Source organism: Triturus cristatus, chromosome 8 (assembly GCF_964204655.1).
Source record: "Triturus cristatus chromosome 8, aTriCri1.1, whole genome shotgun sequence".
Taxonomy (NCBI): Eukaryota; Metazoa; Chordata; class Amphibia; order Caudata; family Salamandridae; genus Triturus; species Triturus cristatus.
Genome location: NC_140591.1, coordinates 1,677,709,900 through 1,677,781,988, shown reverse-complemented (window position 1 = coordinate 1,677,781,988; position 72,089 = coordinate 1,677,709,900). Strand labels below are relative to the sequence as shown.

The 72,089-nt window shown below is 46.9% G+C and overlaps 1 protein-coding gene across 1 annotated transcript; it reads left to right on the top strand.

Moving 5' to 3' along the window:
• The first annotated feature begins 13,837 nt into the window (after nucleotides 1-13,837).
• On the top strand, nucleotides 13,838-32,124 carry LOC146808576 (pepsin A-like). The gene is made up of 9 exons (XM_085623600.1): nucleotides 13,838-13,987; nucleotides 17,851-18,007; nucleotides 20,257-20,374; nucleotides 25,460-25,578; nucleotides 25,684-25,880; nucleotides 27,492-27,608; nucleotides 29,240-29,384; nucleotides 29,677-29,775; nucleotides 31,893-32,124. Exons 1-9 carry the CDS (start codon nucleotides 13,935-13,937, stop codon nucleotides 32,016-32,018), a joined length of 1,131 nt encoding a protein of 376 aa, XP_085479726.1. The 5' UTR covers nucleotides 13,838-13,934; the 3' UTR covers nucleotides 32,019-32,124.
• The last annotated feature ends 39,965 nt before the right edge of the window (nucleotides 32,125-72,089 follow it).

Below are 72,089 nucleotides of genomic sequence, written 5' to 3'. Positions count from 1 at the left end.
TCCCATAAGGCTCGAGCGGTGGCCATATTGGGATGGGGTCTTGCTTATAATTAGAGCACTGTCCTAAACGGTATGCTCACTATTCTGCTGATGTAGAGAGGTTGCGGAGGGCTCTCCGCGTGCTGCGCTGTGCCGGGTGAGATTCCAGCAGCGGTTCGAGTGAGAACAAAACTGCAGATATCACGACTTAGCTTGCCAGTCTATAGTTGAGCATGCCGCATTCCTAGTATGGGGGCTGGACGGGCCTCGTCTGGTAGCTGCGCAGTAGCGCTTTAATTTCTGCAGTTATAGACCACCAGAAGTGTGTTAATTTTTGGAACAGTGATTCTTGTCATGTTGTCATGTTGTCAAGTGCAGCAGTGCAGGAAAGACTTCTTTGGTTTTGGTGCAGCAGCGCGTTACTTTGTACAGTGCAAACAGTGAAACCTTTCCTTCTACACGAGGCTGGTCCCACAATATTTTTACATTTGGACCTTTCTAAAGAACTGCTCAGAAAGGGGGTCTATTAGCCCATCAATAGCCATAGGTACTGCTCATATCTATTGCAGACCTTCCACAGAGAATATAGCCCACAGCACAAACAGCACTGTAGTATTGTAGGTATAAGTGCACAGTACATCTGATGGTATTTCAGTACTAGTGGGTGTAGTATACATGATTGTCATCGGTCTAATAATAGCGTGTCCTTCCCTTTTCCAAGTGCACAGAACAGACTTTCAGGCTTAGAAATTACACCTGTTAAAAACAGGTGATTATTTTTCTAACACAATATTTATATGGGATGGGGTTCAGAAGTATTGAGATAATAACAAGTCCTTCTCATTTGTTCTTGCAGGTCTCCCTCCCTGCAGTTCCTTCCCCACACACCCTTTCCCTCACCTGGTCAGTCCAATAGTCCGCACCATTATGGCATTCAGACGTGGTGGTGCCTTATTGTCATCGAGCAAGCTCTGAGGAATTCCACAGTTGCCTTTGATAAACCCTATGGGAGGGGTAGGCCTTGCAATAGTGAACAGCGAATTTAGGAGTGTTTCACTACTAGGGCATGTAAAACTTAAAACTACATGTCCAACCTTTAAGTTGCACAGCACCCTTCTCTATGGGCTACCTAAGGCCTACCTCAGGAGTGACTTATGTGTAATAAAAGGGGAGTTTAAGGCTTGGCAGGGGGGTTTAAATGTCAAGTCCACATAGTAGTTTGAAACTCTATTCAGGATGCAATGGCAGGCTAGGGCATGTTTTAAGGTCCAACTGAGTGGGTGGCACCATAAGTGCTGCAGACCCACTGGTAGCATTTCATTTACCAGCTCTGGGTATATTGTATACCATTCTGCAAGGGATTTACAAGTAAATTAAATATGGCCATTAGTTATAGCCTAATCAAAGCATGTTTAGGGGAGTGAGCACAAGCAATTTAGCACTGGTTGGCAGTTGCAAAGTGCACAGATTCCTAAGGTTTGGGGAAGACCACCCTAAGGCTGAAAGGTCAAACAGTTATTTGCCAGGAGCGCCATGGCGAGGAGATTTCAATTGATTTACTTGGGCCTATGCAGGGTGAGAGCATGCACATCCTTGCATGTTTTTATTGATTGATATTTTTTCAAAGTGTCCAGAAGGCAAATGTTTAGTAGATATTAGTTGTAAGGGTGTTTTGGACGAAGCATCTCAAAGAGAAGGATACCCTAAATCATTGCTTTCTGAAAAGGGTGCATAGCTTTGCTCAAGAGAAGTTAAAGATCTTTCTGAAATACACTTGTAATAGTTGCATTCCCAGTGTGAGCTTTATCACTCTGAAACTAATGGAGTTGTTGAATATTTCAATAAAATGCTGAAAGAGGGCATACAGATTTCATGAGCCAATGACATGCTGTGGAAACAAACACTTAAGAAATGGCTGTTTGCATTTTGGTTGTGTCCCCATGCGTCTATATGCAGTGACCTCCCTTCACATTGCTCGGTCAGCCCACATCCAGGCTCCACACTATTGGACCTTCTGCGCTACTTGACCCGTAACTATATATGTCCCCGTTAGCTTCTGCGCTTCTTGGCTTGGAAACCCTTATTTCCCCTTTAGCTTATGAGGGTCTTGACCTGGACCAACATATGTCCCATTTTGCTTCTGCGGTACGTGAGCTGAAACCCTTTACTTCGCCTTTAGCTTCTGTCCTACTTGAGCTGTACCACGTATGCCCCCTTTAATTTATGTGGTACTTAACCTGGAACCAGTTATGCTCCCTTTTGCTAATGTGTCTTTTACCTGGAACTACTTATTCCCCTTTAGCTTCTGACCTACTTGAGCTGGAACCACTTATGACCCTCATAGCTTCAGTGGTAATTGACACTGAACCATTTGTGTTCCCTTTACCTTCTGCGCTACTTGACTTAGATCCACTTATTTCCTTTTCAGCTTCTGCAGTGCTTGGCCTGGAGCCCCTCTTTCCTCTTTGGCTTCTACGCTACATGTCTTGGAACCACTTATGCCACTCTACAGTACATATGATACCCCTCCATAAGGTAGGAACAGTTCTGTAACTCCTCAGCACCTATATCTAGAAAACCAAGGGGCATATTAGCAAGAGAGTGGCAGAGAGAGGCGTTAGCCTTCTTGGCTTAACGCCTCTCTCCGCCACTTCAAAAACGCGAGGCTGCACCATATTATCAAGCATATGGTGCAGCCTCGCGTTCTCCCTGCGATGGCGCTAAGTTTTACAACTTAGCGCCAACGCAGGCACCCTTGCACCAGAGTGCAAGGGTTTCTGCGAGCAGGGAGGTCTGTTTATATACAGGAAGGTGTCCCTTCATGCACATAAACAAACCTAAAATGCCAGTTTGTAACTTAGGTGTGTGCTGCTTCATGCAGCACACATGTAAGCTACATAATGGCATTTAAAAAAAAGGTTTGTTCATGTACAGGAAGGGACACTTTCCTGTACATAAGCAAACCATGGGATTTTGCTTTTTCCATATGTGCTGTACAAGCCAGCACACATGGAAAAAGCAAAACAGAGGAGAAATAAAGCATTTCTCCTCTTTTCGGCACCTTAAGACCAGGATTTTCCTGGTCTTAAGTTCGGCGCTTCCACCTATTATCGCCACCCTTGATAATGGGTGGCAACATCGAATTCAATGGGTGTTGCGGTGGAACGCCCACCGCTACACCCACTGCACGCCCCTTTCACGCTAAATTTAGTGTGAAAGGGGCACTATTATCAAGGCAGCGTTAAGCCACTCAACGTGGCTATAAGCTAGGTTAAGTGGCTTAACGCTGCCTTGATAATAGGGAGCTGACCCTATCGTCACCACAACGTCACAAAAAGTGACGTTGTGGTGGCGATATGGGCTTGATAATATGCCCCAGGTGTTCCACATTTTAGCGCTGCTAGGTCCTTGTTAATGAAGTGACCATGTGTCAGACATGCTGCCCAGAGTCCACTTCAGACTGGTCACGAGCATGGAGACTCTCGATCTTCAGCAGAGAAGTCATACTGAACCTGTGGCTCATAGAATTGGGTTGGTAATACCAGCATGGTGATGTGTGAGCCCACGTGAGCTGCTGTGGTGGCAGCCACTGAACCATTCCTGAGAAGGCAATGTTTTCCTGTCAAGCCCCTGCTTTGATTGATTGATCTTTGACATTTATAGCACACAGCGCTGCTCAAACTGAGCATCAAGGCACTTAAAACCACTTGTCAGATCAGACAGCAGCAGACAAAAAGGAGTAAACTGCGGAGAAAAATCAGGTTTCAGGTTCTTGGTGAATATATGATAGTCATCAGTGGCACAGAGAATGGAGGGCAATGAATTCAAAAGAGTGGAGCCTAGTATTTTGGCCAAATTGCTGCTTCTACAGACTGTACTGTATGTTGGAGGAAGGATCAGAGGTGCATTGGTCGATCTACGGACTCTAGCAGGAACAAGCGGTTTTGGAGAGTAAGCGCACCCTTTAGGCAGACAGCATGATCAAAGTGAGAAAGAAGTTTGAATTTGATCTGCTTGTGAACTGGCAACCAGTGCAAATCAGAAAGTTAATGAAGATTGAACATCTTCTCAGTGTCATTCAAGAATTCACCAACCCATGCAGCGAAGCCAAAGACATCACCCCACTGCGACAAGTTTGGAACCTATTTCCACCTCAACATCAAAAACCTCTACGACAACTTCATCAACCATCCACCAGGCACCACAGACGGCCCCACCCCCCTGAAACACCGGCCAGCCCACCATCTCCAACTGGACACTGATCACGGTCGAAGACACCGCCTCGACCTTAAAAAGCATCCACGGGGCCCCCACTGACCCCTGCCCCCCTCACATCTACCACAGAGCGTCAGCCGCCATCGCACCCGAACTGCAATTCACCATCAACACCACCTTCAAAAAAGGCATCTTCCCAGATGACCGGAAGCGCGCAGAAGTCAGACCCCTGCTCAAGAAGCCCACAGCTGACCCTAATGACCTCAAGAACTATCGGCCCATCTCGCTCCTCCCCTTCGCAGCTAAAGTTGCAGAGAAAACAGTCAACAGGAAACTGACACGATTCATTGAAGAGAACGCCTTCCTCGACCTGTCCCAATCCAAATTTCGAAGCAACCACAGCACAGAGACCGCCCTACTCGCACCCACAGATGACACCCGCACCCTCCTGGACCAAGGCCACTCCACTGCCCTCATCCTACTTGACCTATCTGCGGCCTTCGACACTGTCTCCCACCGCACTGTAGTCGCCAGACTACACAACGCAGGCATACAAGGAACAGCCCTGGACTGGATCCGATCATTCCTCACCAGAAGAAGTCAAAGGATCAGACTCCCACCCTTCCTCTCCGACCCCACGAAAATCACCTGCGGAGTCCCACAGGGTTCATCACTGAGCCCCACCCTCTTCAACATCTACATGGCCCCCCTCGCAGCCATTGTCCGACAACACTGCCTCAACATCATATCCTACGGGGATGACACGCAGCTCATCCTCTCCCTCACCAAAGACCCCACCACTGCCAAATTCAACTTCCAGAAAAGAATGCAAGACGTCGCAGTCGGGATGGCCAACAGCTGCCTGAAGCTCAACGCTGAGAAGATAGAAGTCCTTGTGCTTGGTACCAACCCTTCTGCATGGGACAGCACCTGGTGGCCGACCGCCCTCGGAAGCACACCTATCCCCTCAGACCACGCCAAGAACCTCAGAATCGTACTCGACTCATCACTCACCATGAACCGACAGGTCAATGCAGACACCTTCAGCTGCTTCAACACCCTGCGCATCCTTGCAAGACCTTCAAGTGGATCCCCCCTGAGTCAAGGAAGACAGTCACCCACACACTCATCACCAGCAGACTGGACTATGGAAACGCACTCTATGCCGGCATCAACAAGTCCCTACTCCACAAACTCTAGACAATACAGAACACCATCGCCAGACTAATCCTCGGCATCCCCCGGCACGAACACATCAGCCAACACCTACGAAGGCTCCACTGGCTCCCCGTGGAGAAAAGAGTCACTTTCAAAATTCTCATTCACGCCTACAAATGCCTACACAACAACGGACACAAATACCTTCACAACAGAATCAACTTCCACGTACCCAGAAGAAACCTCTGATTTTCCAACCTCGCACTGGCTGAAACCCAGCGCATCCACAGAGCCAGAGCAGGCGGAAGATTCTTCTCTCACATTGGCCAGGCATACAAGTGGTTGGAGTCCTTCCTGTCGGGTCGTACTCAGAGGGTCCAGATGGGGGACCGGCTATCAGGGAGTAGGGATGTAACCTGGGGGGTGCCTCAAGGATCTGCAATCTCCCCCCTTCTATTTAATATCTATCTGCAACCCCTGATTGAGGAACTTACGTGTAAGAACTGCGAGGTTTTTAACTACGCAGACGACACGCAGCTACTGGTCCAGCTGGGCGATACTCCGGAGGCCCAGGAGTCAGTCAGAGATCTTTTGAGATTCACGGTCAGCTGGATGACTAACAACTTCCTTAAAGTTAATGCAGATAAAACGGAGGTTTTGGTGGTGACCAACACAGCCAATCCCTGGGATGATCTGTACTGGCCCCCTGAACTTGGCAAAACCCCCAGCCCGGGGTCGGTAGTGAAGAGTCTTGGCTTAAAGATCGATGCAGCTCTCACTATGGCCCCCCAGGTGTCGGCTGTGGTAGGTTCCTGTACTGCCGTGATGCGGCAATTGCGTAAACTTACTGCCATTCTCTCTGCCTCCACGCTGCAGACTATTGTCTCAGCAACGGTCATCTCGAGGCTAGACTATGGTAACGCTCTGTACCTGGGCCTGTCACAGAAGCTGATGAGGAAACTGCAAGTCGTGCAAAACGACGCTGCCAGACTGGTTTTCTCTCTTCCTAGAAGTGCACACGCATCCACCCTCCTTCGTAAACTGCATTGGCTTCCAGTGAAGCTTAGGGTCCATTTTAAAGGCCTCTGCATGGCCCATAAAGCACTCTTTGGCAATGCCCCGGAATATGTTAAACAGCGCCTGAGGAAGTATGTTCCCGCTAGGCCCCTACGTTCTGGGGCTGTCCCAAATCTGGTTCAACCCAGATTTAAATTAAAAACTAAAGGCGGTAGTGCTCTCTCAGTGCTCATTCCTCAACTCTGGAATGACCTTCCCTCTAGCCTGAAGGAGGATTTTAACCTTCTCTCCTTCAGGAAAAAACTGAAGACATTTTTGTTTGGCACAGTAACACCTTCAGGCTAATTGGAGTTGGCATATGGTTGGGGAGGCGGTACGATGTTGGTGGTTGTCTGTTTAGCGCTTAGAGACCAGTGGTGATAAGCGCTCTATAAGAACCATTTAACATAACATAACATAACATAACATTGCAGCCAAGACCTGAAACAAACTAAGGGCAGACATCAGACGCACCCCCTCCCTGAACACCTTCAGGAAGACCCTCAAGACCTGGCTCTTCAGCTAAACAGATCTAAAGACCCTCCCCCCACAACCCCTCCCCCCCAGCGCCTTGAGACCCTCACGGGTGAGTAGCGCGCTATCAATTCCCCGATTGATTGATTGAGGACACACAGAAGAAATCAAGCCAGCGCATTCCGACCATGTTGAAGCTTGATTCTTAGTTTTTTTAGGCAGGCTGATGTAGAGGGCATTGGAGTGATCAAGCCTTGAGGTAATCAAGGCATGCATTACTGTTTTCCGAGTACTCATGGGTACAAAGACGAGTACCTTGCGTATGGTCTTCAGAAGTTTGAAACACATGGATATTTCTACGAGAATTTGAGGTGTGAAAGAGAGGAAACTTTCAAACTTAACTTCTGGACTGAAGTCACATGGATGGGAGGCTGGCCTAGTTCCGAAGGGCACCAGCTGTCAGTCCATCTCTCTTTGTTTTTGCCTACGAGGAGGAGCTCAGTCTTGTTGGAATTTAACTTGAGATGATTGGTATGCATCCATGAGGCCATGGAAATGATCCACTGCCTAAATCTTAATTGGCAGCCGGTATCCTCCTGTGAAAGTGAGATAATCAGCTAAGTATCATCAGCATACGACAGCATATGGAAACCGAAATCTCGGACAAGGGCTGTAAGGGGGGTCCTATATATTAAAGAGTATTGGGCTCAAGGCTGAGCCTTGAGGTACTCCACACTTGAGCTCGGATGGATCCAAAATAAAAGGATGGAGTCTCCCCGACTGGGTCCTGACCGAATGCTTTGAGAGATTGTTTCAAACAATGTACCCAGATACCCCTAGGGGTGACAGTGCTGCAATATTCAAATATTGATTGATTGATTTCAAAGGCCGCCGAAAGATCCAAAAGAATAAGTCCCGCAGTGACACCATCATACAGCAACTCAATAAGGTGTTCCACTGCAGGAAGCAGGATGTTATGTTATGTGAATTTGTAGAGTGCGGTGAATCACCTGTGGTGGTATCCAGACTCTGATGGTCTGTGTACAAGATGGACTCTCTACTATCCATCCTCAGGAACCCAAATTAAGAAGACTCTAAGAGGTCATTAGCCTCCAGGTATTCAAACAACTGTTGGTTTGTATGCAACTGCAGCATCTTCACTTGTGCAGGAAGTTAAGAAATAGGCCCATAGTTAGAGGGACTATTAGGATCCACATTAGATTTTTTACCGTTGGGGTGGCCAGAGCTACTTTCCACTTTGTGGAAACCAACTTGGATTCCATTGAAATGCTCGAGATGTCGCACAACTGAGGACAGATGGCAGAAATACCTACATTAAGTACCGAGGGGTGTCAATGATCCATAGGTGAGCTAGATTTACAGTTAGCAAGTAAGGAATCCGTTTTGGAAAGGATGACTAAAGAAAATTCATGAAGATGGCACTTCATCTTACGATGACTAAGCAAAGACGAAGAATCATTAGTAGAGAAAGGTTTTTGTAGTGTTTAGCTTGTTCGATTTTGTTAGAATATAGCTTTGGTTGATCTCATCTGCTTGTGGTGGATTTTCATCGCAAGTCAATGTTGAATCTTATCCCCCGCCTCATGCGATAGGCACCATTTCCTCTTGAGCTGTCGACTCTTTCTTTGAAGAACGAGCAGATCCAAGTTAAAACAGGGATCTGTTGTGGTCTACAGTAGTCTTTAGTAGTTTTTAAAGGAATGAAGTCATCAAGGGTAGACGTCACTCTTTTGCAGTTGGCAGCATCCACATTACTGTCCTATACTATACTGCATTACTGTATTACTATACCAGGAGTATTAAGGGATAGTGTTTGACTTCCTCAACAAGGATGACGCGTCACATTTCAAACCCCATTCTTAGGGTCTGAAGCTCACCCCTGAAGGCTCATAAACTCCTTGAGATCCCATGCTGTGGGCTTCCTTTGCCTGAAAGCTCCATCTCCTGGTGTCCTTCGAGGCTGCCTGTGAACCCCTCCGCTGTAGTGAGTAGCTTTAAAGTGCCTCATCGCCCTTTGTCACCAATGAAGGACCAAAGTATGCACCCTGTAGCATGTCCTGGACTTCCAGATATCAAGAGAAATTGAGCAACCCTTGACACTTCCTCCTGTCTCTACCAAAATCCCTTGCTTAATCTCAAGCCTGACAAGCAAACGTTAAACATTCCCATCTCAAGCAGAGCTGCCAGCTTTGAAGGTTACATAACCTTTGATCCCTTTGATACTAGGTCAGTACCGAAGGCCGCCCCCATTCTTGGTTATCCTGTGCAAGGTCTAGGCTTGTGCGGACGCTCCATGTGGTCTCCCTTACCATCGGTGTTGGCACATGAAAGGTTTGTGATCTAGTCTTGAGTGGACCAGTGGAGAGTTTAAGCTTTCGGGGTGACAAGAGTGTAATTTTCCTTGTTTTGACAGTCATGCTAGCACACCATCCTGTAGTTCTGGCTGTCAGAATTTAAGCTTGGTGAGCCAAAGGCAATTCCTGTTTTGCCACCTTTATTGAGTAACAATTATCACATGTTACAGCGACCTGTACACACTGCTCTGCCTCTCCCAATATTAATTGGACTCATCCAATATGTTATGTTCTTGGGGGAAGTCTTCGTTCATTGCTTGCAAGGGCACAGTTTTTATACAATGCTGGCATTGACCAACCATCTTCATGCCATGCTCACAGATAAAGCCATGTGTGCATGGCCAGACAGTCTTCAAGCTGAGTTGGCATTTGCAGAGAGTCTTTGTGCCATGCTTGCATGGGCAAATAGCCTTCAAAGAAAACACAAGGAGATGATGGACGGAACACTGAAACTTTTCAGACACTCACCCCCAGTCACAGATCTGGGTTGAATCCATCACCGTTCTTTGACTCACTTCGCCACCCCAGTTTAGACACAGCTATATGTAAATCAGTCTTGACCCTGTGCCGCTTGGGAACAGTACAGCCCGAACTGCCACAGAGATAGTCTTCAAGGCACGTTGGCATGTGCATAGGCTTTGTGCCATGCTTGCATGGGCAGACAGTCTTCAAGCCGAGTTGGCATGTGTAGAGAGTCTTTGTGCCTTGCTTACATGGGCAGACAGTCTTTAAGCCACATTGGCATGTGCAGAGAATCTTTGTTCCATGCTTGCATAGGCAGACAGTCTTTAAGCCACGCTGGGGTGTGCAGAGCGTCTTTGTGCTATGCCTGCATGGGCAGACAGTCTTTAAGCCACGCTGGGGTGTGCAGAGCGTCTCTGTGCCATGTTTGCATGGGCAGACAGTCTTTAAGCCACGCTGGGGTGTGCAGAGAGACTTTGTGCCACGCTTGCATGGGCAGTCAGTCTTCAAGGCACGTTGGCATGTGCTGAGAGTCTTTGTGCCATGTTTGCATGGGCAGACAGTATTCAAGGTGTGCTGACATGTGCAGAGAGTCTTTGTGTCTTGCTTGCATAGGCAGCTAGTCTTCAAGGCACATTAGCATGTGCAGAGAGTCTTTGTGTCATGCTTGCATCGGCAGACAGTCTTCAAGCCGAGTTGGCATGTGCAGAGAGTCTTTGGGCAATGCTTGCATGGGCAGTATTCAAGGCATGTTGGCATGTGCAGAAAGTCTTTGTGCCATGCTTGCATGGGCAGACAGTCTCCAAGCCACGTTGGCATGTGCAGAGAGTCTTTGTGCCATGCTTGCATGGGCAGACAGTCTTTAAGTCACGCTGGGGTGTGCAGAGCGTCTTTGTGCTATGCTTGCATGAGCAGACAGTCTTCAAGGCACGTTGGCATGTGCAGAGAGTCTTTGTGCCATGCTTGTATGGGCAGACAGTCTTCAAGCCAAGTTGGCATGTGCAGAGAGTATTTGTGCCATGCTTGCATGGGCAGCCAGTCTTCAAGGCGCATTGGCACGTGCAGAGTTTCTTTGTGCCATGCTTACATGGGCATAAAGACTTCAAGCCACGTCAGCACATGCAGAAAGTCTTTGTGCCATGCTTGCATGGGCAGAGAGTCTTCAAGGCATGTTGGCACGTGCAGAAAGTCTTTGTGCTATGCTTGCCTGGGCAGCAAGTCTTCAGGGCCCGTTGGCACGTGCAGAGGGTCTTTGTGCCATGCTTGCATGGGCAGACAGTCTTCAAGGCATGTTGGCATGATGTGCAGGGAGTCTTGTGTCATGCTTGCCTGGGCAGACAGTCTCCAAGCCACGTCAGCACATGCAGAGAGTCTTTGTGCCATGCTTGCATGGGCAGACAGTCTTCAAGGCATGTTGGCACGTGCAGAGAGTCTTTGTGCAATGCTTGCATGGGCAGATAGTCTTCAAGGCATGTTGGCGTGTGCAGACAGTCTTTGTGCCATGCTTGCATGGGAGGACAGTCTTTGTGACTTATTTGCATCAGTAGGCAGTGTTCATGCCAAGCTTGCAGGTGCAGACATTCTTTGTGCCATGCTCTTTCTGCAAAGTCTTCATGACATGCTCATGTACGCAGACTTCTAGCCATGAGCTCATGGGTAGACAGTCTTTGTGCCATGTTCGTAGATCAACCTTCATTCCATACTCACTTAGATAGGCAGTGCTCATGCCATTCTCTATGGGCACATAATCTTTATTCAGTGTTGACATGGGCAGAGAGTCTTGATGTTGTGTTCGCATAAGCAGGTGGTGTTCAATCCTTGCTCACTGGTGCATACAGGCTTCATACAATGCTCACACTTGCAAACAGTTGGATGTGCAAGCAGTCTTTACTCAAGGTTCGCTTAGGTAGGCAGTCCTTGTGCCATTCTCGTATGTGCAGGCAGTCCTCATTCCATGCCTACATACGGAGGCACGTGAAGGCACTTTTCATGCCAGGCATGCATGTGCAGACAGTCTTCATGCAATGCTCACATAGGTTGGCACTGCTCATGCCATGTTCTCAAGTGCTGACAGTCTCTGTGCCATGCTGGAATGGGCAGATATCCTTCATGCCAAGTTGCATAGGCAGGCAGTGTTCCTGTCATGCTCACATGGGCAGTCTTTATGCTATGCTTTCATGTCTGAGACTCTCCATGCCTGCATGTTCAAACAAGCTCGCCTAGGTAGGCAGTGTTCATCCCATGCTCGAACATGCAGACAGTTTTCATGCAGTCCACATGTTTATGCCATTCATGAGTAGGCAGGCATTCTTGATACCATTCTTGCCTTGGCAGACACTTATCATGCCAAGCACTGAGACTTTAAGCCATGCTCACATAGGCTGAGAGACTTCATGCCATGCTTGCATGGGCTAAGAGTGACTGGGTGAGTGAGTGCATGGGTAGAAACATTTTGGAATACATGGAGAGAGGGGTGGATGAATGGATTAATGATTGGATGGATGAATAGTTGAGATAATGTTTTTATAGCAAGGCAGTGGATGAGTGCATCTATGGCCACAGTCTTATTAATGGTAGTGTTGCTTCTTGCTCATGGACGCACCTGCTGATTGATCCATCTATGCGCCCAGCTACTGACCTATTCATCCATCTGCATTCAGCCACTCACATATGTGAGAATTTGGGTTGATACATAGTTTCCACTAATGTAAGTGGGCACCTTGTACCAGTCAGACAACCCTTATGGTGATTTGAGAGGTCTCAGACAACCTTAGAAAGCTATCCTAGTGGTAGCTGTGGAGAGCAGCCTCCAGGCTTAGTCCAGAAGGAGTGTAAAGCAGCTTGTTTTACCCGAATGCAATCTTATAGTATTGGTTAAATGAAAAGAGAACCACACAGTAGTTATAAAAAATAGTTATTTATTTTATAACACTATCTAGTACGTTACAGTATCTCCTACATGGAAATAGACACAACGCAGACAACACTGTAGCAAAGAAATTATAGTAAATATCACTAATACACAGTGGGCCCCGGGAGGAGGGTGGACTAAACCATATACAAAGAACGTGGTATAAGAACCACGATTCGAGTCAGGACAATGTTAAGAGGACCTAGAATCACTGGGACCCCAAGGAACCACCCAATATGAGTAGATAGGGACCCCAGGGAGGACGTTCATGCCAGCCTCACATGGGCTGAGAGTCTTTATGCCATGCTCGCATGGGCTGAGAGTGAATGGGTGAGTGAGTGCATGGGTAGAACAATGATGGAATACATGGAGAGAGGGGTGGATGAATCTATTAACATATGGACGGATGAATAGGTGAGTTATGTTTTCTTATGATAAGGCAGTGGATCAGTGGATCTATGGCCACAATCTTAATAATGGCAGTGTTGCTTCTTGCTCATGGATGCATCTGCGGACTGATGTGTCTATGTCCCCAACTACTGACCTATTCATCCATCTGTATTCACCCACTTACATGGCTCCTTCTTCAAAGAGAATAAACCCTTCCAGTGTGGCACTGTCCTGCAGTACCTGAAAACTAAGCACAAGTGTTAACATTACAAAAGCACCTAATGATTCCATATTAATGACTGCAAATGAACACATCCTCCTTGAAACCTCATTGGCTCCTCTTCTGTCACAGAGAGAGCCCTCTAGGGTGAAAACAAGACCCTGGACTTCAACACAAGCTCTGTGGTTTGTGAAACACATGAGTATTCACATGTGAGATAGCCTGACTCTGGCACACATGTGGAGTCTAACCATTGGCCACAAAAGGCTTCTTGGAAGTCGCCTGTGCATCTGACTTGTTGCACCACACAAACTAGGTCAATGTGTCCTTATCTCAAGGTCCTTTCAGTATCCAGAGGGCACGTGCACTGCCACTCTCCTACAGGTATGTACCTTTCCAAGAATCGCAGCACACACTGCATCTAATCTGTACACATGATATGATGTCCACAAAGGCACGTGTGCATTCTTAGACAATATAGAGATCTACTGAGATTAGGAGTCTGAGAATAGCCTCTCTCTCTGGTGTTGGATAAGAGCCCCTGGTTTATCACACACACGCACTCCTTGTCTGCACGTGAAGGTTGTCCAAGGGACGCCTCTCCGGTATATAAGGAGCACCTTCACCTGGGACTCTCACAACTGACTCCAGAGCCTGAGATCTGCCTTGGATACTGTGGACCAAAGAGGAAACCATGAAGTGGCTGCTGCTCCTGGGGCTGGTGGCCCTCTCTGAGTGCCTGGTCAAGTGAGTATTTGCTATGAGTCCCTAAGTGTGCTGTAGGGTCATGAGATGGGAGCTTAGACAAAGCCTAAGTGCCGGGTCAAGCAAGTATTTGCTATGAGTCCCTAAGTGAGCTGTAGGGTCATGAGATGGGAGCTTAGACAAAGCCTAAGTGTCGGGTCAAGTGAGTATTTGCTATGAGTCCCTAAGTGTGCTGTAGGGTCATGGGATGGGAGCTTAGAAAGAGCCTAAGTGCCTGGTCTAGTGGGTATTTGCTATGAATCCCTCAGAGTGCTGTAGGGTCATGAGAAGGGAGATTAGAAAGAGCCTAACTGCCTGGTCAAGTGAGTATTTGCTATGAGTCCCTTTATGTGCTGTAGGGTCATGTGATGGGAGCTTAGATAGAGCCTTGTGGCCCTGTCTACGTGCCTGGCCAAGGAGGTGTCTACTTAGAGCTTAACTACAGGGGCAGAGGCTGGCAAGATTAAGGCAGGGTCTACTGTTCTGAGGGTTTGGTAGTGTATTTCAGTTGTATGCTTAGCTTACAGCAAGCATGCATGTAGCATTTACGTCTAATGAGGGAGTACTACACTGAGATATGTGTGTAAATCAGCTCTTTATGAACTGAGAACAAAGACACACTGCTTTATTCTAAACCATAAAGTCTAGAGGAGTTTCTGGTTTGCATGTTGCAGTTGATAGATCGTTTTGAACTAAAATATAGAGGGTGTAAAATGTGTTCCAAATTATTACTTAATGGTGTTTTACTAAACATTTTACTAAATATTCTACCCTTATTGTATAGAGGTTCCTGAACTACATTTTAGAAATATGGAAAAGATACCGCAATCCCACGACATAGGGGCAGACTTACAAGCCCCTTGCATCACTTTTGTACCACTGTGGCGTCACTTTTTGTGACGCAGCGGTGCTGTAAACAATGTGCCACGGTGCGGCCCATTTACAACGTGATGCATCTAGGGATGCTCGGAGCTGGCACAATAAGTATAGGCCACCCCATGCATTGCTGGAGTTGCGTCGTGCTGGCTACACAACTTCAGCAATGCATGACTTTTGCGCCAACAGATGCATCAGAATTCCTGACGCATCTGTCAATCCATGCGCCATGGTGTGCCATATTGTAAATGCGATACATCCACGGTGGCACAAGGGTTTTGCACGCAGGCGCAGGGAGACTGAGTCATCTCTGCTTTAGAGCACGAGCTGAAATTGGACACATCCTCATCTCAGACCACGCACCGATTCACACATTGTTTGAAACAAACAAAGGGCACAAGTCGGGGGTGCACGCAGGTAGACGGCGTCTACCCACTATTTTTACAGGGTGGATGCCGTCCTCCCTGACAATAAGTCGGGCCCCACAGAAATAAGGTGAACTTGTCCCAGTGTAATTTTCAGACACCGGGACAAGTTCACCAGCGCCTGCACATTGTCTGCGTTCCATTCCCAGCAGCAACGTGCAGGGAGCTTTTCTTCACCTCTACCTGGCCCAAAGTTAAGGGGCCATCAGACCTCCTTGCATTTCAATAACCTGACTGGGGGCAGCCTGGAACCTCACACTTAAATGTAAATGCCACAGAGGGGAATCAAAGGCTCACAGCTTGTTATCTCTTCTCAGGTACCTAAGAGAGGAATGCGTGTGCCTTTGTTACATGCACTGTAAGAATGCCAGGTGTGTCTGTCTGTCCGAGTATTTACACAAATAACAACTTCAATAGCACTTTTTTTATTTCTTTTATAGTGCTACCCAACCCAATGCAGGGTGTCAGAGCTCTTTATGTAACATACACTTTATACATTGACAATAAATCATGTACATTTGTAAATGAATCCTTCTCAGTGGTCAGGGTGTGAAACAAGGTCACTGTATGCAAGAGGATGTTGATGGAAGTCTATGGGATGCGTCGAAAGCTGTGCTGAGAGGTTTCCTTAGCTCAGCTTCCTCTAGGCTGAAAGCTGGTGAGGGCACACCTAGAATCCCCACTAAGGGAAATAGAGAAAATGAATGAAAGGAGGGGTGTGCTTAAACTCAGACGCAGAATACTCCTCTGAGGGAATAAGTGAGAGAATTGGATATGGACAAAGAGGAAAAGCCATGTTCTGCACTAAACAACGATTCTACAAGCTGGGCAACAAAGCTGGATGGATGAGTGCCTGGAGGCGTAAGATAAAGTGAGTGAGTGAAAACGCACTTGGAATACTGGACTTCGTGGGAAGGGTATTCAGGATGATAACTTAGTTGCTAGCGCCTTTAGCAATTTCTGCTTGAACCTTTATCCAAAAGAAGCTGTCCAGTGACAACTGGTCCAGCTGTATTTAAAAGACACAAATGTACATAAGCTTACACCAGGCTGAACTGGGATGCCCCACATTGTTGTAAGGAATCCTTTCTAGCTTTTGTCACCTGAAAACGGGCAAAGCTCTGCATCTAGGAGGGTGTCACCTTATTTCATAAACTTTTCACCCAGGCCCTGATCCTGGCACAACTTCTCACATCTTTTTCTGACTCTGTCCTTGGAACCTCCCATTTGGAAACAGTCCTCTTGGTGCATCTCTACACCGGGGAAAGATTGTTTTTCTGCAGTTCATACCAACCAATCTCACTCCGTAGTCTTCATGGGACAAATGTAATTGGTCTATTGGTGGCTGAGCTGAGGACGGTGCTCCCTGAAATCATCGACCCAATCAATCCGGCTTCATGACAACCCCAATTGTTCCAAACCAGAGTGACACATGCTGTATATATGTCTCAGTTTCATTGAAATGAATGGCTTTGTCAGAGGTTTTCAGTTTTCAGAAAATGTTTGGCACTGAAAAGTGATTTGAAAAATAAGCAGACTGTAAATAAACGACAGATAAGCATTAAAAACATACCACATTTGTGCTATTGTCCTGTGGCTAGGACAGGTTGATTCCCTAAGTGAGGTAGACCCTGAACAACTGCATGAACCAAAGTATTGATCCACATGTTTCAACCACATTTAAACCCCTCCTCAAGGTCAGCACCAGGTCATGTTTGATGACTGTTTCAATTTGTATTTCTTAGTTTGAATATAAATGTATAAGTAAGGGCATATACAAAAGTGTTTCAGTTGTTACAAGTGAGTGAATGAGTGAGTCAGAATTAGATAAATTGTGTTAAACATATAAAAGAAAAAAGTCAACCATCATTTGATATACTACAAGCGGGCAACCATGGCTTAAGCCAATGTGAAAAGCAATGTTGTCCGACACATGGGGAGATAGCACAGTCGAGCCTCCCTGTAGCTAAGGTGCTTGCTACTATTCAGATGATATTGGGGAAAGGGGAATGCATAACTGGATCTGAGTACCTTTTGTACTCAAACATATTTGGAGTGAGGCCTTAAGAATGGAACTGGATTGTACATTGTACATTAGGTTGTGTATCAGGGGTGAAAGGATAGGGCACCGTTAGAATCAGGAGTTTGAGCTCACTGTGGATTAGAAGTAGACAGTTATTGTAAATCTCCATGGTTATCCCTTGGAGAGCGTGAGTCTAGATGCTGAAGCTGACCGAGTTGTCCAGACACATGGGTGTTAAGTGGGTGATGTTGAAAATATATTGAAATTTGAGTTAGTGCAGAGTATGATGCTACTCTTCTAAGGGTGCTGCTCCTAAAGCTATTACATGTTCTTAAGATGAACCTTAGACACAGCGTGCCGTTATTCCTTCTACTAGATACATTTTGTAATTCTATATGACCAGTAGGAAGCTCCTCTCATATGGGGATACTCAGTGGTTCACTATTTCAATTAAAACCAACCTGCAGCCTTCTCATTGTATTTATTTTTGTGTCTTCCTTTTCCTACTGATGAGTTTCTTTCTTTTCCCTCTCATTTAATAGGGTCCCCTTGATAAAAGGGAAATCCCTGAGGGATCGCCTGAGAGAGAAGGGCCTACTGGATGAGTTTCTGAAGACTCACAAAATTAATCCAGGCAGCAAATACTTCCCAGAGTTGGCTGCTCAAGTGGCCAGTGAGCCGATGACCAACTACATGGATGTGAGTGAAACATATCTCCCCCGTGCGCGTTTTCACACTTCCATTGGAACATTCAGCGCTCTACACATTGCATGGTGTGATGTGTCAACAGGCAATGACACAATGGTGGTAGAGAATGGTGAATCTGTAGGCTGTGCTAGAGCAGGATATCAACAATGAGTGTGCAGCCATCCTCTGAGGTCTTCATGCGATAAAGGTTTGTCAGATGTGGTAAATGGATACCTGCCATTGACCAGCAGAAGAGCAGGTCCTGAGTGATTCCGGATGAGGCGCTGACTGCTGGGGTTGAGTTATGTACAAACTGAGCACCAAGGGACAGTGCACGGCAGACAATATGATCCAGTGGCATACCAACAACAGATACTCCAATACCATATACTCACTTGGGCCCATTAAACACACAGAATTGAGTAAGCCGCCGGAGTCAAAGTTTATAATATGATTTCACAATAGCCAAGATTAGTTATTTCAATATTCCTAACTAACCGTTCACTGATCAAAAAGTTCTTTCCTCTGGTAGATTGCCCATTAGTTGAACTAGTTGATGGTGAAAATTAATTTAACTCCTAATTCTTACCTTTAATTCTGAAGTAAATAATCACAAGCTCGGGGAGGTTTAAAATCGTTATCTAAATTTCAAGTGCATGTGAAGCATCTCAAATACACAGTGCACTCACCATCATTCAGTGGAGAGAAAATCAATTAGATCATCAAACAATATACCATGGACTTACTCAATGAGCAATGTCTAAGGAAAGAAGAAGATAGAGAGAAAAGAGCATAACTAAATAATGTGAAATTATAAACATCAAGAATGCTGTGAAGACCAACCCCATGGCCAAGGAGCTGGTAAGGGTCCCCTGGAATAGGTCAGGTGACAAAGGCTTCAGGACAGGAATCAGGACAGGATAGGTGACCTCTTTAGAATATCGACGACTGTGCCGCACCCCTCTCTGACACTCTCTTCCTCCTCGAGATTCTTCTGCGATCTTCTTATCTAACCCAATTAACTTAGGATGGAAGGTTCTTCATTCGATTTTTCATCAGCATCTCATAACATCTCTCCCAGCATCAGCATCTCTCGCTACTCTGACAGCACCCACGCCTCACAGCATCTCTGCATCGACGTCTCTCTAACTAACTAAAAGCTACCTCAGTTATACCTTTTGTCCTTAATGATCCACCCACTAAAGTTTCAATACCGTAAAAATACAAAATCTAATTGGTCAGGCAAGGGGGGAAGATCATCACACCATGCTTACATGTCACTTTATTCAGTTAAACCATTGTTCACAAACCCATCACCCTACTTTTATTCAAAACTTTATTTCCCACCCGCATTCACATTTCATTTGTTAATAGTCCAATATGAAAGTCCACTCTGTTGAACTTTTCACTGTCCGTTCTCGGGATCTTTAACACTCTCGACCTTGGCTTTCAGTCAAAAAGTCATGTCATCGTTCCGGGTTTGCTTTCAGTCGTCATGTGCAGTCCTTCACTCAGCTTACTTCAGTTATACATGAGAGGCCCAAATGCGCACTAATAGTAAAATCAAAAAGACAAATGTTACTTTCACAAAATAAATGGTCTCACTGTATACTACCCATCTCTACTCTCTTCCCCTTTATTCATTAATACTTTCGCCGCATTAGCATTAAAAAAATATAGCTTGTTTTCTTTTCAGTCATGCACGTGAGTCTTCAAGACTCCATTTTAGTGCCTTCTGCTCATGCGAAAGCATTTCCCTCAAAGCAATATTTCGCCATACTGCATATATGCAGTTGACGCATGCGCAGTAAAGATTTCCCCGTTAAAGTGGTTTTAGTCCTTCGTTCGTGTTACTCACGTTAGTAAACACATAAGCAAGCTTCACTAACCCGCGTGTTTGTGTGGTGCGCATTAATTTTACACAAGACAATTTTAGTAACTTGTTAGTAAGTTAAAGGAAAGGATTGCTTCCAAGCAAGTCTCTTTTCTACGAGTCCTTGCTCCATCAAACAGAGCAGTGAGTAGTGTGTGCAATGGTCTGTGACCTCTGGTATGTGTGTATGTGTTGTGCACAGGGATGTTTGTTGAGGCCCTGCTCAAAAACTAGAGCCATGGGCCCAGCATTTCTGGTGTGGTAATAAAGTGACCGAGATTGGAGTCATTTGCACTCTGATATACATTATTTATTTCACAAGAATATAGCTGTTTATGTGACCAACACTGCAAAACATAATTTAAAATCCCCTTCCAATACCCATTAGGTGTCTTATTACGGGACTATCTCCGTTGGGACTCCACCTCAAGACTTCAACGTCATCTTTGACAGCGGCTCTTCGAACCTCTGGGTCCCATCTGTGTATTGCTCCAGCTCGGCCTGCTGTAAGTATCTTCTGAGGTTTCATCCATCCACAGGAGCTTCTTTCCAAGTCTCAGCTTTGCCATGTTTCATGCCTTAGCAGCACCCATTCCACGTCTCTTTGTAATTGCCAGTAGTTCTCGAGATCAATTGGAGTGAGGAAAGTCATGACGTCATGTGCTCAAGCCGTTCACATGTTTTCCAATCCAATCAAATCCCTGCATACTGTTCACTACATGTACTTGTCCTGATCAATGTCCTTGTGGCCTCTGCCTTCACTGATGTGGGGAATGTGAGTCAAGAGGGCAGGGCAGCGACTGCGGAGGAAGGAGGCGGTGTAAGGGGATAGGTGTAAGGACAACAGGGTGCAGGATTGAGTAGACTTTAGAGTAATGAAACCATCTGAAGATGAAGCTATGGAGACAGATGTTTCATTGTTTCTCAGGTCAGTAATTAGGGAGTGATCTCCCTTGACTATTACAGACACAATCCCCAGTCCTGGAATGTTTACCTATAAATAATCCTTATCCGGTGCATTTTTTAAATGAGTTCAACATCAAGAATGTGTTAGGTTAAAACTCTGAAATCCATGGCTGGGAAAGATGTGGCCAGAATAGAGGTGGTCACTCTGCTCTATACAGGCCTTAGCAGCAAACTCTGGGAAATCATGATCCAACCCATAAATCTTGAACACTTGAGTGTTTGTTTGAAAACTCTTGTATCAGCACTCATAGAATGAGGAAAAAACGAGGAGAAATGTTTACTGGGGTGGCGTAGCATTCTGACACATTTCCAGGTTTCTGAATTCTCGTAAATCTGGAAATGCAGCAGATGCTATGGTTGTTGTGTGGGAACACCCACAGCAAAACCCATGGCACGCCCCTTTTGCACGTGTGTAAAGGGACCAAATTTGCAAGTCCGTTTAAATATGGGACATCAGGTTGCCCCGCCGGTGCTTCACAAAAAGTGACGCACCGGCGGCGTAAGGGTCTTGTAAATAAGCCTGATATTTCTATTATTTTTATATTTCTTATTTAAACCCAACGTGACAAATGTGATCATCATACAAGGTTGAGAGAGCTGGCGTTAGTTGCTGATGAAGATAAAGCTGAGAGACACATGTCTCAAGAGTGGGCGGTATATCTCTATTCCTCAAGGGGTGTATGGAAAAGAAGTCTGTCTGCATTCATCAGTAAGACAAGGCAAGAAATATCATCTATGGTAGTAACAAAGGTAACATCAAGACATGTGTCTCAAGTGTCCACTGAGGGCAAGGTCTAGCTTCTAACTTTGTCCACCACCTGGAATAGCACTGAGTGGTCGAAGGATCAACATGTACCTTAGAGGCCTTCCTGTAGTCGACCGTGGGGACAGCCTTCAGCAGAACATCCATGGTATCAGTTAGGTGGACAGTGCTCTCCCTCAAGCAATCAGGGAAGATATTGTTGAAATATCTGTCTGTGATGCTCGGGGAAAATAAGGTACAGTGCTCCATCTGAAGGCCTCACTAACTCTAAGGTGAACAGTTTCTGTGTGGTCGTCCGCAACCACAGGAGGAAATCTTCTAAAGGTCTTTTTCTAGGCATCAAGGAAGCTAAGAATAAAATGTCTGTTTGTAGACTTCAGTGGAGAGAAAGGTGCGCGTTCTTTCAACGCTCTTCAGTAATGTTGGGTGTTCATTGTGACTCACCACTAGATATCTGCCTCCCCTCCAATCCAACATTGCTCTCCCCTCAACCTCTGAAAGGTAGCCTCTTCTTCTATCTCAAAATGATCATTTGTTTTGGATAAAAAGAATGTGAAATTGGTTCTCCCCTTTGCTGTATATTCTATGGCGACTTGGCATCCAGCAAGACAAAAGAAATACATCGATCAAGCTAGCGCCTAAAGAATTAGGGCGAGATTCTGAAGCATTTAGCACCGGGTTAGCATTGCAAAAGTGACACTAACCAGCACAACATGTTTTTTTCCTGATTCACTGTTTAGTGTAAAACTCTTTGCTCTGGAAAGTACCCAAAATTAATGCAAAGCAGCCCGAAGCCTGGCTTTGCATGACTTAACATCATATATGGGTGGAGCATGGGAGTGCTCATGCAACCACTCATGCTTTTTTATGCTAAACCCTACCTACTAACATTAGTAGACATGCTTTGCCACCAACATTAACACAGGTAAACACTGCTTGAACGCAGGCGCTAAAGTAGAAATGTCATTTCTCCTTGCTTTTCCGACTATGCATCTGTGCTGCATGATGCAGCACACATAGAAAGCAGGGGAACGCTTTACACCTGCCGAACCATACAGCCTAATTTACAAAGAATGGGCGTGGGCAGCGCTGCAAGTCTTTTTGCTGCACTGCCTTATGCCAATAAGAAAGGCAGGAATGCCCTGTATTGACAAGATATGGTGCATTCCTGTCCTTTCAGCAGATGCACAGTTTGTAGCCGAGAACCAACGCAGGCAAGGGTGTCTGTGTTGTTGCCATGGTTGGTTTTGTGCAGGAAGGGGTTCTATGTGTGCAGCTGAATGCAGCACACACGGAAAGAGGAAAAAACAAGAAGGAATTCAAATGTTTCTCCTCGTTACACCTGCTCGGGGGAATGATAAGGGTTTGGGCCTGACCCAGGTTTTATGTGATTTGTAAATCTGGGGCAGGGTCATAATCCATGGGTGTAGCGTGGAAACACCCGTGCAATACCTACTGAACGCCTAACTTACACAGAAGAAGGCAACGCAGCATTTTGTGCTGCTTTGCCGTACCACATATCCATGATGCCATGCAAAGCCACCCAGAGCCTCGTAGATATGAAGCCTGAGTGTCCAAAAAAGTGCCGCTCTGGCAGCGCAGGCCTCTTGTAAATGAAGCCCATACTATTTTGTACAATGTTTGAGCTTCTCTAGGCATAGTACTTTTTATGGGAAGGGTAGAGTCAGGCACACACCTCAGCACTATGACACTAAGGTGTGTGCCTGGCGCCCGACAGCTGAAATCAGCGCCGATGCTAGCGAGAGGGGAGAAGAGAGCCACATCTCTCCTGCTCCAGCTCTGTCACGCAACGCAGCACAGCATTTTTGGATGTTACTTTCCCTGATTCTTTTGAGAATCTGGGCCCTGATGTCATTGGCTGCAAGTAATGCATCCCAGGCTAATGTGGGGTACAAAGTCAACTTTATTTGTAGACAGTTAAACAGATTGGGAGCCTCTATCTTCCTATGACCTGACATCGTTTGTCAGTAGTGCTCAATCACCTGGTACCACTGACTGGCATGGACTCTGCCCAGAAAGAGCTCTTGTTACCTCTTCTCTATCAAAGCGATATGAGTTGAAACGCTTCCCAGGCCCTGATGTTCCCAGTGGAGGTCTTTTGGTCTCTATGAGACTTTGTTTGAATATAATCCTGACATTAATGGTCTAGAAATTAATTTACAGCTTTTTATAGGTGTGATTATATTGGTATGACAGATGTTTCCACCCTTTAGACTTCCATCAACTTGATGGCACATCTGGGAAACAGTGACTGCATCAAAGTTGTAAAGATTCCCAATTTCAACATAAAACCTAGGGGCATATTATCAAGCCCCAGCGATAATTATTGCTGAGCGCGCTTAGCACGCTTTTAATTATCGCCGGCTATCGCTGGAATATATTGCAACGCTAGCGCTGTATTATCAATGCTTAGCGCTATGGCGATAAATATTCTAGCGATAGCGAGGTTTTCCATGGAACATCGCTGGTTTTCCAGTGATGTTCCATGGAAACCGGCGGTAAGCTTGATGATAGGCCCTGTGGCCTTAGCCCCACAATGCACCTCCCATGTTAGGTATGCCATAGTCAAGAATTTAACAGACGTTAAATTCCTGAGTTAAGGCAGAGGTAGCGAGATTTAAATTATCGCTATGCCTCGTTGTTAATATTGCGAAGCTGCCTTTGCGATATTTTACCATGTTGTTTTCACAGCCACGCCTACTTTGCATCTTATTATCGATGCGAGGCAAGGCGTGTGAAAAACGGGTGCTAAGTCAAGGAAACATGCGCTAGCGTTTCCTTGTAAATAATGCGATATAATTATCGCCGCTTTGTGCCCGAAAAACTGATGCTAAAGCGGCGATAATTGTATCGCCAGCCCTTGGTAATATGCCCCCTGGTATTTCAGTTTCAAGTATGTATGAGTGACATGCGCCGGTCTCGCCTGCTCAGTATCATGTGTATGGACTGCAAATATTTCCGTGTGTTCTTGTTCAGTCTTTTTAGCCCTTAAATCTAATTACTCATCTTCTGTGCCACAGTAGCCTGTGCTGAGAGTAAAGATGTCACAGGAAAAGCATATTGGTTTTCTACAGTATTGAAAAAACCTTAGAATTATTTCTTGGTCAAATTAGAGATCTTACACTAAAAATAGTTCTATCCAATCATGCTCTTACCCCTGATGGACAGGTGGAAACAACTGTTGCAAAATTTCTTCCTGCAAAACAACTATCCTTTGAGGTATATTCCTAGTTGTATGTGTGCTGCAGAATGCAAAGAGGAATTAACGAGGAGATATTTTTCCTCGACACGCCCGCCGTGGGTTGCTGCACCATTTCGGGGCACACCCATGTTTACAAGTCTTTTTAAATATGAGTTTGTGTCCAAATCCATGGGTGGGTGAATTGCATTATCGTTTTTTAAGAAGCCATTCAAAGCCATGCAAATTGGGCTTCGCAAGATTTTGTAAATTCCAAAGTTGCATCTTGACTGTGCCAAAAACATATCCGGGCCAATGTGTGGTGGGAATGCAAGTCAGAAAAGGAAAGCCACGGTGGGCCAGGGTGAGCGACAGAAGAGGAACCCATACTACAAGTTAATAAAATAATACTTGGAAACAATTAACACTCCGAAGGACTAAAACTCACAACTCTGATATTTTAGTCATTTTTATCAACTGCAAGTGTTGCCTCTTTGCTTTTATACCTTTGTACTTTCTAAGGGGAAACAAAAGTCAACAGGCACACTTATAGGCAGAGGGTGTAGCCTCAAAGGGCAGATGCCAGGGTTGAGCAGCTCCAGCCTGTCCTGGAGGATATTTTTCTGGTGATTCTGTGCTAATGATGCCTTTTTAAACCCACAGCCAATCACAACAGGTTCAGCCCTTCCAGCTCTTCCACCTTCCAGTCCACCAGCACCAGCCTGTCCATTGGGTACGGTACCGGAAGCATGACCGGGGTCCTGGGATATGACACTGTGCAGGTAGGAGGACCAGGGGTAGCTTAGACAGATGTGTCCCAAGGACTTTCACAGCTAGTCTTTGCTTCATGACTGAGACCGTGACCATCTCTTTCCTTCTCCTCGTAGGTTGGTGGCCTCACCATCACCAACCAGGTCTTCGGTTTGGCCTACACAGAAGCAGATTTCTTTTCTGAAATGCAGTTCGATGGTATCCTGGGACTGGCCTTTCCAAGCATTGCATCTGATTCAGCCACCCCCGTCTTTGACAATATGTGGAGTCAGGGGCTGCTCTCTGCAGATCTCTTCTCCGTCTACCTGAGCCCGTAAGTCAGGTTCTCGTCACACACCCAACCCAATATTTGAAGGGGCAACCACATGACATAAAAGGAGTATTTGTATACATTGATTATCTTGTCCCGGATCACCAGGTGTTTATTGATACCCAAGCCAATGGTACTCATCCTATCAATCTCAGTAGAATGAAAGGCTGTGTGGATCTGCCGGGATTCAAAGCTGTGACCTAGAGGTAGCAGTAGTGTTTCTAGAGGTGTAACTAGAAGTAGTAATAATGTCAGTGTTAAGGGTACTTTCAGGGAGGCTGCATGTAGTAGCACAGACACTACAATATCACTAAGTGTAGTTAAAGAACCAGCAGTCGTGTTACCAGAAAAAATAATGAAGTTATCAAGAGTAGTGTCATAGCGCTAGGGTTAGAACTTTGTATATACTAGAACTAGCAATACTAATAGCAGCAGCAACATAGGTTATGGGTTTGCAATAGGGGTATTACGAACTGTAGCGCTACTCACACCAATGGTACCAGTAGGAGTACTAGTATTCTAGGAAAGTAACTCAGAGCATTTGTCGTCAGGTATGGTCACACAACTAGTAGTACGGCTAATAGTGGGCAATCCTGGCCTGAAGCTAACACACTGAGGCTCCTCCTGCTGTGATGGCAGTCACCATGACTGACAAACAAGTGGGCTGGCACTTAGTTCCATAGGGTGCACTTTATACCCTTCATAAGTGCTCACATCAAATAAAACGGGGACCTTTACTTCCAGGCCCACACAACATCCATCGCCGTGTTCCTCACGGTTCTGCTCTGTACCCCATCTTACCTAAGGCTTATACACCCCCTTTAGCAGCTGTTATGGATTATTGTATGTTTGGATACCCCAGGCATGCAGATGGCACCCAGCTCCTTCTAATGGCTGAGGACCACCCTGACAACTATCTCAAAGCACCTCATTGTCTCTCTCATTTTCACCAGTGGTCGGTACGCAGCCGACTGTGCCTTACTAGGACAAACTAAATAATGCGCTTTCATTCGATCGTCTTTTGAACCCCTTAGCTCTGCCTGATGGCGTGGGATTCCACCAACTTTCTAAACCAAGAGCCAACCTGGAAGTGATCTTCGATAGAGACCCTCCATCTGTCTGCAGATAGAGGAGGTTTGTGAGAATGCATTCAAATCCTACATTGTCTCCCACCACAGGGAAGGCTACAGACTACCACACTTTGCCTTCATCAAAGGTGATGAATGACTGCACTCCAAATTAAATGACTGGTCCTTTTTTCCCTGCCATCAATCTGGAGTCCCACCTCTGTCAATAACAGATTCTTAACATCATCAGTTCTGATATGAAAGATTTGCTGGCCACACCTTTCTTTATGAAGGTAACTTCCACAGGAGCCCCACAATGTGACAACTTATTATGAAAAAAATTTACACTTCCCGCCGGTTAGACATTGGTTGTAAACCTGAGAGCCACATCAACACTGCTCGTCCCGCTGACTTTGCCCAGGTGCGAAGTTGATGGAGAAGAGTTTTTCACTCAGAAGACAATACCATATACTGCTGCATATGTGTAGCCTCTCTCGTTTGTACCCTCATCATTTGATGCTCAATTTTCTCTTCTTTGTGATCACAGGAATGGAGCCAGCGGGAGCGTGGTGATCTTTGGTGGCTACGAATCTTCCTACTACACTGGAAGCTTGAACTGGATACCTCTCTCCGCCGAGACCTACTGGCAGATCACCCTGGAGAGGTAGGTGCAACAAACAGCAGGTCAGGTGTAACAAAGGACAGGTCAGGTGTAGGGACGGTCAGTAGCAGACAGGCGGCAGTCAGCAACTCAATAGATCAGTGATCTATGGTTAGGGAAAGAACCAGTCCACACAAACTCATCCAGCCGTTAACAAATGTTAGCCCTTCTGCTATTGGTGCACAGGAGGAAGTGAGGAGCGGGCCCAGGAGCACCACCTCTCTGCCCCACTGAAATTAACACCAAACCCAGAGATAGTTTCAATTAAATCCTTGGAAATTTCCACACATTATCAATGTATGAGGATTGAGGACTCAAGTGTGTGTTTGAACCTGGCAGGACACACACTAAGAGGGCCCAATTCACAAAGGTAGAGTTGGATCAAAAGACTAAATTAGACTACAAGTCTAACTTGACAACTTTTAAAAATTCACAAAGGTAAGTTGCTACGAGTAAAGTTAGACTTTTGATCTAAGTTAGACATTTGGGCTAACTTTTACCTTTGTGAATCAGGCTTTCCTCACAACAACTGTTAAATACCCATAGGCCCACTGCAGCCAGGCCCAGAACATTTACTTTGGGAGGCGGGAGAGCGTCTGATTGATTTTTTTTTAAATTCCACCCGAAAATGGACATTTAGTAAGAAGTTTCTGACCTTTCTAAAGGCAAATTTGCGAACCAGGCCATTAGTAATTAGATACCTGTACAGGGGAAGTGGGCACCTGCACCATTGTGCACAACATCTCCCTGCTCCACACAGGAAGTGCACACATGATGTTTAAATAGTGAACACGGTTGGTTAGGATATGTAGGGCCTCGTTTGGAGAAGGGCCTTAGTAATTAACTTAATTTATCTTCTTTTTCCCTCTTTCTAAGAGGAAAACGCTTCCTATGATTGCTCTTGTGCAGGATGGTGCCCCTTCCTGCACAAAAACAATCCTGTCAACAACACTTGCACCCTTGCACCATTTCTACATTGGCGCTAGTCTGCTGAAACGGTGCCAGTGCAGGGGAAAGGACAGGAATGAACTGTATTACATAAATACAGTGCATTCCTGCCCTTTCACTTTGACGTAGGGTAGTGCAGCAAGCTGACGTGCTGCACTGCCTTACGCCAAAACCCCCAAACTATGCCCCTCACTTATTTTCAGACTTGTGGATGGGGACGATTTGCACCAGAGTTTCCACCCAATTTTCATGAGGAAGCTTTCTGTCTAGGTCTGCCATCTAAATCATGATGGCCCCAGACAAAAAATGTTTTAAATGTCCAAGTCACTCAGGGACAGAGCTCCTGACAATTTTCGGAAACTATTGATGCTGTCTCTGTGGCTGGTCTCCTGTTGTGGAGATTTTTCTTCAGTGATAATGTGAGTTATGACAGATCCCCCAGGCTGCCTTCACATGCTGGATCTGCTCACTGGGTTTTGTTTCCCAGATGCATCACCTGCGGTTGCTATAGGAAAAGGGATTGGGGGACACCGTGTTCTGGCTAGAGACAACATAAACTCATAAATACCCCCGAAAAAGTGTTAAACCTGCACTTTTCTTCCAGATTTGTATTCCAAGATGAATAGTTAAATTCAGTTTGCAGTATCTTAGCTGTAATCCAATTTCTCTTCCATCTCTACCTCCAGCGTCTCCATGAACGGGAATGTTATCGCCTGCAACGGAGGCTGCCAGGCCATCGTCGACACCGGAACGTCCCTGATTGCTGGTCTGTCCCCCGGGATCTCAAACATCCAGAATGCGATTGGAGCTTATCAGAGTTCAAATGGCGAGGTAAGGGATAGGGTACAGAGGGGTGATCAATCCAGGACCATGTCCATCCCTGGGAGATCCTGATGTCTGAAGCTGCATACTCAGGATAAGCCAATCACATGCATCTGAGGTCATTCCATTGAATCATTTCTGTTCTTCTCATCTCATGTCACTCACTCGCTGATCTCTCAAACAACCTTGCAGATAATTCCACTTTTCACATTCTGTAATCCATCAAATGCACAGCAATGTCTGGATCATGTTCTCAACACATGTTCTTTTATTTGTTTTTTTCTCCTTCCATGCTCCTTAGTATGTGGTGAACTGCAATTCCATCAGCTCCCTGTCTGACATCATTTTCACAATCAATGGCGTCCAGTACCCGGTGCCGGCCAGCGCCTACATCAACCAGGTAAGGAGCATACACAGCCTCTGTGTGTCTTTCAGGCGCTAGCACAGAGCCTTAAAATCAGAAAAACTCTCCCTTCTTAAGGAGAGCACTAATAAAGCCTGAATGTGGGGTGCCTAATAAGATCAGCAGAAGAACGGGCCACACAATAATGTGATGCTTTCCACCCACCCCCTCCTGAAGAGTCAGAGCTCCCGCTGCTTCAGGTCCCAGCTGCACGGGACTATGCACCAGAAGATGGGGCGCTAAAGTAGGGTGACCCTTTCCATTCACTCTTAATTCAGGCTGTCTTACTAGAATTGTTGGTTGCATCGGAGAGCTTTACCTCGAGCTCTGGGACCCATCATTGGACCAAACCAAGTTTCAAGTTATCTGCATTCATTTCACATTAGAAAACATGGGGGCATAAAGGCTACTAGAACATTGGAATGTTGAGTGCTTGATTGAAGACGATGGAGTGCTCCGGGCTTCTAATGGCTGGTAGAATCCCAGAGCTCCAACAATCCAATGTTGTCTTTCACAGCATGAGCTGTGAAAAAAGGACTCACAGAGCCCGAGGGGATTTCAACCCCATCGGGCTCCGCGAGGTCTTTGTTTTAGTAATTTGAACATTCCACCCCTAATTTGAGTATTCTTCCCTCTAGGGGCTGAATGTTCTAATAGCGTTAAAACCATGAAAACCAGTTTGGGTAGGGAAAAGGCTGTGGCCAGACACTACATAATTTCCCAGAAAAGTTTGCTCCCTTGCATCATGGTACATGCAGTCCACAATTTGTGCTCCCCTCAATGTTGACGGTAGTGCCCACAATTTGCGGATACTACACTACAGTGCCCACACTGATTTCCATGCCTTCTCTACCATTTATCAGACGTTCGTAATGTTCCTTTTTTGTAGAAATTGCAGTCAGGCCCATTGATTACACTTCATCCGGCCCGAGCCGGAGAGTACTGCCCGACTGCAGACATACAGATACGACTTGTAACTGACCTCTGTGAATACCAAAAGTCGTAAAGTTAGACTTTTGTATCAGAATCGGGCCCTAAGTTTAGACCTGAAGTCTAACTTAGACCAAAGTCTACCTTACCACTTTTAGTCTAAGTTTACATTTGGGGACGGGGCCCACAGTCAGGTAAAAAAGATGCAATGCTGAACTCTTGACACATGGGATGCTGATGCAGGGCACTTGTTTGCTTTAATTAAGTCTGAGCTTTAATCAAGGTTGTCCGTACCCGACAAAAATCTTTCAAACATTCATAAATGAAGAGTTGACTATTTTTATCAACAATAACCATATCTTGGAATCTACCCAGTGCTGGTTCAAGAGTGAGCACAGTACGGAGCTCGCCCTGATTACCGCTACTGAGGAGGTTAGACGTACGGTCGCCAACAGAGGAAATGCAGCTCTGATTTTGTAAGGCCTCTCGGCGGCTTTCGGTATGGTGGACCACAGCTTACTGATAAGTCATCTCCTAAAGATTGGCATAGGTGGTTTAGCTCTTCCTCTTTTTAAACCAAGCGTGTGCAATTTGTGGAAATTGACAGTTATGTAGCACATACCTTTCAACTCCCTTGCGGGGTTTCACAGGGCTCTTCGCTCAGCCCTTCTGTTTTTAATCTATATGTTACCCCTTTGGCCAGGCTTATTAACTACTGATTTCATGTGTATTAACACCATGGGGATATTGACAAGTCAAGCTCCATGACTGTGCAGGCCTTAACAGAATCCAGTTTTTAATGCAACAGTCTTGTTACCCAGCCAGTTAGTTTGTGATGGCAGTAGTAAATGTTTGCCACCTTGTTCATGTGAAGCGCTGCAGGGGATGTTCAAGCTTGGCCGAATGGTCATAGGCATGAAGGTGGGCATTCTCTGACCGCTTGGAGCATCATTTTAGAACATTGTCGGACAGCTGGTGTGGGTAAGCTGTGTGGTCAAAATAGCAGGTGGTGACATAACAATAGGGACCGTATTACAACTTCCGTAGGATATAATGTCATTGTAATTTGGAGAATAGAGTAGCTGTCATATTTGTGACAGACTAACTCTATCCGCCAAACTCATAATCAGTCCATATGTTACAATCTAAATCTTTACGTGTGTATCTCTTCCTGTCCCTCCTAGAACGACTGCAGCAGCAACTTCCAAGATACCGATGGAGTCTGGATCCTGGGAGACGTCTTCATCAGGCAGTACTACGTAGTCTTCGATAGAGCCGCCAACTACATCGGCCTTGCTACCGTTGCATGAACTTAAAGCTTGTTAGTTGTCTTGTGTGAGTTAGAGGCAGAGGTTTTGTAAAATGACTGAGTGTACAAATATTGAGTGAATAATAAACAATCATGGTGAACCACAACAGCGTCTCTCCTTTTACTGATCAATTAGTGCTAGATTAATTTAGATTAAAGATGAAAAGTGTCTCAAAAATTCAAGTATGTTCCTTTATTTAATCACTTATTCATTTGAAAAGGGGATTATGTCAGCCTTCTTTCACATAGTGTCCTCCCATTTTGGCCATCTGTTTGATCCTAGTCCATTCTCCTACTGGATTTCAGCTTTGCAGTGTACAGCTTTAAGCACTGCAAAGCCTTTTTTTGGGTCATTCCATACCACAAGTGTCTCCAGGTTTTACCTTCCAGTAGAAGACCTTTTCTCAGGGTTCCAGCGTGCATCTTGTTACTTCAATCAAGGTGGGTACAATCGCACAGAGTGTTATGGGTGTGAGAGGTCCACTTTGCTCATCCTACAGATCTATTTTCCTACTCAACGGCAGATCGGAAAGATCATTCTGTGACAGTGGTGGTTAAGAGAGTGGAGATTACAAATCCTTTTCAGTTCCTGCCTCTCTCTCGGTACTCCCAAATTCCTCAGCCCATAGTTCCTGATACCAGGAAGACCGAAGGAGTTTGGCAAGGTAGAAGGAAAAGAGGGGATAGTGGTGACCTCACCATGCCCCCTCCCATCACGCACATTGTCATTTAATGCCAGCTGGAACATGTGTATGTCAGAGTGGCCACCACCACCACACCTGTCATTCAATTAGGGGTGGGTGAAGAATTATGCTCCGGCAGGTCACTACTGCTCTCATTGAGAAAGCTGCCGCTCGCATTGAGAAAGCTGCAGCTCGAGTAAAATATCTACTCGAGCAGCAGAAAGAAGCAGCACCCTTTGACGGGATGCGTAGTGCCATTCACTGTGATTTTTCAGCGCAGGTCAAACTCCGGGTGCTAAAAATCAGTGCGAGCCTGTGACTTACCACACACCACAGCTCACGGAACTCCACAGAACACGTCAGAGATTTACCCAACACTTAGCGGCATGCCCTGGAGCAGAACCCCTGAGCTCTGGCCATGCCTACATTCAATGTTGTCTGTTTCAGAACAAGTGTATGTCACACTGGCTACCACCACTACGCCTGTCATTCAATGCTGCCTGTTTCAGGAAATGTGTAAGTCAGAGTGCCTGGCCACCACCAAGCCTGTTATTCAGGGACAGTATGAGCCATGGAAGATGGCGGAGAGGGAGGTTATGGCTTTCAGGAGCTGACAGATAGCCCCCCCCCTCAATCCTTAAAGCTTCCAAGTCGCTTTTTTTATTTTCTACAATGTTCCTAACGTAGTGCAGAATGAACTATAGCCTTAACGCCCTCCGCAGCAGCAGCCTGTACCAACCATTGAATGTTCATTCGATTATCATTGGCTCTCACCTTCAGAACAGACCAAGGAGTGCAATTTCAATAGGTGATTATTCCTCTTTGTGGTCAACTAGAACGCCACAATCGTGGTGCTTGCCAATGTAATCTGATTTAGATTTTGGGGCTGTTCCACCATTTGTATGTCTAGACATTTAAAGGGCTTTGACAGATTAAAATGGCCACTCTAACCTCCCTGGTTTCCACATATAGGCCCAGCTTTACTAAGGACTTGCACGGCCCTTGCGTCACACAAAGTGACGTAAGGGCAGCACAAGCCCTTGTGCTGCCATGCGTTACTCTGCCCTGGGAAGGCTTTCTATTGGTGGAGTGTGGGTGGAGTGCATAGTTTTTGGTGCATTCCCAGATTTACTAAAAATAGTAAACCTGAGAATGCGTCAAAATGATATGCCTACCCAGAGGAGGCGTGACAATGAGAACTATGTTTATTTAGTTTGTTTATTATCTTTCTATGTGTGCAACTTTACGTAACACACGTAGAAAGAGGAAATAATGTCAGAGGATTGTTTTTGTACAGGAAGGTTCCCCTTTGTGCAGAAAAATAAACCTGTCTGCAACGCAGGCCTCCTTTCTCCGCGGCACCAAGGGGCCTGTATTGGCGCTTGGCAGCCACTGATGAGCCAGCGCAGTGAGGGAGCAGGAGTGTGCGTATCATTCCCGCTCCCTCCGTTTGACGGAGCATGTTGTCTTGCTGCTCTGCGCTGAGGTCAAACGTTAGTAAATCATCCCCTAAGCTGCCGTCATATTAACAGCTCAAATCCAATGTCATGATAAGGAGGTCAATCCTCATTTTCCCTTCTCTGCGCTCACTCTTTTTAACATCTACCTCAGTGACTTTATTCCACTCCTCTCCTCTTTGTATATATAACTTTCCCACCAACGTTTGGCTCGATGTTGATGAAGAAGTCATTCCTCCGCATCAGGCCTGGCTGAAGCACAGCAATCTGCTGGGAGGCTCCGCCCCCAACAGCTCTTCATAAACATGACTATGAAAAGGAGAGCGGCCCCACTAACCCAAGAGACTTGGGAGCATGTTAACAACGGCCAGCGATAATCATCGCTGGCAGTGCGTAGCGATGATTATATTATCGCAGGCTATCTCCGGTATTTATCGCCCTGGTAGAGCGTTATTAACAACTCGTTACTCCAGGGCGATAACAATTCCAGAGATAGTGAGGTTATCGCCCTTTTGCAGGGAACATCGCTGGTTTTCCAGCGATGTTCCCTGCAAAAGGGCGATGACCTTGCTGATACGACCCACAGGGTCGTATCAGCATAATCCACCCCCTATGTTAGGGATGGCTAAGACAGGATTTTAGCAGACGTTATATTTTGGACAAAACGGCTGTTTTCGCCAAAATCTAACGTCAGCTAAAATCATGTGGGCTGCCTTGTAAATATCGCGATGTAAACATCAGAGATATTTGCAAGGTAGTCCATCTTGGGTACGCCCAGTAACGCCCACTTTGCATCTCATTGGAGATTCAAAGGGTGGCGTTGGGAAAAAGGGTGCTAACATGCGATTATGCATGTTAGCACCCTCTTGTAAATAGGGCGCTGGTTTTATCTCCGCTTTTTTGGCTTTGTAAGCCAAAAAAGCGGGGATAAAGCCCTTCTAAATGTGCCCCAGGTATCCTTGAAAACCAATAATATAGCAAAAGAGAAAAATGTCTTGTAGAAATAACCAGTCAGATCAATCACGCTCCACTGTATCATCTATCAGAAGCTACTCACGCTCTGTCTTAAAAGGACCCAAAAGGCAATTGAATAAGATCAGTTTAATGACACATAGACTGAAATAACCGTAGGACAATAAATAACATTCTTATAGTTAAAAACATTCCAAATAATCTCATAGAAAACATACTGCATACTAGTTGTAAAACATCACAAAATAGAGAGACAACATTCCAGACATATGCATTTGTCATTTAAAAACTGTTAATTTGAAGAAATCAGTAAGGGGAACTGCAAAATGTCACAAATTGTTCATTGTTCCTCAAATTTAACAAAACACACATTTTAAGAAAAGCATTAAAATATGTATTTAACAACTTGCTCATGCAAAATATAACACATATTTCTTACATAATGTATTCCATTAACAAACCAAGAAAATATTTTTTGAAAAACAGTTTCGGGTAAGATTCAAAATTGTCAGAAGGGTCCACGTCAAAACTGAGACCAATCATTCGTTCACCTGCTCCTTACACACACATACTATCACATTCACACCTCAAATGAGAACAAATAAATCATTGCACTCACCAAAATTCTATGGTTGTTGCTATAGGGGTAAGTGACTCTTTTCACCATTACATATCTGGTCAGAGAGACATAAAACTAGGGATCAAAAAAGAAACAATAAGATTATTGAATTAGGGCCCCTATTTTTGAAAAACCTTCTTCTGGAAATCAAAACGGATGTTTTAATATGTATACCTCCTATTTAACTGGCTGCTTCCATAGGTACAGGAGACCTAACCTTTTAGAAGTCCATAATACGTTCAGGCAAGATTTTACAGGCAGGAGTCTCTATATTCCTGTAACGATAAAAATAATATTATATATGGTGCTGTAAGTCTTACCTCTGGCAGTCATCAGATTTCCGCGTAAGACTTACAACACACAGAGGTTTTGAGAATTATGTAGTTATATACTGGGCTTCATGGCAACAGAGTTCCACGTTAGATTTACAAAAAACAGAGGTTTTGAGAATTATGTAGTGATATTTTTAGCTTTGTGGCAACATTTTGAATCTTTGAGCATCCCTGCCATAGATACAAACCCAGAACCAATGATCCAGAAAATAGCGGTACTTCACGATAAGGCGTGATACTATTAGGTACTTCGGTACCAGTACGCTTTTGTTCTGAGCTCCTTATTGATTGGGAAGTATACCTACAGTACCATTTGCCTTTTTAATATGCCAATATGGGCCCCCTTTTCAGGAATATGTTAGAAATCACGGTCATTTATAATTCCTTTCTTTTAAAAAAAAATATTTTAACGGCCATTTATTGGATTTTACTCATCAATAATTGCATCTTTTGAATTTTAGACTCACCATAATTAATGGCTATGTTCCTGAGACAGTAGTTACTTCCTGGACAAACAATCATGTGGAGGGCTGATCAGTCCCCATTATCATGTCCTGGATTGTCAATTAGAATATTGAGATTCGAATCAAGGTATGTGTTAGACAGAATATGGGTTGAGATAGGGTTTAGATATACCTCTTATAGTGGATCGATAACCTTCTCCTCTCTTTTAGATTTTTCATAAAGCATTTCGACCTATATCCGTTAGGAGACTATGAACCTCAGGAATGACACCCGGGCCACCTTATTTTTGTCCAAATTGAACTTAGGCCATTATATGTTTTTAATATTCATAATTGTAGGATAATATCACACATATATAATATACATTTTTACATTTTATAAATATTGAGACTCCTGCTTATAAAATCGTTCCTGAACGTACTATGGACTTCTGAAAGGTTAAGTCTCCTGTACCTATGGAAGCAGCCAGTTACATAGGTGATATACAGATTCAAACATCCATTTTGATTTTCAGAAGGAGGTTTTTGAAAGAAAAGAGACCACAATTCAATAATCCTGTTCTTTCTTTTTTGATCCCTAGTTTTATGTGTCTATGACCAGATCCGTGATGGCCAAAAGGGCCGCTTACCCCTAGAGTAACACAAATAGAATTGTGGTTTTGGTGGGTGCAATGATTTATTTGTTCTCAAATGTGATAGTTTGTTTGTGTAAGGAGCAGGTGAACGAATGATTGGTCTCAGTTTTGACGTGGACCCTTCTGACAATTTTGAATCTGACCCAAAACTGTTTTGTTTAAAAGATGTTCTTGGTTTGTTAATGGAGTACATCATGTAAGAAATATGTGTTATATTTTGCGTGAGCAAGTTGTTAAATACATAATTTATTGCTTTTCATAGACTGTGTGTCTGATATTTGTTTTTCTTTTCATGTAGTTGGACACTACATAATTAATTAGAGAGGTATTTATACTATCGTCCTGAAGAAGGTGGTCTTATACAGTCTTTCTGCCGAAATGTGTTTACGCCCCCATGGTTTTGTTAAATTTGAGGAACAATAAACAATTTGTGACATTTTGCACTTTCCCTTACTGATTTCTTCAAATGAACAGTTTTTAAATGACAAACGTACATATCTGGAATGTTGTCTCTCTTCTTTGTGGAGTTTTATAACTAGTATGCAGTATGCTTTCTATGAGATTATTTGGAATGTTTTTGACTATATGAATGTTATTTATTGTCCTACGGTTATTTCAGTCTATGCGTCATTAAACTGATCTTATTCAATTGACTTTTGGGTCCTTAAGACTGAGTGTGAGTAGCCTCGTATAGATGATACAGTGGAGCGGGATTGATCTGACTGGTTATTTCTCCAAGATATTTTTCTCTTTTGCTATATTATTGGACTTCATAAACATGTTACATTAATAAAAATCACTTGGCGTAGACACAAGGGCAACAAGCATTGGCATAGCCAATAGGTCTCGCCTTTGGGACCTTATAAGTGTTTAGCCGTGCAACAGGTGATGTTGTTGCACCAAGGATATTGTGCTGGATAGCTAAACACTATAAGGTCCCAAAGGCGAGACCTATTGGCTATGCCAATGCTTGTTAACTTGCAGATACCAGCGTGGCTTTTGCTGTTCTTTTCTCTTTCTTCCTTTGTTGGTACGTGATTTACAGTGTCTTTGTATTTGCGTTTATTAAGAAATAATTATTAAAGTCTGAAATATGTGTGTCCCCTGATTCTGGAGTCTATCTCAGACTTTTCTCAGTGGTCCTGAAGACATGGGCCAGACTCCTGAGGAGAAGAAAGGGTTTCTTTAAATAGGCACCATTTAAGAAGGTGAAAAGAAGCCGGATACAATGACCCATGTATAACCTGACTCCTACCCTTTCTTGCTGCTTGCTGTACATGATGGCCACAAGCCTTCCCGCCGCTTTGACGGTTGCTCGCAGCATAGGATACATGTTTTAGCCTATCCGCCCTGTAAAACATTGGGCAGGCTTTCTCTCCTTCCAATAGCAGGGAGGGAGTCTATGACTGTGAAGAAGGATATTTTCCAACTTTCAAATATACATCATGTTGTCCTAGAACACTGACAGGCAGCTGCCTTACGTTTTTCTACTCTCAAAAAGTGTATTTTACCTAAATTATTTTCTCTTGCCTTGTGACAGCCATAAACATGATTTTATAACAACTGAAATTTATAAGTAACAAAAAAGCAAATCCAGACATATATTTCAAAACCTCAAACATTTTAGTCTATCAGATCATCAGTGTGGTTTTAATATTGCATACTTTATCCAGCAGAGGATAACATAGAACTAACATACACTTCTACTCTGGACAAAGAAGCAGTTGCAGTTATGTAGCTCGGCCTGGAAGTCCTTGTGCCACGAAGGCCCTTTGTACAAATAAAAATAAAAAGGGGGAGAAGAGAGGGATTTCCTGGGACTTGACTCGATGTGTCAGGATGAAGATGTTATGGACCTGATGCAGGAAGGAGGCTGGTTGCAGTACATCTTTGGCATTGGGCTGTGCTCGGATTCTCCCTTTGCATTGTGTTGCTCAGAGCCTGTGCACTGCAAAGGGTCCTGTCACAAAACCCGCAAACCCCTTGTCTCATGAATATTAATGAGGCAGACATTGAACTCACGGCAGCTGCTCACACTTCACTCACAACCTTGCCTCCTTTCTTTCTAGCAAAATGGAGAAGACCCAGCTCACATCAACATTGTGACCCGCCGCATAAACAAAGTGAGTCCTACATCTTCTGTGTGAAATTAGTAACAGCGCTCATGTCAAGAACCCTCATTCCTACCAAATGTAATAAAGACCCAAAAAGACCTTTGAACACCCCAGCGCTTTTATTTAACAAAAGACTATTTATTTGTTGTTTTTCGTAAAAGGATGTATTGTGGCTCAGGAGCAAGAGAGTGCTTTACAGTAAATAGAGGACAAAATATCAATAACTGTGAAGGATGATGACTCAAACAGATAACAGCAGGCCAACAAGCATTGGTAAAGTAACCCGTTTTTTACCTCTGTACAACATCCTATTGGATTTGCCAGTGCTTGTTTTTGTACTAAGGTTCTAGTGCACACAAAAGCGTCTATAAACGGATGCTATAGAAAAATAACTTGCTTTCTTTTCTGTAGCATTTCACAAGACGAGCTCGAGAGCTGTGACTTTGCATTTGAAAAGATGCTTAAGCTAGCTTAGCAAAAGCAAATCTTTTTTGCAACATACTCCAGGAGTTCACACTTCTCTCACAACCTTGCGAACTTTCTTTCTAGCAGTAGAGAAGATAAGACCCAGCTCTCATCAAACTGGGGAACCCCTACATAAATAAAGTAAGTCTTACATCTTCTGTTTGAAATTAGTAACACCACTCATGTCGAAAACCCTCCTTCCTACCAAATGTAATAACGACCTACCTACCTCTTTTGACCTAAAAAGACCTTTGTAATACCCCAACGCCTTTTTTAAAGAAATCACTACTTATTTGTCTTGGCACAAGAGAGCGCTTTACTGTAAACAAAGAAGAAATCATGTCAATAACTGTGAAGGGTCATATTCCAAAGAGATAACAGCAGGACAAGAAGCACTGGCAAAATAAAGAGTTTTGACCTTTGTACAATATCCTATTGAATGTGCCAATGCTTGTTTTTGTACTGAGGTTCTAGTGCAGAAAAATATCTTGGTTTCTTTTCTGTAGCATTTCTAGATGCCACAAGTTTGGCCGAGCCACCTGCAGACTCTAAAGTAGTCCATCGTGCTTTACAATGTAGTCAGAAGTACCTGCACAAACAGCTAATACAACAGTAATGAGACTGAAATGCTGCTATGGCCAGAGGCAAGGTGAAACTGACAGTGTCCGAAGACCGTGGCAGAAGGTTTCAAATAAAAGAAGCCAAGGGCTGAAGAAGACTGAACCAAAGAGCCTTAAAAGTATGTATAAACAAGCATTGGTCGCCGGGAATGCAAAGATGGGGGCTGCAGCGGGAGAGAGAGGCGGAGGCGCGCGTGCGCCAGCAAACACGAGAGTGGTGCGCGCGCAGCAGCGCCCAAAGTGAAAGTAATTGCACGTTCACGCGAGCGTGAACGCAAGCATTAGGCCAGCAAATGCCGGTGGGAAGCACTTTTAAATCCCACTTACAAAAGTCGAGCAACAGCGCATGCACTGCTGTAGGCTCGACCTAAAAAGGGGCAGCAGAAACATGAACTGATCATCGTCGTGTATGGGTCCAATCACAGGGTCAGTGTATGTGTGGCCCTCATGCTATTTTTAGGTCTCGCTGAGACAGAGAAAGCTGTCTCTTTGAGACATTTTGTAAGTGGGCTTTCAAAAGTGCTACCCACATGGTTTTGCTGGCCTAGGGCTTGAGTGCACGATCACATGCACGTGCACAGCTGCTCCTCTGCTCCTTGGATTCCCCCCTCCCTTCTCACCCAGCCCTTTGATGCTCTGCTCGATTACTTTCACTTTAGCCGCTTTGACCCTTGCATTCCCCCCTCCCTTCTCACCCAGCCCTTTGATGCTCTGCTCGATTTCTTTCACTTTCGCCGCTTTGATGTTTGATCGCAAACGCGATCACTTCCGCTTGGCATAGCCTGTACTTGTTCTCTTTGTCCTCACATATGCTCTTCCCTCTATGTTTTTCTCTCTGGTCTCACATGTGCTATTCCCTCTGTATTTTCACTCTGCGCTCACATGTGCTTTTCCCTCTCCATTTTTCTCTCTTTCCTCACACATGCTATCCCCTCTGTATTTTTCTCTCTTCCCTCACATGTACTCTTCCCTCTGCATTTTTTCTCTATGCTCTTCGCTCTGTATTTTTTTCACTGCCCTCGTATGTGTTCTTCTCTATATATTTTTCTCTCTGCTCTCACATGCTCTCTTCCCTCTATGTTTTTATCTCCGGTCTAACATGCACCCTACCCTCTGTATTTTTCGCTTTGCTCTCACATGAGCTCTTCCCTCTCTATTTTTCTCTCCTCCCTCACATGGACTCTTCCCTCTGTATTTTTCTCTCTGCCCTCATGTGCTTTTCCCTCTGTATTTTTCTCTCTGCACTCACATACTCTTCCCTGTATGTTTTCCTCTTTGCCCTCAAGTGCACTCTTCCCTCTGATCACATGCATACACAACTATGCACACATACAAACACACACATGCATTTACACACACATATAAACATATACAAACACACACAGACATGCATAAACATATGCATATACATGCACACCAACACACCAACCCCACATACACATATAAACAAGCACGCACACCAACATAATCAAACACATATACATACACACAAACATGCATACACAGACATAGGTATACACACAAACACATGTGTACACATCCATGAAGACAAATGAACACAATGACACACCCATACTTGCACACCAACACACACATGCATACACAAACATATACACATACAAACACACACACATGCATACACACACATATATATACATATAGACACACACACTATGCACACACACGCATCTCCCGTACTGTCTCAGGGGAAGAGTCGGTGTCAGCTGTCTCCTAGAGGGAGATCTCGCATGAGACAGTAAGACTCAGAGACATGTGGCGGTGGGGAGAACCAGACATGCCTCCCTTTAATTGTGTTGTTGCAAGATGGTGACTATCTTCTGCCACTGGTGCATTCAGATAAGCGGCAGGAAGTTCGTCGGACACATGCACTGGTTTCAATTTCGAGAAAGTGGGGTGAACGTTTCACAGATCGGGAGTGTGTGTCAGCACGTGTTTCTCCTTCACGGCAAGGCCAATCAGTACGTTTTGTTTAACCGTGTGGTCATGAATCCTTTAATTGCATAAGTGAGCGGGTATGGATGTAAACAAAAATGTAACACTAATACCACATTTTCTGTCACTCTTGTGAACAGGTTTGCTGTGAATGTATGAATGAGAATGGCGTTTTAGAATACGTTGCATGGAAAAGGGTCAACATGGTGTATACGTGTTTTTGGGTGTTTTTTTATTTTTTTTAAATTTATTTTTTATTGCATGGTTAACGTCATGATATACCGGATTCGGATGCTTCATTGCAGATCAGTTGTTTGGCCCGTGGTTATTTACGAGTTTGGAAAATACTTTTGTATTGTTTCGATTCTTTTTGTCTCTGCCCAATCTCTTGGCTGCGTCCTTACTCTCTCCCATCTTCTCTCTCCACCTCTTTGCTACATGTTCTCTCGTAATGTTTTCATTTTCCCCAACTCTCCTCTTTACTCACTCTAATTCTTTTTTTGCTCTTTTTCTGTCTCTGTCCCTTCTCTCCTCTTTCTCTCCCCACCTGTCCCTTCTCTAACCCCACTCCTCTTCCTCTGCCCGCCCCCCATCCCTCTCTCTCGCAGTACTGCAGCATAGGCAGCACCAGGTCTCTGATGCCTTCTCAGTGTTGGCCCTGGGGGTGGAGGAGGTAAGTCAGCCCCCCAGGTGAATCCCATTATCAACAGATAGTGACCTCTATTTACCAACAAGTACGGAGCGGTCTCGGGTGACGGCTGATGCGAACAGTGATCTGCTCTCGGCCCCGGCAGGGCCTGTGGGGTGGGGGCGTTACCTTACACTAGGAGAGGAAGTAAAAGTGATATCCTCCCCTCCCCCCCACTCCACCACTGTCTCTCCTCATCCTCCACCTCTCTCTCTCCTCCACTTCTGATTCCCTTCCAACTCGGTCTCTCCTTACCCTCCACCTCGGTCTCTCCTTACCCTCCACCTCGGTCTCTCCTTACCCTCCACCTCGGTCTCTCCTCACCCTCTGTCTCTCCTCACTCTCCACCTCGGTCTCTCCTCACCCTCCACCTCCGTCTCTCCTCACCCTCCACCTCCGTCTCTCCTCACCCTCCACCTCGGTCTCTCCTCACCCTCCATCTCTGTCTCTCCTCACCCTCCACCTCCGTCTCTCCTCACCCTCCAACTCTGTTTCTCCTCACCCTCCACCTCACCCTCCACGTGTCTCTCCTCACCCTCCACCTCACCCTCCTCACCCTCCACGTGTCTCTCCTCACCCTCCATGTCTCTCCTCACCCTCCACGTGTCTCTCCTCACCCTCCACACGTGTCTCTCCTCACCCTCCACATGTCTCTCCTCACCCTCCACACGTGTCTCTCCTCACCCTCCACACGTGTCTCTCCTCACCCTCCACACGTGTCTCTCCTCACCCTCCACACGTGTCTCTCTTCACCCTCCACACGTGTCTCTGCTCACCCTCCACATGTGTCTTTGCTCTTCCTCCACGTGTCTCTCCTCACCCTCCACACGTCTCTCCTCACCCTCCACATGTCTCTCCTCACCCTCCACACGTCTCTACTCACCCTCCACACGTCTCTCTCCTCACCCTCCACCTCAACCTCCACACGTGTCTCTCCTCACCCTCCACACGTGTCTCTCCTCACCCTCCACACGTGTCTCTCTTCACCCTCCACACGTGTCTCTGCTCACCCTCCACGTGTCTCTCCTCACCCTCCACGTGTCTCTCCTCACCCTCCACGTGTCTCTCCTCACCCTCCATGTCTCTCCTCACCCTCCACGTGTCTCTCCTCACCCTCCACGTGTCTCTCCTCACCCTCTACACATCTCTCCTCACCCTCCACATGTGTCTCTCCTCACCCTACACACGTGTCTCTCCTCACCCTCCACGTCTCTCCTCACCCTCCACACGTGTCTCTCCTCACCCTTCACACGTGTCTCTCCTCACCCTCCACACGTGTCTCCTCACCCTCCGCCTCACCCTCCACTTGTGTCTCCTCCTCACCCTCCACATGTGTCTCCTCCTCACCCTCCAAAGGTGTCTCCTCCTCACGCTCCACATGTGTCTCTCCTCACCCTCCACACGTGTCTCTCCTCACCCTCCACACGTGTCTCTCCTCACCCTCCACGTGTCTCTCCTCACCCTCCACGTGTCTCTGCTGCACGCCTCACACTGCTGCACACCACTCACTGCTGCACGCTTCACACTGCTGCACGCCTCACACTGCTGCACGCCTCACACTGCTGCACGCCGCACACTGCTGCACGCCTCACACTGCTGCACGCCACACACTGCAACACACTGCTGGACGCCGCACACTACTGCACGCCGCACACTACTGCACGCCGCACACTGCTGCACGCCGCACACTGCTGCACGCCACACACTGCTGCACGCCACACACTGCTGCATGCCTCACACTGCTGCATGCCTCACACTGCTGCACGCCTCACACTGCTGCACGCCACACACTGCTGCATGCCGCTGCACGCCACACACTGCTGCACGCCTCACACTGCTGCACGCCACACACTGCCACACACTGCTGGACGCCGCACACTACTGCACGCCGCACACTGCTGCACGCCGCACACTGCTGCACACCGCACACTGCTGCATGCCGCTGCACGCCACACACTGCTGCACGCCTCACACTGCTGCACGCCACACACTGCCACACACTGCTGGACGCCGCACACTACTGCACGCCGCACACTGCTGCACACCGCACACTGCTGCACACCGCACACTGCTGCACGCCACACACTGCTGCACGCCACACACTGCTACACGAAACATTGCTGCACGGCACACACTGATGCACGGCACACACTGATGCAACCGGCACACTGCTGCATTCCACACACTGCTGCACACTGCTGCATTACTCACTGCTGCATGCTGCACGACACTACTGCACGCAGCACACTGCTGCATGCCGCACACTGCTGCACGCTGCTGCACGCCACAGTGCTGCATGCCTCACACTGCTACACGAAACAGTGCTGCATGCCGCACACTGCTGCACGCAGCACACTGCTGCACGCCGCACACTGCTGCACGCCGCTGCACGTCACAGTGCTGCATGCCTCACACTGCTACACGAAACACTGCTGCACGCCGCACACTGCTGCACGCCGCACACTGCTGCATGTCGCACACTGCTGCACGCCTCACACTGCTGCACGCCGCACACTGCTGCACGCCGCACACTGTTGCACGCCGCACACTGCTGCACTCCACACACTGCTTTTATGCGAGTTTATGCTACTGACATTGTAAATGACAATGCCTTTTATTTGTTTTAAAACCAAAACATAAATAAAAGGCATTGTAATTTTACAATGCCAATAGCTCAAACTCTTATAAATGCGAGACCTATTGCATTGCAAATGCTTGTTGTTAGTGTTAGTAAGAAAACAGTAACACAAGCAGCGGTTCATTTTAGTGGGGGTTGGCGGTACGCTGGGACTCAACCCCAAGAAAACACCTATCCTGCTCCGTCCCACACGGTGAGGGCCGGGCACTGAAGCCGCGCCACTGTGCCAGAGGACGATTACAGATTCTCCCCTTTCAGGGCTGGACTGGGAACCGAAACCGGTCCTGGCAAACTGCTCAGCCGGCCCCCCTAGGGGACTGAGGGGGTGCGGATGAGCTGTTTGCAAGGCCCCCTTTAACAAAACGGCCCCCAGGGTCCCAATATAGGCCCCCAACCTAGCGGCCGACCGGGGAAACGCCCTGTGCCCGCTACGGCCAGTCCGGCCCTGTTCCCTTTCACTGAATCCATAATTAAAAATAAATAAATGAAAAAGTCTGATTTGGACTGTGGCTCTCATCTGTATGGCATACTGAAAGGCAGGGCTTTAAGTGGGATGAAAGAGGTGTGGTCTTCAAAGGGGGTGTGGTCTAAAAAGTGTGACAAGGACTCCTTCCCAGGAGGCATGGCCTATGTAAATAACGCTGTGGCTTAAACATGCAAACTCAAGTTCTGTGCATCCTCTAGTGTGCCACCCTACTGGTATTTTAGTGGCTCTCTGAGATGTTTTTTATTGCATCCATACATGTTTACCACAACAATTGGCATACACCTAAAACCAGCCAGGACTATTTGCTTTGACAATGGATGTTAGCTGTTCAAGATTTATGAGTTACCACGAGTTTGCTGTAAATAATTAAGTCTGAAAAATATTACATTCTGAAAATTCTGAAAAATGTGAGTGTTGGAATTTAACTTGACTCTATAAAGGAGTAGCTGTCCTCAAAGTATCCTAAGGACTTTTTCTCTCCACAAATTTCTGAAAATCCCTGTCTACATATCAGTGGAGTAACAAACCTTGAGAGGGCCCCCCTGCAAAGTAGATGGAGGTGCCCCCCACACAAGCTCCGGACCCAGTCAGGAGCTCTCGTGAATGTCGCCGGAGGGGGCCCCCTGTATTTCGGGCCACCATGCACCGTGGGGGCTGTGTGGGTTATTGTTAGGCCACTGCTGCATATATCACAACTCACCTCTTTTCTCTTTAGTATCATCTTTTTTCTCCCTCTTGAATGCCCTTCCTCACAACTCCTTCCCTTGACAACCCTCAAAAACACAACACACCCACTCACATATAAGCACTGCATTTTCTTTTACGTTCACCTTGTCAATATGTTGACCTCTTCGTACCTCCTTCACACACTTGCACAGAATCACCATTGCAACTGGAACACATGACCAGTGCTCTGTGCAGTCTGCAGAGAGGCCAAGAATTGGAGGGCCATGTATTCTGAAGATCTTTTAAGCCCAATGACAGGCATTTTGGGAAACTCGCAGCCTCACCCCCAGAACTCTCAATCGTGGTACGTTATCAACATTTGCAGGCGATTCAGTGCACTATATGGAACTAATGATGCAGTGAAAAAAACTACAGACACACAACATCCTGGAAAAGCAAATAATCTTAGGTTGTACATGATTGAGCAAAACGTGCAAAATAAGCAGGCACCACATCAGTGACATGAATCACTTTAAGGTTTTTTTACATTCATTATTCAGAAATCGATCAGTGTTTGTGTTTGTACAGTTAGGGACATGAGTGTAGGGCCTCGTACAATGTACAGTTCTCAGTTCTAATTACTGCCGGATCTGGACCTGGAGTGACCGGCCCACTTAATGCCCTGGGGATATGTCAGCTGCTGGCCAATGCCAGTTTGCAGCTAGGGTTGGGCACCGGCGTATTTGGTGCACCAGTGCCAGAATCCAGCCCTGTTGTTTCTTTCTTAGTTCTTGTGATGATACCACTGCCCACTGCTCCCCCAGTGAATGTTCTGTGGGCAATGGAACCTGGTAGTGCTCTCTGCTGCTGCACTGCACCTCCTGGAGACCAGCACTGCTGTCTCTTCTGTACCTGTTCTGTGTGTGAGGGACGCTTGCAGTGCTGTCTGCTGCTGCACTGCATCTACTGGAGAGTGTGCAGGAGACCTGCACTGCTGCAGTTTATTTACCATCCCTGTGTGTGAGGGAAGCTTGCAGTGCTTTATGCTGCTGCTTTACACAATCAATCAATCAATCAATCAAAGACATTTCTAGAGCGCGCTACATACCCGTAGGGTCTCAAGGCGCTGGGGGGGGGGGGGTGCCGCTACTGCTCGAAAAGCCAGGTCTTCAGCTTCTTCCTGAAGGAGAGGTGGTCTTGGGTCAGGCGCAGGTCGGTCGGGAGGGAGTTCCAGGTCTTGGCGGCCAGGTAGGAGAAGGACCTTCCTCCTGTAGTCGCTCTTCGGATGCGGGGGACGGCGGCGAGGGCGTGGCTGGCAGATCGGAGGTGGCGTTTGGGAGCGTAGAAGTTGACTCGGCTGTTGAGGTAGCTCGGGCCTTGGTCGTGTAGGGCTTTGTGTGCGTGGGTGAGGAGGCGGAAGGTGACTCTCTTGCTGACGGGGAGCCAGTGGAGGTCTCTCAGATGTCCGGAGATGTGGCTGGTTCGTGGGATGTCGAGGATGAGTCTGGCTGAGGCGTTTTGGATCCGCTGGAGTCTCTTCTGGAGCTTGGCGGTGGTGCCGGCGTAGAGGGCGTTGCCGTAGTCCAGTCGGCTGGTGACGAGGGCCTGGGTGACGGTCTTCCTGGTCTCTGTGGGGATCCACCAGAAGATCTTTCGTAGCATGCGTAGGATGTTGAAGCATGACGAGGAGACGGCGTTGACTTGCCTGGTCATGGAGAGGGAGGAGTCCAGGATGAAGCCCAGGTTGCGTGCATGGTCTGTCGGTTTGGGTGCGGTGCCCAGGGCGGGAGGCCACCAGGAGTCGTCCCAGGCGGAGGGTGAGGAGCCCAGGATGAGGACCTCCGTCTTGTCTGAGTTCAGCTTCAGGCGGCTGGTCGTCATCCACTCGGCTACCTCTTTCATCCCTTCTTGTAGGTTGGCTTTGGCGGCGGCGGGGTCGTTGGTCAGGGAGAGGATCAGCTGGGTGTCGTCGGCGTAGGAGATTATGCTGAGGTTGTGTTTGCGTACGATGGCCGCGAGGGGGCTCATGTAGACGTTGAAGAGGGTGGGGCTCAGAGAAGATCCTTGGGGGACGCCGCAGATGACTTCGGAGGCCTCTGACTTGTATGGTGGTAGGCGGACTCTCTGTGTTCTACCGCCGAGGAAGGAGATGATCCATTCTAGCGCCTTGTCCTGGATTCCGACGTTGCTGAGGCGCCGTACTAGGGTGCGGTGGCAGACCGTGTCGAAAGCCGCGGAGAGGTCTAGGAGGATGAGGGCCGCTGTTTCTCCATTGTCCATCAGGGCTCGGATGTCATCGGTGGCGGCGATGAGGGCGGTCTCGGTGCTGTGATTGGCTCGGAAGCCGGACTGAGAGGGGTCGAGGGATCCGTTTGTCTCGAGGAAGGCGGCCATCTGCTTGTTGACGGTCTTCTCGATGACTTTGGCTGGAAACGGGAGAAGCGAGATGGGGCGGTAATTCTTGAGGTCGGTGGGGTCCGCTGTTGGTTTCTTGAGTAGGGCGCTGAGTTCGGCGTGCTTCCAGCTCTCCGGGAAGGTGGCGGTGTTGAAGGATGTGTTGATGATGTCTCGCAGGTGGGGTGCGATGACAGCGTCGGCCTTGTTGAAGACGTGGTGAGGGCAGGGGTCAGTCGGTGATCCGGAGTGGATGGAGTTCATCGTGCGGATGGTGTCTTCGGTACTGATCGGGGTCCAGGCGTGGAGGGTGGTGGTGGGGGGTGGTTGTTCGGTCATGCTGTGCGTTGGTTGGTTGTCGAAGCTGCTGTGTATGTCTGTGATCTTGTTGTGGAAGTATGAGGCGAGGGAGTTGCAGAGGTCTTGCGATGGGGTGATGTCGTTGTTTCCTGCGCTGGGGTTGGAAAGCTCTTTCACGATGTTGAAGAGTTCCTTGCAGTTGTGTGCGTTGTTGTCCAACCGGTCCTTGAATGCTGTTTTCTTGGCGGCGCGGATCAGCTGGTGGTGCTTCCGGGTAGCAAGCTTGAAGGAGGTCCTGTTGTCCGGTGTCGGTTCCCTTTTCCAGACTTTCTCGAGGGCTCGGCAGTTCTTCTTGGAGCTCTTGAGTTCGTCGGTGAACCATGGGGCCTTCTTGCTGCCGGGTCTGCTGGGCGCGGTCCTCAGTGGGGCGAGTTCGTCCGCGCAGTTGCTGATCCACTTCGTGAGGTTGTCGGCGGCCTGGCTGGGGTTCGCTGAGCTGGCAGGAGGGTGCTGGCTCAGGGAGGTGGCGAGCTGGTCTGCTGTGATCTTGTTCCAGCTTCTGCGGGCGGCCTGTTGTTGGTGATGGTGGGTCGGCGTTCTCTTGAAGGTGAAGTGGACGCAGCTGTGGTCCGTCCAGTGAAGCTCTGTGGCGTGGCTGAAGTCGATGTCTGTGCTGGATGAGAAGACGGCGTCGAGAGTGTGTCCGGCAAGGTGGGTGGGGGTGGACACCAGTTGCTTGAGTCCCAGGTTGGCGAGGTTGTCGAGCAGGGTGCTGGTGTTGCGGTCGTTGTTGTTCTCCAGGTGGAAGTTGAGGTCTCCCAGGAGGATGTAGTCAGCGGAGGGGAGGGCAAGCGGGCTGACGAAGTCGGCGATGTCCTCGCTGAATTGGGTGCGTGGTCCAGGGGGTCGGTAGATCAGGGTGCCTCTGAGGGTGGTGGTCGGGTTGGTGTGGATCTGGAAGTGCAGGTGTTCGGCGCTGGTCAGGGTGTTGTCGGTGCTGGTCGTGAGACGGATGGTGTTCTTGTGGATGATGGCGATGCCTCCTCCCATCTGGTTGGCGTTTCGGTCCCTCCGGACGATCTTGTAGCCCTCTGGGATGGCGATGGCGATGTCGGGAGCTGAAGAGGCGTTCATCCAGGTCTCCGTGAGGAAGGCAACGTCAGGGGCTGTGGCGTCGAGGAGGTTCCAGAGTTCGATGGCGTGTCTGTGGACGGAGCGGGTGTTGAGCAGGATGCACTTGAGGTGGGTACTGCTGGTGTTCGGCTTGGTGGGTGCGGGGCAGGATCGGATGCATGAGAACTTGCAGGCGTGGCAGCTGAAAGGTCCGTTGGTACGTCCAGGAGTGGCTTGATGGCATTCTGGGTGTCGGCCGGTGTTGAGAGCGCTGAGGGTGGCGGCTGAGTACGTCAGGTGTGTAGGTCGGGGTCTTCGAGGTCCAGGGGTCCTGGCACTGGGCGCGGTCCAGGCGCGGACGGGCGTAGACGGGCTTACCTTTGGCGCGCCTTCGGCGCACAATCGGCGCGCCCGCTGCGCGTGACCGCTGCGCGTTCGCACGGTCGCCATATAAGGCGAAGTGCGCGGGTGGGCGGGGCAGCTGGGAGGCGGGAGCGGGGAGGGAACAGAAAGAAAAAAGGGGCGTGGTCGGCGGTGGTGGCGGGAAGCGGGGAGCGGGGAGGGAAGACGGCGCGGTGGGCGGGCAGGCAGGCAGGAGGGCGCGAAGGGCTGAAATAGACACGAACAAAATGCAGGCACAAATGTCAGGAGAAAAGAAGATAGTGGAGCCCTGCACTGCTGTCTCTCCTGTAACAGTTCTGTGTGTTAGGGAAGCTTGCACTGCTCTCTGCTGTTGTAGTGTGAAGGAAGTGACCCAAATCGGGTCACCCAGGTTACTCGCGGCCACCTCTCAGCCTTCCTAACAAATGAAGAGTTGGTCAGACAATGCAGAATACAAACCAAAGTTATTTACTATTCATACACTTGAGCGGAGTCCATTCTGACCAGCTTCCTTAGATTGCTGCAGAGGGGCTAACGCCCGCCAACATGGTAATACATATTATGCATTTACAGTACCCCTAAGGACACACCCAGAGTGGAATTTTCCAGTTAGTAGCTGGTAAACAAAGAAGACACAGAAGGATGATCTGCAATCCTGAGACCGGGTACATGCTATCTCAGTTTCAAAGTTACTCTGCCTGTGCCCGCCACTCTAAGGGTGGGAGCGCGCCTATCTAACGGGAAAGGTATGTAATGACAAAACAGTCTATTCATTAGTGCAGCGAAGCTCAAACGTGGAAAAAGAGGAAACAATATCGAGGCTGCTTTCTGCTGAGGCAGACAGAATGAAACAGAAGTTAGTTTCGATCATGGTACAAAATGGCGGATGAATATAAAATGGTGCCGCGAATGCTAACTTAAATCGTACAATGCATAAGGCTGTTGACTAAAAACATTTTCCATTCCAACAGACCCTCCTTTTAGCATTCACAAACATTTTTTGCTCCTGTCTAAAAGCAAATAACTCCTTGCATACCATAAAAACTACCTCTACATGTTAATACATGCATTATTAATATTAAAAAATACCTTTGTCTATTGACATTAGGTCTTGGACATCCTGCATCATCATGGCTGTTGTCTTAGGGTCATGTACTGGAACCTTCGGTTTGGGTGTCTGTGTTTTTACACAGTAAGCACAGCAAGCAGGAAGACAATGTATGCACAAGCAACAGGTGAAAATTATACCAGCAAGTGCAACTAGGAAGATAAGAATCTTCCAAACCCAGGACGCAAATAGACCCCAGAACCATCCAGAGAGGGTCCATGTACCATTTTCTTGGTGGATGTTAGATGTGAGCCTATGCAACTTCTGGATGGCAGCATATACATTAGGGACGTGGTCTGGGATGTATAGGGACATCAATACTCAGAACTATCCATATATCCAGTATCAGGAATAGAGGTTGCAAGGGATGAGGTAGAACCAAAGATGCCCTCATCTATTTGCATAATTTTGTGAAAGCCCTTTTGCAACATAATTGCAGCAGTGTCATGGAATGTCTTCTGCGGCTTAGGGGTGAAAAGTTTTGCACAATAAGAGCAGCATAAGGGGAGACACTGCACCAGAATAGAACAGACAATTAGAATTACAATAAAGTGTAACAGCCTTTCTAGAATCCAACCCCACCCACCTAAGAGGGACCAACTCCAATTTCCGCTTTCCGTTCTTTTGACATTCTCCAAAATATCTACAATGTGTTGTGTAATATTCTTTTCTATATTTGTGATCCCGACCACACACTGGTCTCCTACTACTGCGCACACACCACCGCTCTCAGCTAGGATGAAATCAACTGCATTCTTGTTTGCTCAGAGTCTATTTGCATACTTTCTAATTGGGTGGTGATGTCATGCAAGGTCGCTACTGTGGAGTTAGGCAGTATCTGCCGCTTACATCCAAAATATTCCCTTGCCCTTTCACCTCTGGCCATAGCGGCACCACCAAAAGTAATGATGGAGGAAAGAATATACCCAAAGATGATATCATTACTATAATTATTGACCTCCAGGTCTGTCACTCCGTCGCAAAATTCCTTTGTTAAAGTCCTTTTAACCCATCTTATTTTTAGCTTACTATACTTACAAGGCACCCCAGGAGGAAGCACCATTCCTAAAGCAACATCCTTGGTACCATTATGAACAATGGAGTAAGTACCATTGGGCAGAAAGTAAAATCCTGGGTGTGCATTAAGTGGACCTTGATAATCTACAGGAGCATACCTGGTGTTCATTCCCACTGTACTTGGATCATTCTTTCTCACCAAAGACTTGTATTCTTGAACAATATCATTCCAGAACAATTTATGTATAGAAAAGCGTAGTACTATTTACTATCGGACACCATGCAGGATAGTAACCTGCCTTTCGAGTGACTGTCAAATCTTGATAATGCCAGCCCACTAAAGTAATGTTCTGTTCATCCATATACAAATTGTTACAATACACATTAATGTTGCAACCTGGGTATCCCTTCCCTCATGGCTTCCTATAATACGAACACGAACCGGGATACCCAATCCCGAACTCACCATTTACCTCTACGAATTGTGGTGGGCGAACATATGTATAATTAACCAGTGACAATAGGTAAGCAGTCCATAAACTTGTAACAGATTCAGTAGGGTAGCAAGCTGTACCTTCACCAAAGAATTTCCTATGTGTATCTAGAAATACATTGCTTGGGATTGTCCTTTTTGTACGAACTTGAGAAACAATCTTGTCTGTAGTACATGATGCGGCATTACAATCACACTCCAAAACCCAAGACACCCCACCCAAAATCAACAATAGTACCAATACAAGAACAGCACAGAGCAGTGTTTTCTTAGTAGACCAAAAGTTGTGAGCAAGGGGATTTACTTGTTGTTCTTTGTCAGTAACCATTCTGCTAAAGGGGTGCGTAGTGAATAGGAAAGCAAGGGGCTCAAACTCCCTGCAAGAGAACTATACAAGTTCCCAGTGTCCGTCAGAGCCTCACTGGTAGACTCCTAATGTTCATCAACGTTGGCGCTGTTGAGCACCGGCGGTGGAGCTATGCGATCCCAGCTCTTGAAAAAATCCCACGTCGCTCAGGATAAGGTACCCTCCCTCCCCTTCAGGGGAGCACGTTCGATCTATCCTGTCCAATGTCCAAACAATGCACCAATCTCGCCTCTCCCTAAACTGCCGTTGGTACCACAGGCAAGGTACACCCTATCTCTTACAGTGCATCCCTACTAATCTGACTTCTCCTTTGGTGCACTGTACCTCCGTCGGGGCGCAAATTGTACCTAGCTACTCCAGGCACAGAGGGATCAGTAAATCATTGCTCCTGGACATCTTCTCATTTCTAGTCGTACTGCTGTGAGCAATGCATCATCATTCCGTAAATCCATCTTTGTCCCCATTACCTCGAATTAGCCCATAATAGATAGCCAGGCTGGGCATCGCGTCCGAGCCCCTCTTGTGTAACTGGTAGGGCTTACCGGACCTATGAGGGAATAGAATACAAACTTTCATTTAACTGGCTGATATTATTTTATCAACAATAAGTGGTGGAATAAGCCTCAATCCCATTACTGAACACTAAAACAAAGTGGGTGGTGTAGAACTACCGGGTAGTATAAGGATACCTTTCCCAGCATTATGGATCATACACACCATACATTATGTTCACTAGATGGTCAATGCTATCATTCTGTTGTGCAAGGTCGTTCAATTGTGCTATACTTTCTTGCCATATTGCCAATTCCCCTATTGTGGCTTCACCCTGTACTTCTTTTCCCATTCTCAAGCATGTCCTCAATAATTAAAACTTCAGGCACCCACCTAGCAGTGCCTGCTACAAACATCCTTTTATTTTTTTGAGCTATATCCTTAGCTGTCTGATCTCCAAATACATTAACCCTTCCCATATCATCAGTGACTTTTTGGTGGACAATACACTTGCAATTCCTATGTCCTAATAAGGGCGGCTAACTCTGCTGTTCGGACTGACTGATCCACTGTAATAACAATAGCAGCAGTAGCTGTGCCCTCTGGTAATTCAAAACAGGAGCCATCGACGTATTGTTCCTCTTGGGGGCCAGATGAGGGAACATCAGTCAAGTCTACCTGTCCTTTCGTCTCATCTAGAGGGAGGGGCAGTAACGTGGCTAAATTCAGAGTGGCATATCTGTCAATCGTGATGTTTTTGGCAAACCAAGCTAATTCATAGCCAGTTAGATGTACACGGGTAAGGTGCTGTGTCTTTATCTTCTTCAAAAATATATCCACATCATGGGGTACCAAGTCCATGAGGCAGTATTGAGTACGAGCCCGGCCTATTGCCCTATCGAGACAGCCACGGGCATGACAGCTCTTAGACCTCCTCTTTGGGGAGAGGAGTTGGCCTAACGGCTTGGACGGTCAACCTCGAATCTGGAGAACTGGGTTTGAGTCTCAGCAATGACGCTAAACATCCTGTGATGCTGGGCAAATCAATTAATCTCCCCGTGCCTAACAAAAAAAAAGTATGAAGTGTCCTCATGTAATGCAACTGGTGCTATGTAACCCGCTCTGATACCCGATTCGGGTCAAGTTAGCGCTATATAAAACTCTGTAAAATAAAATAAAAAATAGACAGCTTGGGAGGGCTCACACAGTAGTGTTAAGGATAGCACAGAAAGAAGCAATAGCAGAAAAGTAAGCACACAGTTGTCGCTTATCTCTATTTTCATTGGTTAGAACAGAAAGCGTACAACTAGCCGCCTCTTGTACGTACAACACAAACGACTTTGCACCAAGCACAAAGACTAATTAGGTGAACCAAGCACAGGAGCTCAAAAGACTGCTGACACTCAGGCATCCAAAACAGGCATCCATGCACAGCAGAATCATGCACAGCAGGGTCAAACATGCATGCATGCACAGCAGAATCATGCACGGCAGGCTTGGTCCTCTACCCTCCTTCGACAATAGGTGACCTAAGTAGGTGACCTCCTGTCAACAGTATTGAAATTTAGCAAGGGATACTTTATGGCCATTTTGAGCCACATGTCGACTTACTGAAACAATACGTTAACTTTCGGGAGAGCAAATAAATACTTTTCACTGTTGAATTATTGATACCGGGGTAGCCAAGACAAGCACAGCAAAACCTAAAACCTCTAACAGCGGGGTGAACCCACATGAACACAAAAATCCAGGTGAACCCAAGCAGATATCTGCTAGCAGGATGAATAGGAATACTGAAGAACGTGCTCTTCTAGTCAGGGACAGAACAGAAAGCAGCAGAAAAGGAATCAAAGTAAAAAAATCTCGAACGTCAGTAACCGCTGTAAACTGGGGAATCACTGCTCCATTCATTTCACGCAAATCTATCACAAAACAATAAACATCTTCATAGTCATCGTGATAATACTGTACACCCCTGTTGAAATCAAAGATGTTACTATACGAATGATCCTGTGAGGCGGAGCATGCTGAGCTCTGTCCTGTCCAAAGAACCTTGTCCTCTAGGGTCCGTAACTTCCTGTATGCTGGTTTCGGGCTCTTCTCAAGCAGCCTACCTCAATAAGCGACCAGCGTTGCAGCATTACCAAAGACTTTACCAGGTGCCAAAGCAGCAGCATACACATTGTCCCTAATTGCATAATTAATCTGGGGTGCCACAGTCCAATCAAAGTAACCAACATGTTCTTAAGGGCATGCTACTGCAAAAACCGCTCTTAATATTTAATCAAACTCCACACTATAGATGGTGTTATGAGCCCACTGAGCGGCCTTGTTTTCTTCATCTCCAACAGCAGATCGCATCACTATACGCCCCAGTCACTCTCTAGCAGTCGCTCAGTCCCCGTCCCCTAATCCACGTATGGGTGTTCCAGTACTGTCGGGAATTAAGAAAAAGGGAAGGAGTAGTAACAGAGGGAACAGGCACCAATGTCACTGACGACTGTGTCATAGGTTAAGGAGCTGGAGAGAGATATGCCAAAACAATAAGCGTAGCAGGAAGACACACAGTCATCACAGGCGCAGAAGGCAAAGCCAAAGAAAGGAAAGGAGGCGCAGTGGCCAAAGCAGCTGGATCAATAAAAGAAGAAACAGAAACAGCAGAGACAGAAGGAACGGATGGCTGAGCCTGGGGCATGGCAGGGTATATTCTCTGCGGGGCTTATGGGGTGAGGGTAGAGTATCTAGCAATTCATCCACAAATGTATCATTTTCTTCTCGAGCAACATAAGACTTTTCAGATTGAAATCGAAATTTCCTATTGGCACACTCTATCCCTTTCTCTCTATCATACGCTACAGCTTTGTGAGTCACTGTCTGCATTTTTCCCTTCCGGGCCTCCTCCTCTGCTTTCATTCATCTCTCTTTATCTTACTTTTGCCATGTTCTGAGGGATTCAAACATCGACTGCCTACTTCTTTTCGTAAACTATCTTTATTTATTTATTTATTACATTTTTTCAAGAGGTTAATTTTCTGTTCATCAAAAATGCCCGTCAATGGCCACTGCAACTCGGCATTGTCCCTCATATATTTGTGCCATAACGTACTATACCTAATAGGGCCAAGGCCATCCTTCACATACCTATCAAAATTCGAAGTGCCTTCTAGAGGCACTGGCTGTCTTACCTCTGGTTGAGCATCAGTGGAAGAACAACGACAGCACAAAAAAAACGGTTCACTTATACCAGGCATTCTCATAAGAAAATATGATCACTAATTATGCCTGGCAAAGTATTTGGAAATACTTTTCCCAAAATCGATCCTCAGACCATATCAAGCAAATACTAAAATCAGTCCTCAGACCATACCAAAGAGACAAACCAAAGTGGTACCACAAACCAAAAGCCGGCTGATCCCAGGCATTTTCAAAAGTTAGCCAAATCTGCTGCGTTGCCTGGCAAAGTATTCACAACCACTTTGTATCCAAATCGGTCCTAAGACTGTACCAAAGACAAACCAAATTCGGTCCCATGTTCATGAAGACCCCAAACAAATTCAAGCGCTTGTTCCAAAGACGGTCCTCACACAGTGCCAAACACAAATCAAAATGGTGCCATAGCCACAAAGAACCAAAGCAAACTCACCTGGTGTACACAGGCCAAACATAGTTATTCTCAGATCAGATCCAAGGGTTTTGCTGTTCAGGACCCCAGCCGGGATTGCCACTGGGCGAGGCTCCGCCTGGTCAGACAGAGGGGCAGCTGTGAGTACCAGACTCTCTCGTACAGGGATACCCGGTCTGCCCGTCTGACCAGACGTGGCCCGACCCCCTCACCTGTCTGTGGGCGAGGGAGGACCACACCCAATGGGGTCCCTGTTCAGGCACCAACTGAAGGAAGTGATCCAAATCGGGTCACGTGGGTCACTCGCGACCACCTCTCAGCCTTCCAAACAAATGAAGAGTCGGTCAGACAGTACAGAATACAAACCAAAGTTATTTATTAGTCATACACTTAAGCGGAGTCCAGTCTGACCAACCTCCTTGGATTGCTGCAGAGGGGCTAACCCCCGCCAACATGGTAATACATATTATACAATTCCAGTACCCCCAAGGACATGCCCAGACTGGAATTTTCCAGTTAGTAGCTGGTGAACAAGGAAGAAAAGAAGACTCGGAAGGATGATCTGCAATCCTGAGACTGGGTACATGCTATCTCAGTTTCAAGGATACTCTGCCTGTGCCCGCCACTCTAAGGGTGGGAGCAGGCCTATCTAACGGGAAAGGTATGTAATGACAAAACAGTCTATTAATTGGAGCAGCGAAGCTCAACCTTGGAGAAACAGGAAACAATATTGAGGCTGCTTTCTGCTGAGGCAGACAGAATGAGACAGAAGTTAGTTTCAATCATGGTACAAAATGGCGTCTGAATAGAAAATGGTGCCGCAAATGCTAACTTAAATCGTAAAATACATATGGAGGTCGACTAAAAACATTTTCCATTCCAACAAATGCACCTAATGTACAGTGTGCAGGAGACCTACACTGCTGCAGCTTCCTACCATCCCTGTGTGTGATGGAAACTTTCTCAGGCAAGTGACCATTGGAGCTTGAAGTCAGGTATGGATAGGGGCGCAGAGGTAAAATTAGGAAGTTCTGGGCCTCATGTACAATATTTTGATGCATGGTTCATTTTTGTCCTTTTCTCCTGTGCTGGCGTACAATGCAGGTACCCTTGCACCATGGTGAAAGGGTGTCTGCATTTTAGGGAGGATTGTTTTTTGTGCAGGAAGGGATACGTTCTGCACAAAAACAATTACAAGAGGTGTTTATCTCTTTCTATGTGTGCTTCAGAATGCAGAACACATAGAAAAAAGAAAAACAAGGAGAATTCTCCTCACGCGCCTCCCTTACACCTCCACTGGGGAGGCGTAGGAATATGATGCATTCCTAGGTTTACTAAACATTGTAAATCTGGGAATGTATCAGGTTCCATGGAAGTTGTGTGGGAACACCCTTCGAATGCCAATTTCACACAGTAATGTATGAAAGGGGTCATATTTACAAGGCGATCAACAGAAAGGTGGCTTTACTTGGCCTTTTAGATATGGCCAGGCACACTGTGCTGCCGGTGAGTCAAAAAAAGTAATGCACCGGCAGTGCAATGGGCTTGTAAATAAGCCCCTCAATGTATTTGAAAGGGCAGTAAGTAACCTCCTAGCAACAGAGTCTGTCACAAGAACGGTAAATGATTTGAGTTCAGAATGTAAATGAGCAATAAAAATGTCTTTAGATGTTGTTAGGTTTCACCTGCAAAGCGCTTGCACTGTGCTTGTGAAATCGATTGTGTTTATTTTAAATTTTGAAGGGGCTTGCCCCCTCTCTTGACTGGATGTTCATTGGTTCATGTGCCTGCCACTCACGTTTCCTCCATTTCTATTGACTGTAGCAATTTACCAATGATTGTTCCTCGTGATCTTCTCTTATCCGTTTCCTGTGGCTGAATTACTGTTAACATCTGCTTTGATGGACCTATTTTATCATAAAGTTATGCCTCTTTCTGCTTGTGTGACACTTTAAATTACATTTACAGATTTATATAGCACATTGGAAAAATTAATTGATTTGCCCATATCACAGGATGTTGCGGTGTCGAGACTCAAACTGGGATCCCAGGCTCTTGAGTCAAGCTATGGCTGCTGCCAGCCCTACATTCTCACCACTGCAGTGAAGCTTCATTCTTTTAGTTAAGGCTGCATATTGTGTAATGGCGTAACCCCCTAACGCCCCACCGCGGCCGAAGCATGTAACCACTCTAGGTCTCCCTTTTGTTGTGGAGGCTGGCGCATGTTTAATTTAGCAAAGCGCATGTCAGTGCAGTGCCATCTCTCTTCCCTTTTTAGGTCGAGCCTATAGCAGCAGCGTGCAGGCTCTGCTCTGCTCGCTCTGCGAGGCATGCAGTAATGGAGCATGCAGTGGAAGCTCCGCCCATTCCGACCTTGTTTTTATTTGGCTCCTGTCATTGTCTTTTGTAAATGCTGCCTTCTGATTGATTATGAGGCTTGTTAATCCCTCTTTATTATGGCCATGTCGTCATTTTTACCCTTCCATGGCTACTGGCCCCTTTACTATGAGTGTTACACGGTAGGGTAAGTGTCCTTTAGACTGTGAGCACTACTTTGTCCGTGCCTTCTCGCCCCCTTCTTCCACCTTCCCTGACTGCACTCCCGTTGTCTGTGCTCCCCCCGTTGTCCGTGATGCAATGTAATAGGTCTTGCGTAAATGGGAGTCCTATTGCATTGTAAATGCTTGCCACTTTTGGAGAGGATCGTCTCGGACCTGTGGGCGCTCTCATGTGTGAGAGTTGTTAGGAAATTTAAACGGAAATGTGAAAGTCAAAGGAAAAGGAAAATACCCCAAGCGTTCAGTTTGTATTTTTGAATGTTTATATCATGCCAACCCAATCCCTTGGTGTTAGAGCACTTCAGAGCAGGGATAGGTTCAGAGCATAGTGTGCTTTCTAAACACATCGGCATGTGGGAATGGTACGGGGGCAGGGGGGGCTTGCGGAAGGTGCATGGCGGAATTGCTAAATCACAGATTGGAGCGTTTTGGGCATACGCAGCCAGGTTTCTGCTGAGCATTGTGTGATTCTGGGAAAATTCAGATCACGTGGATTCCTGGCTCTGCTTCAGGGCTTGTTGCCAGCCATTCCCCTGAGGAATGGCTGGCAACAAGCTGGCAATTTGTTGCTAGTTTTGGTGCCAGGATTTGTCAATGAGTTGCCCTGCTGCTTCTGACCTACATGTGATCTGCAGTGGCACTTCAGAATTCGGGCAGGGTCGGCTCACCGTTTCATCCTTCCGATGTCACTATCAATGGCAGCGCCTGTTGTGTTGAAAACTTGCTGCCCCATTGAACATTGAGTAGACCCGTTGTCAGTGAACATGAATTGCTACGGAAGGGAATGTTTGTTGAGGTGGCATTGGTCTTTGAGGTAAATAAATAAATAAGCAATGCATATGGCTTTGTTGTATAGAATATTAAAAATGCTTCAGTTCTGAAATGATGAGACTATGAAACAACTGTAAGTGAAGGGTGGTACTGCTGCACAGTTAAGATTAATGTTCAACCTGATGAGGAGGGCAAAAATGGAGAGCCCCATAGGGACCCATCTCGGCACCAGCTTATTAGAATTGCCGGTGCTGAGCACCAGCAGGACCCGGCCCACTTAAAGTCCTGGCTGTTCAACTCCTATAGGAGTGTTGAGGATGGATTTCTCTTTTCCACCTCGGGATAAATGTGGGGAGTTTACAGCCAGAGGGTGGGGTTCATTGGAGCACTGACTTCCCTCGTGCCAGTTTCTGCAGCGCGGGCAGAGCTTGGTGCCCAGGGCAAGCACTGTATTCTGGCTGCCGGGAGCAGTGGCCCTGGGCATTGCACCCACTCCTGTTGGCGACTATCTCCTACTGTTGACCTTCACACATCCAGACATGGATGTAGGTCATTGTGAAGATAACTTGAATGTGACACTTTTCTCAGGTTTTGTTGCACGTTTCCCCTTTTCCAAGGCTGCTTAGCACTGTCTCTGGATCCGGAATCACGTATTTCTAGACATCGATGCGAGTCAATGGCAAGCTGCCTCACCATGTTTATAGCATAAAACCCATTGCAAAGCTTCAAATCCCAAGTGCAGATATTACTGTTTGTGTAGGGGAAAGTGCATGTTGGTCAATTCTCTGGCTTTTGGTTTAAGTAGCAGTTTGAGAATAAACTTGCATATTTTAGTGTCTTTCTTAAGCTACCCACAGATACAGCCTTTGTGTACAGTGATGCTTCTCACTACATGAGCACTGAGGCTGGCTCCAAGCAGGAGCACTACTTTGTCCGTGCCTTCTCGCCCCCTTCTCCCATCTCCCCCTGACCGCACTCCCGTTGTCTGTGCTCCCCCCCTCCCGTTGTCCGTGATGCAATGTTATAGGTCTTGCACAATCAAGGGGCAGATTTACAAGAAAGTGACGCATCTGTACAGATGCGTCACTTTCCCTGCGCCACCCTTAGAAACCCTTATGCCACCATAGATGCGCCGTATTTACAATACGGCGCACTATGGTGCAAAGATTGACAGTTGCGTCACAAATTCTGACGCATCTGTATGCGGAAAAGTCACGCATGGCTGGAGTCGTGTCACAAGCACAATGCAACTCCAGCAATGCGTGTTGAGGCCTATTTCCACTACACTGCATCACTACGTACGCCTGCTTCAAGCAGGCGTGAGGTTTTGACGTAGTGGCATCATAAAAGTGGCGCAGTGAAATCTTGTAGTCACTTTTACGAGGCCTTACTGCGTGGGAACGCCCACCCTGCATACATTATACCTGACGCAGGTATAATGTGACGCAGGGCTTTACAACGTGACGCATCTCCCTAGATGCTTCACATTTTAAATAGGCTGCACTGTTTACGTCGCTGTTGCGTCAAAAAAGTGACGCAACTGCAGCGCAAAAGTCATGCAAGGGGTTTGTAAATCTGCCCCCAAGTGTGTAATCTCTGCATAGCTTCCTTCCTGAGACCACAATTGGGGACAAACAAAAGAGAAGGCTTGGCCAATAACTACAGCCTCACCAGTTCTTAATTTGAGCTGGTGTTTTTTTGGTGCTCAGCACTGGCTCTTAATCATCAACACAAGCTCTTTTCACGAGCACCAGTTAAGGGTACATTTACTTTTGAGGAGTAATTTGCACAGAATCACAGGATGTTGAGCCAACGATGATATTCGAACCTGGTTCCCTAGCTCTGAAGTCAGCAGCTCTGACCATTAAGTCACCTTCTCTCCTCACTTTCAGGGTTAGTTGTTGGTTCTGTTTTAGGTGGCGCTAACAGGATAAATGGGCTGGTGCAAGCTGCCTGCTGACAAGAGCCCCAGCACTTTTAGGTATCGCCTAGCGTTGCAGCGCATGTACTGCTCACTTTGCGAGGCATGCAGTATATACTATAGCGAGGAAGCTTTGTGGGAGCTCTGCCCACTTTCAGGCCATCGTTTTGATTGGCTTACACCGTAAATGCTGCATTCTGATTGTTTTTTGGCTTGTTAGTCCCTCCTCCTGACGGCCATGTTGTCATTTGGATACTTCCATGGCTATCAGCCTCTTTACTTTAAAAACTATTTTGTTCCCGTGGCTCACCCCCTCCCCTTCCGTAACTTCTTAGGCCACCACCACCCCTTCGCACTCCCATTTGTGACTTTTTGCCCGCCCGCACTCCCATTTGAAATGCAATAGAACTCTATTGCATTGAAAATGCTTGTTTTTAAAGTAGTGTGCATTAACATGTTCACGATGCCTTAAATCGTACGCACGCGCGGCACATAAACACAGAAAGAAAGTTATAGCTGCTGTCCGCACTTATCTTTCCGCTCCACCATCGCCATCAACAAGGCATGCCCGACTAACCCCACAATCACTTTATTGCACAAATCGCAGCTCTCCGGCTCCGGGAGGCGGTCAGTCCGTCTGACTTCAAGCTGCAGGCCATCACCATCGGCTCCCGCCGGGTGGGCAAGACCAGCCTGATGGAGTGCTTCACCGACAACACCTTCTGTGAGGCCTGCAAGTCCTCCATGGGTAAGAGCAGCTCCCAGCCTCGCTCAGCACAGTGTGCTGTTTAAACACCGCCAGAAGTTTCACGCGGGTAAGATCATTCAGGGTAGCGGACAGTCTCATGCCCCTGACGTAAACAAGACATTTGATGGCAAACAATTGCCAAGTCTCCCAACTCTGACCAAGAGCCATATTCCACCCAGCTTGTGACATCTAAGCATTGTACATGCACAAAAGTGAAAGGCTCACTGCCTGAAAGGTATAACGGGCAGTAAAACTAAAATTGCAGGTGCCACAATCACAATGCAGTGCACACACATACAAATCTTAGCTCATCAGCATTGACTAATATGTGGAACAAACTGCATCACTCACACAAATGAACATAGGACACAACATGTGCCGTTTATGTGTAAAAATACGACAAGCATCCTTTGTCATAGCTGTAAACTCTGAGATGACAATGTACAACAACAACATCACATCGGTTATGTCCTCAAAATAATCACTATCCCGCAACAAATAGGCATCTCCCAATAAATAGTCAGAGGCAGCACAGACAAAGACAGCGACCCTCCCAAAATGCACCAACCACACAGACCCAACACCAGAGAATGTCATTGCCCACTACATGCCCAAAGGGACAACCCTCCACCGCATCCTGACCAACATTGCCCACAGACTGATGGTACCAACACAGCGGACAACCAACGTCCCACCTCAGACAAAGCTGATGGCCATGCTGCATGTTTCGGACTCTGGTACCCTCCAACCAACATCCGTCTGAGACGGAGGAGTCTCACAGGCAGGCCAATCCAAGTCCCTCACAACAGTCATGGATGACACCATCAGCTTGGTACCCCACTATCTGTACCTCCCACACGCTGTGCAGGAACAGCCGGAGACCAAACAAGGTGTGTACACCACAGCTGGCTTCCGGCACGTCAGTGGGCAATTGACTGCACACATGTCCTACTAGTGGCCCCTGTCAACACTGCACACAATAAGCGCAAAAGAAAGCGCATGCATCCCACCAATGTGCAGGCAATAGTGGACCACCTGGGAATCTCTGCCAACGCTGCCGCAAACCACCCAAACAGTGTGCATGATTTCTACACCTTCCAACAGACCATCATCAACCTGAGCCACCTGGATGGCAACCATGGAAATGCACTGATCGTTGGCCAATACCAAATGCACACACCACACACCTCAACTCCACATTCATGCAACTCACAACACTGGGAATGCACACGTCACAAGCTCACATACAACATGCACACCCACCAGACATGACAGCACAACTCGCTGTGGGAACCTAGGCCAGCCATGCACATTAGCCAACAACGGCATGGGACCTCGGACACACAATAGCAGAATGTCGAAGAGGTGGGGACCAGGCATGTGTGAAAGAGGCAACTGACCCATGAATGAGACTGTACACAATGCCAAGTACGGCATGGATGTGATGGCCAGGCTGCAGTATGCAGACCACACACATATCCATGTCGACACACACCGCTGGTGTTTGGAGTGTAGTGGACAGTGGATGCAAACATGTCACCCCCGCCAGTTGGGAGGATCGTGGAAATGTAGCTTGTTACATCCCCCCATAAGCGCGAGCGGAGTGGGCTGACCCGGCATACGCCAGGCCAGCGTAGGGGTGTGAATAAAAGACACGTAGCTCTGGGCGTGGTCCTCTTCCGGAATGCCCAACATCTCTGCCTGGGCAGTGCCTCTCACCCTGCTACGAGGCCGATGCCGTGAGAGGAGTCGCCAGCGATCCTGTGTGCCTGCTGCACCCCGGGACGCTGGTCCCCGAACCAGTCCTGCTATCCCCTGTGCACCCAGGCCTCAATGCCCACCTGCCGACTCCGGCGTGTGTCGAATAGGGCCCACCATGTGCCGGTGCAATCTCCAAGCCCAAGGCCTGCGACCGTGGCAGCCACCTCAGACTATCACAGCCTCCGCAACACAGGCCCGCAGTACTCCTTAATCGTTGACGTACTCCACCTGCATGCACAGCGGACAAGTAGGTCACACATTTGAAACCGAGTCTTGATTACACCATGGCAGTGAACATTATTTAAGGCAGAGTTTATTTCACTATACTCCCTTCCATGTGGTGCCACCAAGTCTGTGTACGAGTAGGTCACAGAATTGGAACTGAACATCGATTATTCAAAGGCAGAATACATATCATTGCACGCAAGGAGAGGTGTAAGAAGATGACCAGTTGCAGTCGGAAGGGAATAGGATCATCGTTACGGAGGTGATCGAACACTACCAACAACTGCGCTGCTGTCACTAACTCTGAACAGGACAACAGTTGCACCATGTATTTCCTTATTCTAACTTTCAGTGTCGTTCTCTTATCTTGTAATTCATAGACACATAGGGAGCAGCCGCTTAAGACGGTGTTTATATACTTTCGTTTTACACCAAGACAACTTCTCCAGTTCAACTCGCCCACAGGAGTCCGACTGTTGTCCTGATGATGGTCTCGTGGAATTGTCTGGTGGATAAGGAGACCGAAACGTCGACGCTCTGACACTGTTTTGATCCTAAGAAAAACCATTGAATGTTTATATACATCATTAACTAAACAAATGGTTTGTGTTATATGACCAACTGTGGATGGTGCATAGTTCATAAGAAAAGTGTCAATAACTACTGCTGAGGCTCTTCATTTAGACAGTAGTTTATGTTGCCTTTGTTCAAATTTGTTTTGTAGATTATGCACGTTGGTGCATGAAATGAAATATATGTTCTAGAAGAAATCAATTTCAAACAAAAATAATACAAAAAATAAATTTTGATTTGTTTGTATTCTGTTGTACATATCTGAGTTTTTGTATAAATTAAGCTCACTACGGTGACTGTTTAAATAACTAATTGCTTTAAAAACAAATCCTCAAGGATTATTCTTGTGTTGATACGTTATACCCAATTCCTTGGGGTTGAATGGGTTGCCCTATAGTGTAGTATTGTCACTAACTCTGTGCATCGTGAGCCAATGACACATGGCTGTGGGCCACTGCTGACCGCTGCCTCCGACCTACACTGCGGTCTAGTAGGTCACAGAGTCTTGATTTAGCGATGGCGGTGTTCATATCAGTGTACCGACATCATCGCAGACTGCACCCCCTCCCAGCCCCAGTGCCACTAAATCTGTTCCCCGACATTCATCTACACTCTCTGGTCGTACATTGGTGCAGTCTGAGTCTATGGACTAGGGGGTGGTTTTCATCCTCATGTGGCTGTCACCGAATTTGTGGTGGCAACGAGGCTGTCACTTTCCACTCCTCCATTTGCTGCTTCCGGATAACATCAGAACTCTGCATCATGCCCTGAAGGACACCTTCCACTGTCCCACTCAACCATTCACCACAACATTCACCTCGGACATCGATGAGGACCCGCCCAGTCCGCGTGCCCCTACCTCAGTGCCCCACAAGTCACCGTCCCATGGCGGTGTGCCTGTGCCGACTGCTGTGCATCCGGGGCCACTAACTCTGTGCAGCTCACATCAGGGACCCTGTCTGAATGAATATTGGATGACCTCTGTGATGTTGGTCTTGGGGTCATTGACGAGTCCTGACCGGCCCGGACATCGCATCACCGCAGGTGGCTCACGCCACCATCGCAAGGGCCAACTCCATCCACCATCTGCCAGAGTTGAAACAGTGGTACTGGCAGACTAACGGAGTTGCTCAGGCCTGTCGTGGATGCCATCATCTGCCTGATCCCCTGCTCAGCACTCCAGGTGCCACTGACTCAGTGCACCGCAACCCATGGACCGTTACTGATTGAGTTTTGTGCTGTGGAGAGGTTCCGCAGCAATGTCACCGCAGGCAGAGTGGGAGACCTGGGGCGTTGATGCAGGTGTAACACACCCCACTGCATCTGCATCAGGACTAATTCGAAGGGACACAATCCTAGCAATTTCTTCACATGAGCGCGCTCATCTCTAGTGCCCCAACCTCAGTGCACTGCAACTTACGGACACTTCTGTTTGCATGTTGGGTGACCGCTGTACTTGCCCCGGATCCCTCCATGTTGTTCAGCAGTTGACTCTGTTATGCAGGTGTTTTCTGTTTCCATTGCACTGGTGTCCACTGTTCAAGTTGTTGCCAGAACCAAGCACTCCGTGTGGGGTGGCTTATACTCACCCCACACACATCCAGCACAGGCGTCACTGTACATGTGGCCCTGCCAATAAAGGGGCCGGGCGCACGTGCCCAAAGCCAGTTCAACATGATATATGCGTGTGTCCCTGTGGTCTTGTTGTATGCATGAGGGCCCTGGACCCTATGACATTATATTGTGCTGTGTACAGCGGACGCAGACATGTCACCGCAGGCAGCGGGTAAGACCTTGGACATGTAGCTTTGTCGTCAGCCACCCAATGCATATGAGGATTGGACTGGGCCATCATACGGAGGTCAAACGTCAGGGTGTGAATGATGAGTCCGTGGCTCTGGGCGTGGTTCATTGCAGGACATGTGGACATGCTTGTGTATCTGTTGCGGTGTGGGTCTCCTTTGTAGGGTGTAGGTGGTCCCTGATGGGACTTGAATACCCACATATGTGATCTACTTCGGCTTCCATGAGCTGTGAGCCCACACGCTCCTGTTCGGCAACCTCCTTTTGGCATTTTGACACCTGGCATTAGAATGCGATATGTGCCTCAGTGAAGTGTTGGGAGCCAGCCGTGGTGGCGGTTGCTTCCTGCTGTGTGGTCTGTGCAGGGGCTGAGGTCTTCTCTATGTAGCTTGGCTGCCCTGCTCCTGAGGGTGGCTTGCCTGAGAAGTCCATGAGCTGTTGTAGGGCATCAGTGATGGAGGTGTGGTGGGCGTCTCCGGCATCACTGATGGGTTGTCTCATCTGACCTGCTGGAGGTGTTTTTTGTCCCTATGCAATGTGAAGGGGAGATGCATGTTGACATTGTGTTGACATTTATGTTTGCGCATTGTTCTTGTTTACATGAAGACTGTCTGACAATGTACATTGTGACTGTTTAGGCGGTGCTGGCAATTTGGGGGGGATAGTGGACATTTGGACTACATGATGGATGTGAGGTTGTACCCGTGCATATGCATCTCAAAGTTTGCTGCTCTGTCCAATGTGATTGGCCTGTTTCTGCGCATGAGCGGACCCAGTTGTGTCCCCTGTTCTGCAGTGTCGGTGTTGCACTTGGTGCGACATTGTCATGGGATGTGCTGTGATTGCTATGTGTGTGTGCTGCAGTGTGCCACGGGAATGAGTGATATGATCCTGGGTCATTTGGGTGTGCAGTGTGCTATACTTGATTGTGCATGTGTGCCATTGTGCCCAACTCCTCCATCCCCTCAGTCCCTGGTCGTTACTCACCCTGTTGTTGTTGTGTCAGGTCCTCTCAAGCTGTGTCTGTACTCCCACCTCCTTGCACCGTCTCCACACTGATGAATGGCCTCCATTTTCTCCTGCTCCTCCTGTGGCACAGGACTACCGCCACCTGTAGCCGTTTCTCACTTCCTGTTGGCAGCGGGTTTGTGCCTGGTTTAGGTTTTCAGGTCATGCCAGCGCCTATTGGCCTCATCCACTGGCCTCCTCGACACTCCGGCTGCATTCCAGGTAGTCTGATTTTGGGACAGTTGCTAGTAGTGTTCAGTCACCTCCATGACGCTGGTCTTGTGTTGCTGCGGACTGCACCTTCCTCTTCTCCCATGCCTTTCCAGACCCCGTTGTACTTTGCTGGTGGTCTGTGGGGCTGGTGGGGTTCACATTGGCTTCTGTGCTCGGTCATGGTGCATCCATGGTGCTGCCCACTTTTGATTGTTTCTGGTGTGTTTTTCTTGTTCCGCTTGTATAGTGCATTTTCCTGCCAGAGCGTGGGATTTGCAGGCCTGTGGCTGGTTTTCGCAGCTTTTTGCGTCGCGCTTGGCCTCATCGTAGCTTTTTTTGCGTTTGTGTTTCGCATTTTTGCGGCATGGTATTGTTTTTAACGTGGCCATTTGACGCATTATCTGGTCACTATTGCATGGTAACGCCGTGTTGTGAATACTTGGTTAACACAGCGTAAATTTCCAGCGATAGACTGTGATGTTGTAGGTTGTGTTAAGTTACTTTTGCGACGATTATCACACGTTCTTGAGAATTTGCCCCACTGTTAATATTTATCTCCCCTATCACATTGCAGAGGGAGGGACACCACCTCCTGGACAGCAGACTGGTCCAACCTTCACTGATGACAAGGACGATTATACCACCATTAATCAGGATGAACTGCAAATTCTGCTCAATTCACTCAGCAGCCCACCTCCAGAATCTGGGCAACCCAGCAGCATCTCGGCAACCCCACCCCCTGCACAAACCAACCAGCAGCAAGCACCTCCTACCACATCTGGCTTTCAGGACCTCGAGGACCCACATTTGGCCTTCCAGCGCTGTGTGCTAGAGGTCCAGTGGGAGATGGCTGATCAGGTGCTGGTGGGGTTTGAGATGCTGGCGGCCAAACTTGATGCCATACGTGGGTGACTGAGTCCCATCCGGGACCCCATACAGAAGCTCACGGACACCCACAGCTCGCTTGATGCTCTCCAACGGTCCATGGCTGACATTGCTGGAGTCATGATTCTGAGACAACACCAACTTTCTGGCCAGAGTGGCTCCATAAATCTCCGCTAGGATTATTCCAACATCAGTAAGATAATGGAGAGCATGGAGCGGATGCAGGCACAACAATTGGTTACCAAGGCTAAACACCAGCGCAATGTTGCTAGAATCTATCATGCCCTGCAGCTGCTCATCACTGCATTGCTGCCCCAAGTTCTGGTGTCAATAAATGCTGCTGCTGCTTCTACATCCTCAGCTCCACTCCCTGATGCGTCAGTGCCTCACAGTGCTGCACCCACTACACCACCACCCACATGTGAGGCACATGACACATCAGGGGATGAAGATGAGGATGATAGTGCATTATTGCAAAGGAGAAAGCAGTAGCATACATCAACGCCGAAAGGCCTGTTTCTTCTTGGTTCTGGACTTAGTATCATGCCACGGAAGATAATCTTCCACTGTCTTCCACTGTCCCCTGAAACTCACCTTGGACCTCCACATGGACTGCCAAATCATATTTTTCTTACCAATGACACTGCAATCAGCCTGCGGACTGAACCGTGCCTCTTCCCTTGGACCTGTTACCAACAAAGGACTCTGTCTGGCCCTCTAACGGGCATCCATGCAATGTGTGGTTTTATGGCCAAGCACTGGTCCTGTCTTCATTCTGTTAATGTACATTAAAATCTTGAACTCACACTGTTGTGTGTTGTCTATGACGAATCAAGTATAGAAGTTTGTTAAAAGTATATGGACAATGAATCCACCAGAAATTACCCCAAGGGAAATACGAGCAATGTACATGTTTTACCTGACACAGATAGGCAGTGAGATGCCCGTGTATGTGTCAACTATCTGTGCCCTCATTGCCAAAGAAATACAATCTAGCTATATCACAACCTATACCCACGTTCAATATGGAAATTGGCATGTGTGCTAAAATGTCAAAGTTTGTAGTAGGCCACAAGTAGTGTCCCCCTTAACAATTGCAAACAATTTTCTCTTGGCATATCCACTCACACTGTACATGGTGGACAAAGCCTGTTGTGATGGTGCGCATTGCATGTCACATCCCAAGATGGTGCACACCATATTCACATTGATGAAGACACGTAAGGGCACATGTCTACCATACACATATGGAACCATAACTTCTGCCTAAGTGAAGTTGAGATGCCAATAGGGACTCAAACCAAAGTACAAGGTGTTAGTCAGCCCCTTCCTGTGGACAAACAATGCAGAGCACATTTTTACCCTTCTCATGCTGTGATCACTGTGAGCGTATAGGGCAATGTGTCTAGGGATGTGTGGTGCACTGCACTTAGCATACAGTCAGATGCAAGGCCAAGATTTCAAGGGGGGCATCACTATGAGACATTGCCAGAGGAACAGCTGTGACAAGTGGCTTTGACACTGTC

Bases quoted from the DNA above. Each gene is read 5' to 3' on its own strand.
- LOC146808576 (XM_085623600.1), top strand. From the start codon at position 13,935: ATGAAGTGGCTGCTGCTCCTGGGGCTGGTGGCCCTCTCTGAGTGCCTG. The intron at 18,008-20,256 runs GTGAGTGAAACA...AATACCCATTAG, and splicing joins CGATGACCAACTACATGGAT to GTGTCTTATTACGGGACTAT. The intron at 25,579-25,683 runs GTAGGAGGACCA...TTCTCCTCGTAG, and splicing joins TGGGATATGACACTGTGCAG to GTTGGTGGCCTCACCATCAC.